The sequence below is a fragment of the Arachis hypogaea genome, chromosome 5 (assembly GCF_003086295.3).
Source record: "Arachis hypogaea cultivar Tifrunner chromosome 5, arahy.Tifrunner.gnm2.J5K5, whole genome shotgun sequence".
NCBI classification, from domain to species: Eukaryota; Viridiplantae; Streptophyta; class Magnoliopsida; order Fabales; family Fabaceae; genus Arachis; species Arachis hypogaea.
Window position 1 is genome coordinate 108,032,342 of NC_092040.1, and position 71,261 is coordinate 108,103,602.

The 71,261-nt window shown below is 34.8% G+C and overlaps 6 protein-coding genes across 7 annotated transcripts; 4 read left to right on the top strand and 2 right to left on the bottom strand.

Moving 5' to 3' along the window:
• The first annotated feature begins 4,101 nt into the window (after positions 1-4,101).
• On the top strand, positions 4,102-5,031 carry LOC114927790 (uncharacterized). The gene has a single exon (XM_029298754.1). It carries the CDS (start codon positions 4,102-4,104, stop codon positions 5,029-5,031), a length of 930 nt encoding a protein of 309 aa, XP_029154587.1.
• A 3,049-nt stretch (positions 5,032-8,080) lies between these two features.
• On the top strand, positions 8,081-10,257 carry LOC112802595 (small ribosomal subunit protein mS80 (rPPR6)). The gene is made up of 2 exons (XM_025845862.3): positions 8,081-10,109; positions 10,187-10,257. The coding sequence occupies exon 1, from the start codon at positions 8,396-8,398 to the stop codon at positions 10,088-10,090; it is 1,695 nt and encodes a 564-aa protein (XP_025701647.1). The 5' UTR covers positions 8,081-8,395; the 3' UTR covers positions 10,091-10,109; positions 10,187-10,257.
• Positions 10,258-26,775: 16,518 nt separating this feature from the next.
• LOC112802596 (DDT domain-containing protein DDR4) lies at positions 26,776-35,973 on the bottom strand. Its single transcript, XM_025845863.3, has 12 exons — positions 35,214-35,973; positions 34,964-35,074; positions 33,365-33,451; positions 33,241-33,278; positions 33,054-33,135; positions 32,358-32,464; positions 32,078-32,243; positions 30,438-30,530; positions 30,147-30,270; positions 28,878-28,920; positions 28,158-28,343; positions 26,776-28,034 (listed from the first exon to the last, which is right to left on the bottom strand). Exons 1-12 carry the CDS (start codon positions 35,637-35,639, stop codon positions 27,131-27,133), a joined length of 2,367 nt encoding a protein of 788 aa, XP_025701648.1. The 5' UTR covers positions 35,640-35,973; the 3' UTR covers positions 26,776-27,130.
• Positions 35,974-42,531: 6,558 nt separating this feature from the next.
• Positions 42,532-45,649, top strand: LOC140184759 (uncharacterized). 2 transcript variants are annotated; one of them, XR_011882392.1, is made up of 2 exons: positions 42,532-45,372; positions 45,444-45,649. XR_011882392.1 is itself a non-coding variant. In XM_072237763.1 (2 exons), exon 1 carries the CDS (start codon positions 43,444-43,446, stop codon positions 43,810-43,812), a length of 369 nt encoding a protein of 122 aa, XP_072093864.1. In that variant the 5' UTR covers positions 43,307-43,443; the 3' UTR covers positions 43,813-43,852; positions 43,983-45,649. The 2 variants fall into 2 exon arrangements, 1 of the variants encoding a protein (XP_072093864.1); XM_072237763.1 differs by having other exon boundaries at positions 43,307-43,852; positions 43,983-45,649.
• Positions 45,650-45,832: 183 nt separating this feature from the next.
• Positions 45,833-51,948, bottom strand: LOC112802598 (HIPL1 protein). The gene is made up of 7 exons (XM_025845865.3): positions 51,619-51,948; positions 51,334-51,491; positions 49,160-49,966; positions 48,848-49,064; positions 48,221-48,399; positions 47,652-47,893; positions 45,833-46,355 (listed from the first exon to the last, which is right to left on the bottom strand). The coding sequence occupies exons 1-7, from the start codon at positions 51,812-51,814 to the stop codon at positions 45,947-45,949; spliced, it is 2,208 nt and encodes a 735-aa protein (XP_025701650.1). The 5' UTR covers positions 51,815-51,948; the 3' UTR covers positions 45,833-45,946.
• Positions 51,949-67,560: 15,612 nt separating this feature from the next.
• On the top strand, positions 67,561-69,873 carry LOC112802599 (subtilisin-like protease SBT4.6). Its single transcript, XM_025845866.3, has one exon. It carries the CDS (start codon positions 67,635-67,637, stop codon positions 69,807-69,809), a length of 2,175 nt encoding a protein of 724 aa, XP_025701651.1. The 5' UTR covers positions 67,561-67,634; the 3' UTR covers positions 69,810-69,873.
• Positions 69,874-71,261: the final 1,388 nt, after the last annotated feature.

Sequence of the window (71,261 nt, forward strand, 5' to 3'; positions counted from 1 at the left end):
GGAGACAACATAGTTTCAGCCTCCTTCTATATTGAGAGAAGCTTAAGATTTTTTTATTCATTATGGCTGCTTGCTATCGTTGCAGTCAATGCAATATTTACATTCCATTTGTCAATGTTTTATGTAATTTTATTGCATACTTTTCACTAATGCTTCTTTGATGTTGGCATGAATTTTTTTACATTAATTCAGTTAATTAAATGATTTAATGAGATGAGATGAAAATTTTCATTTGTTCACTTTGCTATTAGAAAAATATACCTATATTTTTTTTTTTGGAACCAATGTATGAAATTGAAATATGGATTTAGCCTCTAATATCTGAATTCTAATGATATACCAAGTCTTGAGAGTTAATACTAATATGTTCAGGTCAGAGATGGCCAGCTATGGAGGATTGATATCTACACATATAACTCAAATCTTGTTGCAGGTATGTATTATTATAAAAAGGGGCTACTAGTTTTGATTAATAAGACTGTGTTTGTTTACAGAAATAGGACATTGAGACAGGGACACATAGACGTAAAATCGTGTTTGATAGAAGAGATATGGACAGAGACAATGTGTCCAAAAACATTGAATTAGTATATCTTGTGTCCATCTTAACAGGAAGGACATGGAGACACTAACAAGGGACACAACTTATTTTTTATTTTTTCCTTCATTATTCTTGTTAATTTTTCATAATTATATTTTTTATTATTATATTTTACATCTCAATTTTTTTGAATGAAAAAAATGACAATAAATTGGATTTTCATATTTTTTTCTAGTTTATCACCAAACAGAATACAAGAACACAAAATTTTGTCTCTGTCCTTCAGTGTCTTATCCTGTTCTATTCTCATTGCCTTGTCTTGTCCTGTTCTAAAAAACAAACGCAACCTAAATGACAAATTTGACATGCTTAAAATTAGTACTGATTTTGCAATTTGTTGTATAGTTCTCATGCATACAGGTTACTGTCGCCCAACAGCTTCTCCACCTCCGACAACTATACAAAAGAGTTGCGTGCAACCATTTGTGTGCTACAAATTAGTCTGGATGTTGTCTAGGAATTAGATTAGATTTTTTCTAATATAGAATTGTATTTTTTTAATATTTATTTTGGAAGTTGAATTTATTTTTTCTTAAATGTTTTATTCATATTTTATCATGTACATAATTTATATAAATCAATGGAGATTAGTTTTTTAGTATTTTATTTTATTTGAAAGATTAACTTATTAATATTTCTATTTTATTTTTATTTTTTCTTTTTTTTTTATTTGAAAAGGATTAGGGCACGCTTTTGAAGTGTAACGACAAATTTTCAATTTTTAGCATGCTTTAAAAGCGTGGCTGTATGTCCATCTTTTGGTATATTTTAAAAGCGTGGTTGTATGTCTATTTTTTGGTACATTTTAAAAGTGTGGTTATAGGGTTATACATACAGCCATGCTTTTAAGCGTGCCAATAAATAAAAACATGGCAAAAAGTAAAGCATACCAATAAATCAAGAAAAGCGTGGCAATAGATCAACTGACACGCTTGCAGATGTGACTTTTCAAAAGCGTGTCAGTAGTTCAAAAAGTGTGGCAAAAAGCTATCAGCACATTTTTTTGCTCTTTTCGACACGCTTTAAAAATGTGGCACAAAACTTATTTTTTTGTAATGGAAGAAGCAATTTGAGGTTGAAAAAACCAGAGAGATGAAGACGATGAATTCAAAGGTACCTTTCTATGGAGTCTGAAGTTATATATATATATAGAACCCACTGGGAGAAGAATTAATGGAGAAAAATTACGATGGCATGAAGGGGGACTTTGGTTCTGGTGCATGGTGTGATTGTGTTTATTTTTTCCAAATATAATGCAACGAGATTCAATGGAGTAATAAGGAGATGGAGAGAGGTTATGATAACATAGAGATGTGGATGTTTAGAAATAAATATTACGAGTTGAATAAAAATATAGAGGAGTGTGGTATGTTGTTGGGTTGCGGTGGTGAAGAGATCCGAGGGGAATTATCTGATGGGTCCATCGCTTTCTCATGTTCTTATCTATTAGTATTTGGGCCATTCACTACAGATAACCATGTGCATCACGAGGTGAACTCAGCCTCTATGTATTAATGAGAGACGTCTTCAAGGTCGGATGAGATAGAGGAGCATAGTGAATCTAACACACAACAAAAGAAGAAAGAGGATGAACACTCATTTTATGAGGAAGCAATGATCACAAAGAGAGTTTGTGATGAGGCGAGTATGATCTTTTATGAGTTGGAGGAGGATCTAGTTCTAGAGTATGTTGCAAAAGCAGAAAATCAAAAGAAGGACAACACATGTAATCTAAGGCCAAGGAGAAAAAAAAAATAAGGCGTCAAAGGAGAGTTCAAGGGAAGTTGATATAAGAAAGTTTAGGGTCAACACTTAACTAACAAAAGAAAAGTGAGTAATCTCAAATGAAATTTTACACTATTAAAAACATTAATAATAACTATTGATGATTATAAATCATAAAATTTACCGACTCCTCGACCCCCAACTTTTTTAAAAAAAGATTAATAGTAATAAGTTATTAAGTATGATTTAATTTTTTAAAAAGTTTATTTAGTATTTAGTTTAATATAAATAAAAATTCAGTCTAACCTAAATATTAATGATTTCTAATATCTAAAAAGTAAGTAACAATATTAAAAAATTTTTGAAAAGATATTATTACTAATATTTTTTAATTAAATAAAATTCTTTAAATCCCATAAAGTGAAGTTTTTTTTTTCTTCTTGTGAGCGCCCTTCTTGATTCATTTGGTATTAATTCTCTTTGTTTTAACTACTACAATTGAGAAATCTTTTTCAACTATGAATATTGTCAAGAATAACTCAGAAATAAAATGAAAGATGAATTTCTTGCTATTTGTCTTTTAATTATATTGAAAAGAAAATTACTAAAAAATTTGACACAAATTCTATTATCGATGAATTTTATGATACGAAGAATCGACCACTTCGTTAATAAAAAAATATACACATATTTTTTGTACTTTAAAATATATTCTCTATCAGTATATTTTTACAATACATTTTATATTATATAATTTTTTGCATAATTTTTTAATATTATATATATTATTGACCCTCCATAATAATATTTCTGGATCCGTCCTTGTTATTGGCACTTGGCACTTGGCACTTTTCTACAAAATATTCAACGAAGTCAGGTGGAGAGCATACATTGAGGTGAACTAATAGCAAGAGGTAGATATTTAGTTATATTTTATGTTGCCTTTGTTGCATGTTTGATGTTATATTCTTTGGATTTTTTTTATCTTTGTGTTTTCTTCGTTTACATGTTATTTAGATGTAGTTATGTGTGTTGATAGATGGTTTTTGTAAGTCGCTCACCTTTTTTGTTGGGACCTTTGTAAGTTTGAAATATAAAAAAAATGCTTACAAAATTGTATAAAAATTTTATTTTTAAATTTTTTTTGAAAAAAATATTTAATATTTAATATTTTTATCATATTTTTAAATATTTTACGAGTTTATTTATTATTTGTATATTTTAAAGTTATTTTTATCAATGACCTAAACTTTTAGCTACATTGTTTTTTTTTTTGGCGTACAACTTTTAGCTACATTTTGATACTCCGATATTTTTATTTATTCTTGTCCAGCTGGCCATTTACTGGCAAATTGTCTGATTTGCACTGTACTTGGGCTAGGCCCATCCCAGAACCTTCTCTTCTTACATCCCAAACTGATTGCCAAGACACAGGAGGCACGGTTGTGCTGGAAACCCCTCTAGAGGCCTTTTTGAATCCAAAGCCCCCTGATCCAGAAAACCCAACCTTCTCTGGCTCAGAATTGGATGTCATCATGGCTGAAGGAACAGCAGCGATGCTAGAATGGGAGACAAAAGAGGCCCCTGGGGGAGAGGCCAGGATTATTGCTTAATGGGCCTTGGTGCCTAGAGTCCACTCTTCTTTGATTAGGCCTTTTATTTTATTTTTTATTTCCTATCCAAAGATAATCATTTTTTGTTGGAATGCCAGAGGGGCTGCTAGCCCAAAATTTGTTAGAGCTCTGAAGAACTATGTATCTCAGTACAAGCCTGATATGGTTGCTATCTTAGAAACAAGATGCAAGGGAGCGGTGGCAGAAAAATCTATAAAGCAATCGGGGTTCAATTTCAAGATGGTGGTTGATGCTCAAGGGTTTTCCGGAGGTATCTGGTTGCTTTGGAAAAATCCCAATCTCCGAGTTCAAGAAATAAGTAGGCATAATCAGGCTTTACATGTCCAAGTCCTAGAGGAAGGGAAGAAGTGGGAGCTCACTATAGTGTATGCGAATCCCCAAATCAATCTCCGTAGAGAGGTGCAGAGTTATATTAAAGATTTAGCCTCCTCAATCCAAAGCCCTTGGCTAATTTGTGGTGATTTCAATGAAATAAGTGATCCTAGCGAAAAAAAGGGGGGAGCCTTGTGTGATACGAACCAAATTCATCGTTTCAAAGAATGGGTGGATGCTTGCAACCTTATTGACTTAGGGTATCATGGAACTCGATTCACTTGGAGAGGACCGATCTGGCAAAATGGTGATAGAATCTTTAAGCGTTTGGACAGAGCCTACTGCAATGTGGAATGGAATCTGACTTTCCATAGTGCTGCGGTGGAAACCCTTCCTAGGGTGAAGTCGGACCACCATCCGATTTTAATCAGAACTTTTTCTACATCGAACAACCCCAAGATTCGACCTTTTCGCTTTGAATTCATGTGGATGCAGCATGAGGATTTTAACTCCTTTATAAGAGAAAATTGGCAATCGGATTCCCCCCTTAACTTGAATATCCAATCCTTTGTTACCAAAATAAAAAAGTGGAACCAACAGGTGTTTGGACATATCTTCCAGCAAAAGAAGCAAATTCTTGCCAGACTCAGGGGCATTCAGAATTCTCCCAGGTATGGTAAAAGTGACTATCTTGACAATCTGGAGGCAGAGTTGAGTGAAGAGCTGGAAACTATCCTTGAGAAAGAGCATGTGTTTTAGTTGCAAAAATCCAGGGAAAATTGGTTGGTGGAAGGGGATCGCAACACTCGCTACTTCCATATGCGAACTATGATTAGAAGGCGCAGGAACAGAATCCTCAAACTCAGAGGTTCCAATGGGGAGTGGATAGAAGATGATGATAACTTGAGGTCTCACGTTTGTCAATATTTCCGCAATCTTTTTACTGAATCGGAAATTTATAGAAGTGGTACCATCAACACCGAGCACTTCTATCCAAAATTGAACAATATCAATATCAGTAAATTGAGGTCCTTTGTAACCGAAGAAGAAATTGAAATGGCTCTCTTCTCAATGGGTTCTCTCAAAGCCCCTGGAGATGATGGCCTTCCAGCTGGTTTTTACAAGGAAAATTGGTCCATAGTGGGGAAAAGCCTCAAGGAGTATGTTCGGAGGTGTTGGCATAGCCCGGAGCTAATTCAAGAGATAAACAATACTCTGCTGGCCCTCGTGCCAAAAATTGAATACCCTGAATTTGTTTCTCAGTTCAGGCCCATTGCTTTGTGCAATGTCTCTTACAAGGTCATAACAAAGATCATAGCAAATAGAATTAAGCCTTTGCTTGATGGTCGTATATCGCCTGCTCAGACCAGCTTCATACCAGGGAGAATGATTCAACATAACATAATAGTGGCGCAAGAAATTGTTCATTCTATGAGGAAAATCAGAGCTGGAAATGGGTACATGGCTATCAAAATTGACCTTGAAAAGGCCTATGACAGGTTAAGTTGGTCCTTCATTAAGAAATCTCTCCAAGACTTTTCGTTGCCACCTGAGATTACTAACATTATTATGAGGTGTGTAAATACCTCTAGTTTCCAAATTTTGTGGAATGGTGAGCTTACAGAAAAGTTCCTCCCTTCTTGTGGTATTCGTCAAGGGGATCCCCTCTCTCCTTATATTTTTGTTATTTGCCTGGATCGGTTGTCTCATATGATCGAGGACATGGTCACGAATGGATATTGGAAACCGTTTAGAGTCGGGAGAAATGGCCCTATTGTCTCGCATCTCATGTTCGCGGATGACATAATGCTGTTTGCGGAAGCCTCCAAGCATCAGATGGAAAACATAATGGAATGCTTGAATAAATTTAGCAAGGCCTCTGGACAGATTATAGATGCTCAAAAAACTCAGATCTACTTCTCGAAGAAAGTAGGAGAAAGCACTAGAAAGGAAATCACCTCTTACTCGGGGTTTAATGAAACCAGAGAAATTGGTCGATATCTAGGAGCTTATATAATTGATGGTCATGGTAGGAGGAGAGGTTATAACCATATTTTGGAGAAAGTCAAAGGCAAACTACAAGGTTGGAAACAGAAATGTCTATCAATGGCTGGTAGGGTGACTTTGGCTCAATCAGCAATCAGCCCAGTGGCCTACTTTTCTATGAAACATAATAGAATCCCTATATCTATCTGTAATGAAATAGAGAAGGCTCAACGAGCCTTTATTTGGGGATCAAATGACTCTAACAGGAAGGCTCATCTCATAGGCTGGCAGACTTTGTGCCTCCCAAAAACTATGGGTGGTCTTGGAATGAAAAACTTAAATACCATGAACACGGCTTTCTTAGCTAAGATCTGCTGGGAGTTGATCGACAAGCCAGACGATCTTTGGGCATCCTTAATCTGGGCCAAATATGACCTCGACAAAAACCCGTATCTGACTCATCGAACGGCGAACTGTTCTAGTCTTTGGAAGAACCTTGCTCCCATGTGGCCGTTCATAAAGGAGAATACTATACACAGAATTGGCAATGGTTTGAATACGCTATTTTGGAGGGATGTTTGGCTTGACATGGACCAGCCTCTTATAGAGCTTGCTCTCCCTACCTCGGATGTTGGAAACACTGAGGTTAAAGTTCGAGAATTGACCAATGACCATGGTGACTGGAACCTAGATAAACGCAAGCATCTATTGCCTAATGACTGCATTTTTCGTATAGAAGCTGCTCCCCCTCCTAGGAGTTCGGATCCTCCAGACTCGCTTGCTTGGAAGGTGACGCCTGATGGAAGATTCTCTGTGAGTTCAGCCTACCAACTCATATCCAAGGCTTCCCAGCAGCAGGCTTCCCCACAGCACATCTTGGTTTGGGATAAGATTTGGGCCTGGAAAGGACCTCAGCGCGTGAAAATGTTCCTTTGGCAAGCCACTCATAATAGAATTATCACCAAGGAGAAGAGACACAAATGGTATGGATCAGACCCAAGGTGCCACCTCTGTCGACATAAAGTGGAGGATACCTTGCATGTTCTGAGGGATTGTGATGGAGCTCTGCCTATCTGGAAAAAATTGATCAAACCAGGGAAACTACAAATTTTTCTTCAACTCCCCTTGGTTGAGTGGGTCAATGCCTGCCTATCCTCTAATTGGGGAATACATATGAACACTCAGTGGAGAGATGTCTTCCCAATAACATGTTGGAAGCTTTGGAACTGGCGGAATATGGAGATTTTTCAACCCCCTTTCAAGAGACCTCCATCGGGGCACCTCATCATTCAAGATTATGTGGCTTATGTCCGTAAAGCCTTTGATAGAGGTAGTCCAGGGACTCAAAATAGAACCAAGAGCGAGGGTCAGCTCAAATGGCAGGCTCCCATGAAGAATTGGATTAAGGTGAATACAGACGGTGTTGCTAAGAGTACTAACGGTCACTCAGGCTGTGGAGGACTACTTAGAAATAGTGATGGTTACTGGATCATGGGATTCACCAGACGGCTTGGTAATTGTGCAGCGTTTCTGGCCGAGCTATAGGGTCTGTACATAGGCATGGAAATGACGTGGACATTGGGGTTCAGGAAAGTGTGGTTTGAATGTGATTCCAAGGCAGTTATCACTGCCATTCAGAGCCATAAAGAGTGGCGCAACTCTAGCTCTGTTTTATACTCCCGCATCCATGAATATATGAAGAGGGATTGGGATATTCGAATCTCCCATGTCTATAGGGAAGCCAATGGTTGTGCAGATTGGTTGGCTAATTTCAGCATCAATCAGGAGGCTTCCACCCAAATATGGAACACCCCCCGCTGCTCTTATGAGTATGCTATCTTGTGATGCTTCAAGGGTTTTTCAACCCGAATCTTTAGTTTCCTCTTAGTTTGTTTTTCTTGGGCCTTAGGCCCCGTTGTAAACCAAAAAAAAAAAATAAATAAGAAGCCACAAGTTCTCTAACAAAAAAAAAAAGAAGCCACGTATTCGCCAAAAATAAAGAAACCAAATTAAAAATATTATGTCCCCCAACCAAAAATTTTGAACAATGTCGCAGTCGCAGCATCCTAAAACCCCGAAAGCCGCTGCATCTGAAGAGTGAAGAAGAAGAAGGAGGAGGAAGAAAGAAGAGAAAGAGATGTCATCGTGGAGATTGATCCTCGCAAGAAATGCTGCTGCACGCAACTGCATCATTGCGTCGCGAATCCCTAACTTCCCTCTCTCGCAATCTTGCATACCCAGCCAACCTCCATTAAAACCCCAACCAACTCCTCCCTCCTCCACCGCCTCTCCCCGTTCCGTTTCCCGTTTCTTCCTTCCCAATGACTTCCGTTTCTTCTCTCCTAAAACAGACATCACCTTCGACGACGACCCTCCGCAAAACGACGCCGTTCCGCTCTGGAATGAGACTGAACCACAAGAAGCCGCATTAGAAGAAGGAGAAGGACAACTAGAAATAGAAGAAGAGATTCACGAGATCAACGACGAGAGATTAGAATCCCTGCGGGTTCTTCTACAAAGTAATGACGACAGGTCGTTTGAGTCATCTCTTAACGACATGTGTTTAGCTCTGGATCATAACTCCGTCGCCAGAATAATTGAAATCCCGTCCGTTTCGGGCGAGAATCTCGTTAGGTTTTTTAACTGGGCCCGGAACGACAAGTCGTTTAAGGTATCCCCCTCTGTGTTGGAAACAGTGGTGTCAAAGGTGTGCCAAGGTATGAAGAAGAAAGAGATATACTCTCTGTGGGATTTGGTTCGGCATATTGGTGAAGAAGAGAAGGGTGTGCTGAACGTAGGGATTCTCAACGAGTTGATATCGTCGCTGTCGAAATTGGGGAAAGGAAAGGCTGCACTCGAGGTCTTTGATAAATTGGAGGATTTCGAAATTGTACCGAATGCTGACAGTTATTACTTCACGGTCGAAGCTCTTTGCCGGCGGAAAGCTTTCGATTTGGCTTGGTCCGTGTGTCGAAAGATGATTGATTCACAGATGGTGCTGGAAGATGTAGAGAAAATTGGTAGCATGGTGTCTTGGTTTTGTAAGGGGAAAATGGCCAGAGAAGCACATGAAGTGTATATGGCAATGGAAGAGAAAAGGAAGCAGTTACCTTTGTCTTGTATTAGCTTCTTGGTTGCCAAATTGTGTCAAGAGAATGAGACTGTTGGATTGGCTTTGAAGGTGTTGGCGGATATACAAGGAGAGAGGAGGCACCGTGCGATAAAGCCTTTTTCCGCAGTGGTTAGAGCTTTGTGTAGGATTAAGGATCTTGATGCAGCAAAGAAGTTGGTGTTGGAAATGATTGCAGATGGTCCACCTCCTGGAAATGCTGTTTTCAACTTTGTGATTACTGGATATTGCAAAGTTGGGGAAATGGGACAAGCTGTGGAAATGATGAAGCTCTTGGAGAGTAGGGGTTTGAAGCCGGATCTGTACGCTTATGCTGTTCTTATGAGTGGCTATTCAAATGGTGGTGAGATGGAAGAATCTAGGAAAATATTGGAAGAGGCTAAAAAGAAGCATCCTAAGTTAACCCCTGTGATGTATCACACACTAGTTCGTGGATATTGTAAGTTGGAACAGTTTGATAAGGCTTTGGAGTTGTTGACTGAGATGAAGGATTTTGGCGTCCGCCCTAGTGCAGATGAATACGAGAAGCTGATCCAGTCGCTATGTTTGAAGGCTTTGGATTGGGAAATGGCGGAAAAACTACAGGAGGAAATGAAAGAGAATGGGTTGCATCTCAAGGGTATCACTAGGGCCTTGATTAGGGCCGTCAAGGAGATGGAAAACGAAGTTTTGGAGGCTGGAAACTCTGGTTCAGCAGCATAATCGTTGGCGCTTTTTTGAGGTAGCATGAAACAATGTCTAATATTTGTAATTCTTTTCTTATTAGCAATTTCCTCATCACATGTTGTGTGGCAGCAGGTTGCAATCTTAATGCAAAAAAACAATTCAGAGCATAAAAGTTCAGAAGTAATGGTTGGTAGTGAACTGAATTTGATGTGTTAACTTTACTTGCATGGCCATTTTCAAGCAGGTGCTTAGTTTCCTATGCTTCCGTTCCTTGTTTCATCACCATAATGATGTAAAAAATTGGAAACTAACATTTTACGGCCAACAATTTTCCGACATTTATCTTTCCTTTTAAATTTCCCCTTCTTTCTCTTAACATTTGTATCCACTACCTGGCTGATTGTTAGTTAAAAAAAAGTTGGTTACCTAAACTGTTATTTTTGTTTCCCTTATACACGATATAATTGTGTTTTAAAAGATGCTTGACATCTTGAACTATTTCATTTGTGTGTGATTTACTACAGTTGAATAATACAATTATCTGAATTCTTTTTTTAATCCTTAACACTGAATTTTTTATTTCTATAGTAATTTCACTCCAAATTTTCAGAACTTAGGAATGCACCCTAGTTTAGGCTTATATCCCAAGTACAAAATATGAGTATCTCCTTCCCGTAGAAGTGTATTCGGTTACTAAGATAGGAAAATAAATTGCTGCATGAATAGCTTTTGGAAACAAAGGATAGAAATGGTTTCATAACAAGGAAGGCAGGGAGGAATATGGTGCTGTATTGATGCTAAATTATATTGAAATGGAAATTGAATGTTTCAACTTCCAAATTCCAACTACTATTTGTATTTAAAACTGTAGAGGTTATGCCAATTGTGTCTAAAACTTGAAATATTATTTGCTTTAGATAACGAGTGTTTTCAATAGATGCTGCTTTGTAGTTTCTTTTAAAATGACTAGTATGTTTCTTTTTTAGTTTATGTTTTTTGAGGACTCTGATTCTAAGTTTCTGGTTTGAATTTTGAATATGTCTATTTGAGGATTCATGTTTAAATAAAGTCGGAAAATTACGAAGGATTAAGATGATGAAGTATTTTTCTTGAGTTGCTAACTAGAGATCTTGTTAGTTTGTTGAATGGCTTCCAATATTCTTAATGAAATTATTATATATATGTTACATACTAACAACAAAACTAAGATGGAATAGGAATTTGGTAGGGGATAGACAGCCTGCTACTTGTTACTAGGATCTGATTCCGCAAGTGAAAAAATTAATTGACCCGTGATTAGTACAATAATTATCCAAGTCTATAATCTTGCAAGCGAGTAATACATAGCTATTTCTCATATTTTAGAAAGTTGAAATGGTGGTGTGTTGTTGCCTGTTTGTCTCATTGTCAAATTTCAATAGTGTTCTTGTTATTGCCGGCATTAACTGCTATAGCTATACTATACTTGACTTCTGACCAAAAAAATAAAATAAAAAAGATGTTAAGTTTTTTATTTTCTGTAATAGTCCTATTTGTAAAGCTATCTGTACTTGCTATAGCTATACTAGGTTTATATACACGTTTTGTGTAAAGCTATCTCTCTATGGTGTATTCAAGGGAGAGTATAAGTGATGAATTCTTGGGATTGAAAAGGAAACATGTCTTGTATTGACAGAAAGTCAGTAACCATTCCTCAATATTAATATCAATACGGAAGGTGGGATTCGAGTGCTGCCTCTTCGTTTTCTCTCTGTCTTTGGGTATCTTCGATGATTATATTAGGTGCAGTATAAATATTAGGTGTTGGAGTTTTGTTTTCCTACCTTTTATCTTTGCTGTTGAATATCAGATTAGATCTGTTTTGATATAGTTTCTCTCTTTAGATATCTGATTCTGTTGGATCTCCTAGTATTAAGGGATCTGATTCTATCATATCTCCTAGTATTAAGGGATTTTATTTCTGTACCTCTGTATATATATATATATATTGACGCTGAGAGATGATTCTCTCAAGGAATTCATCCAAAACACAATCCTTGTCTCACTCCATTCGTATATTTCAAGTTGGTATCAGAGCGGGTTCCGACCCGGCTCTGATTTCTATTTGTTTTTCTTCTTTTTCGGCTGCAATCTCTCAGCCGTGTTCCCTTTTCTCACCAGCTGACACTATCAGCTGTGTCTCTTCGTCAGAAACTGTTTTTCCGGCCAAAACCTTGTCAAACATCTGACCCACTCCGAAGCAACCCCAGAATCAGAAGCGGAAAGCCAAGTTCGGCCTGTCCCCAAAATTTCTCCGCTGCCCAGGCTTTTTCCGGCCCTCGTTTCCCTTCTGCAGGTGTTTTCCGGCCGTTTCTGAGTGTCTGCCATCATGTCTTCTGAGGTAACCTCCGACACCAACTCCAATGGTGGTAAATCGGTTGTTCTAACATCTGTCGTTTCTGGAACAGCTACAATGACCTCTGAAAAATTGATGGGTGCCAAAAATTACCTTTCTTGGGCTGATTCTGTGGAACTTTGGTTCATGGGCCAAGGCTATGAAGACCACCTTACTAAATCTGTTGATGATGTTCGCGCCGCTGACAAAACCACTTGGAAGAAGATTGATGCCCAGCTATGTAACCTTATGTGGCAGACCATTGATCCACCAAAGCTGACTATGTTTCGGGCTTACAAAACTTGTAAAAAGGTGTGGGATCCTACTAAAGCTTTATACACTAATAACATCGCAAGACTTTACCAGGTTGCTAAGAAGCTGTGTAGTTTACAGCTTCAAGGAACTGATATGGAATCGTATGTTGCGGCTGTGGAAGCTGTCAAGGAAGAGTTTTCGACTCTCCTTTCCTATGTGTCTAATGCTGATGACCATCATGCTCAACAGGGAAAGCTGTTTTTGGTACTTACGTTACTTGGGTTGCCAGCTGAACTTGAATCTCTTCGGCAACAAATATTGGGCACCTCACCCGTTCCTTCCCTTCAAGACGTATTTGCACGACTCTTGCAATTCGGCCCCTCTCTTGAGACCCATACTTTCGACCAAACTGCATTGGCATCCCAATCTTCTTCTCAAGTGTCTTTTCAAGTGCCCACTCGCGGTGGCCGTGGGGGTCGTGGTAATGGTCGTGGTAATCGTACTCGCCTTAGTTGTACCCATTGCCATAGGATTGGTCATACTCAGGATAAATGTTATGCTCTCCATGGTCGTCCTACCAAGGTAGCTAATGTTGTTCAAACTAATGAGCCATCTGACATTCACTCCGCCGCACAACCACAAGGGATATTTGTCTCTGGCAATGATTATGATGAGTTTCTCAAGTACCAGGCTTCAAAGCAGGCATCTACTCCATTGGTGTATCTACAGGTCTAGAATCCAACATTCTAGTTTCTTCAAGAATATCCAGAGCATATTTTCTCTGAGATACAGATCCCAGCATTAGATTGTGCCACTTCAATTCCTAGGAAATATTTTAACTTTCCTATATCCTTAGTCTGAAAGTGATCAAACAAGTGCTATTCTAACTGCATGTTATTTAATTAATCGTATGCCTTCTTCTGTTTTGCAAAATCAAGTTCCTCACTCCATTTTATTTCCTCATGAACACATTTTTTCTCTTCCATTACGAGTCTTTGGTTATACTTGTTTCATCCATGATCTTACCCCAGACAATGACAAATTAACTGCTCGCTCTATCAAATATGTTTTCTTAGGGTACACTCGATTTCAAAAGGGTTATCGTTGTTATTCTCCAGCTCTTAATCGTTTCTTCGTGTCTGCCGATGTCACTTTTCTTGAGAATACTCCTTTTTTCTCTGCACCCGACATCACTTCACCTTCCATTACGAAGGTGCTTCCTGTTCCTTACTTAGATGGGCCTTCTATTCCCACAAAGCCTCTCCAGGTTTATCATCGCCGCCCACGACCTGCAGTCCAAGATAACTCATCTCCTGAACCCGTGGTTGAACCGTCCTTGGATCCTTCTTCGGGAGTTAGCAGTAGTCCTCCTATTGTTCTCAGACAAGGTACTCGTTCCACCCGTAATCCTAATCCTATTTATAATTTTCTTAGTTACCATCGTTTATCATCTTCGCACTATGCTTTTACCTCCTCTTTGTCTTCTGTTTCTATACCCAAAACAACAGCAGAAGCTCTTTCACATCCAAGGTGGCGCCAGGCTATGATTGAGGAGATGTCTGCCTTACATTCTACTGGTACTTGGGATCTTGTTCCATTGCCACCGGGCAAATCTACTGTGGGTTGTCGTTGGATCTATACTGTTAAGGTCGGCTCAGACGGAACCATTGATCGATTAAAAGCCCGCATTGTGGCTAAGGGCTACACTCAAATCTTTGGTTTGGACTATGGTGATACCTTCTCTCCTGTTGCAAAGATGGCCTCTGTTCGTCTTTTTCTTTCTATGGCTGCCATTCGCCATTGGCCTCTCCATCAACTTGATATTAAAAATGCTTTCTTACATGGTGATCTCGAGGAGGAAGTATACATGGAGCAACCTCCCGGGTTTGTTGCTCAAGGGGAGTCTTCCGGCTTAGTATGTCATTTACACCGATCTTTATATGGCTTGAAACAATCCCCTCGAGCTTGGTTTGGTCGCTTTAGAGCTGTTATTTCTAAATTTGGCATGATTCAGAGTGAAGCAGATCATTCAGTTTTCTTCCGTCATTCTTCCTCCATGACCTCCATATATCTGGTTGTTTATGTGGATGATATTGTCATTACTGGAGATGATCATGAGGGAATCACTCAGTTAAAACAGCATTTGTTTGATCACTTTCAGACTAAGGATATGTGGAAGTTAAAATATTTCCTAGGAATTGAAGTGGCACAATCTAATGCTGGGATTTGTATCTCACAGAGAAAATATGCTCTGGATATTCTTGAAGAAACTAGAATGTTGGATTCTAGACCTGTAGATACACCAATGGATCCCAACACAAAACTTAGTCCAGATCAAGGAGAACCTATTGCAGATCCTGGCAGATATCGCAGATTAATTGGCCGATTGAATTATTTGACAGTCACTCGGCCAGATATTTCATTTGCCACAAGTATCCTAAGTCAGTTTCTTGACTCCCCATGGGATAGTCATTGGGACGCAGCTGTTAGAGTCCTTAGATATATCAAAGGTGCTCCAGGAAAAGGTTTGTTGTATGAAGATAAAGGACATAACCAGATTATTGGGTATACTGATGCAGATTGGGCAGGATCTCCATCTGATAGACGTTCTACATCTGGTTATTGTGTTTTTATTGGTGGAAACTTGATATCTTGGAAGAGTAAGAAGTAAAATGTTGTAGCAAGATCTAGTGCGGAAGCTGAATATAGAGCTATGGCACTTGCCACATGTAAACTTATATGGTTGAAGCAATTAGTTAAGGAACTTAAGTTTTGTGAGCCGAGTAAGATGGAACTGGTGTGCGATAATCAAGCTGCCTTACATATTGCTTCCAACCCTGTGTTTCATGAACGAACCAAGCACATAGAGATTGATTGCCATTTCATAAGGGAGAAGTTGCAAAGTGGAGAAATAGTAACAGCCTTTGTCAACTCCAACGATCAACTTGCAGATATTTTCACCAAAGCTCTCCGGGGTCCTCGGATACAATACATATGTAAAAAGCTTGGTGCATATGATTTATATGCTCCAGCTTGAGGGGGAGTGTTGAATATCAGATTAGATCTGTTTTGATATAGTTTCCCTCTTTAGATATCTGATTCTATTGGATCTCCTAGTATTAAGGGATCTGATTCTATCATATCTCCTAGTATTAAGGGATTTTATTTCTGTACCTATATATATATATATATATATATATATATATATATTGATGCTGAGAGATGATTCTCTCAAGAAATTCATCCAAAACACAATCCTTGTCTCACTCCATTCATATATTTCAAGTTTTGCTATATCAGGATACTTGATGTATTCACTCCCCCATCTCAAAGGATCAAGTTTTGTTTTCAATGATAAAAAAAAATGTGAAATGCATGTTGTGTTTCTTTCAATTAGCTAGAACATCCTGTGTTATTTTTCTATTTGTTAAATTAGACCTTTAGTTATTTAAATTCAGGCAGTGTCTAGTCCCTGGGTAATGTCTGGTATACTACCCTCTCCTATTAACGTCTTTTGCATCCCAGTGAATCTGATATGTCTATTAGGTTAATTTGTGTACAATGCTTAACGTAGATGCGATGTGTCCAACTGTTTCAATAACTTGGTAGGATTTCTATTGCACCCGAGTGAATGGCTATTATTAGGTTAAAATTCATAGCCCTTTTTTTTTTGTCGGGTTTAACACGGTTTTTTTTTGTGTTCAAGAGATTTAGAATGTACTTTTGTCAACAATTCGCAAGAACATTTTTTAGTGGCGTATCCTTTTTATGCTCAGATTATATGCTACACTTCACTAATTGAAAAAAGAGTAAAGTATCGTTTTTGTCTTCAACGTTTGGGGTAAATTTCAAAGTTGTTCTTAATGTTTCAATGTTCTTAATGTTTTAACAGTGGGACAAAATTGAGACGATTTTAAAACGTTCGGAATTTAAATAGGACAAAAATATTGGAAAAAAAATGATACATAGAAATAATTTTTAATTTTATTTTTTAATAATATTAATTTTTTACTATACATAGTATTCAATTATTTTTTAATCACATCTAAATAAATTATATTTAATCACATTACTTTCATTTTAAATAAATTTATTTTTTGTAATTTTACACTTAAAGTAATGTAACTTTTTTATAAATAAATAAACTTTACACTTTCATTCTAAATAAATAATGTAATGTGATTAGAATAAAAGTGTAAAATTATAAAAAAAAGAATTATAAGTAATGTGAATAAGTAATGAAAATAAAATTATATTATTTAAAATGAAAGTATAAAATTTATTTATTTATAAAAAAATTACATTACTTTAAGTGTAAAATAATAAAAAAAATTAAGTTATTTAGATTTTGTATTAATGGTAAAATAATAAAAAAAATTAATTACATTACGTTGTGAATGCATATGTATTTCTAGATTTTGTATTAATGATTTTGGACTTTTTTGTAGATGAATGAAATGCCGAATATTTTGTTTCATCACGGGGGCAATTTAAAAAAAAATGAAGGGAGATTGGTATATTCTCCAGATAATAAGACTTGTCTAGGCGATGTTGACGTGGAAACTCTAGATGTCTTCTCTGTGAGAAACTATCACAAGAAGCTTGGATATAGCATATACAACACTGCTGGTAGCATGTTCTAGGGAGTAGCCTTGAGAAAGGTTTGGGAAATTTAAATTTTAAATAGTGACAATTGAGTTAAGAGATTTGGTCATTTGTGATAAAAAGAACAAGGAGTGGTTAATGTATATTATGCGCATGTTGTGTCAATTCCATAAGTATTAAAAAGTAAAGAGATTGTGGTGTATTTGGATGATGAAGGTGAACTGAAGGGTCTAGGTAGATACTGAATATGGCCAAGAATACTACATCAAATAGATCAAAGGCTCCTAAAAATTTCCTCTCCCATCTCCCAAATCCCTAAATATTACTCCTGAAGCTTTGGTTGTTTCAATTTTCTATTTGATGTCTTAGTTATACGAAGATTAATTAAAATGTTAATTATAATGTGACGTTGGATACCATGAATAAACAGAATTTCAGCAATTTCAAATTTTCATTCCTAATTTCATTCTTTACTCGCATGTTCTCACACTTTAACCAAGTGTATTAACCAATTGTACAACCCACTCACGCATTACAATATATCACTGTCAAGAATACTAGCATTACAGACACAATAAGTACTAACAAGTGGAGAATCAATTTTTAACTCCTAAGTCCTAACATCAGTTTCTAACCTCCAAAGTATCCACACAAAGTTTATCTTCAATTGATCATTCTCACTAATAGAATCTGATTTTTCAGCCACTTTATCTTGCCCAATATTCGTCCACACAAACAGCACACACCACCTCTTCTGACTTGATTGAAATCAACCAAAGCCAATTGCCCATGCAACATAGCAATCAGGGGAAGAAGACAAAAATTAACATAATCCTATTTTTATAACTCACATTGTAATTAGGACATCTAAAAAATGGCTTATTTAGATTCGAATTTGTCTCAACCTATTGGAGAATCGTATGGTAGCTACAACTACACCATTCGGACACTTATGCAATCTTGCTGCAGTTTTGCATCCTCCCCAGTACCCATTGAAAGGTGAGCAAATTGAACTCCCAATTGTCGTGCTCCCATCTCCTAGCATGGCTTCACAACAAGAAATTTCAAACGAAGAACAATATTGGAGTCAAAGGAAGAAGACTAAAATAGCAAATGGGAATGAATAAATCAGGGGTTTTAGGGATATAAAAGGGGGAGCTAGCCAAAAGGGGTCAACCGAGTGTTACATCATCACTATGTTTGCTTATTCAACGCCAGAAAGGGTTTTAGGGACCACTATGGTGACTAAAGCTTAATCTATGAAAACCATTGTAATGAAATTGGAATTTGAGAGATAAAGAGTGTGTTTGGTTTGCGATTTTTTTTTATTTTACAAAATCTAAAAAACAGAAAACATTAAAAATAAAAACAGAATATAAAAATGCTAACCAAATGCATTCTAAATTGATGAAAGTTATGAATCTCAACAACTACTGTTAAAAATGGGGATCGATTCCATACTTCCCTAATGTTTGGAGTTTTAAAACTCCTTTGCATTAATTTAAATAATTAAAAAAATAAAAAAAAGAAAGACGTGTATTTTTAATTAATCTTTAAATATATTTTAAACTTAATCCTCAAAAGTAATAATTTTATCGTTCTAAATTCAAATATAAATTTTTAATATTTAAAATAATCAAACAACTTTAATTTTAAAAGAACATTATTTTATTTTAAAAATTAACTAATATTATAGGTTACTTTTTTAAAATTAAATCATATTTTTAATTCAAATTAAATAATTTTAATTTTAAATTATATTTTAGTCTTTTAAAATTAACTGCAAAAAAAAATTCTTATTTTATTAGTTTTTTTACCTTTTATTTTTATTTTTATTATAATAGTTCAATATCAATTTTAAAATAAAATAGTACAAAACGAAAATAATAAAACAAAAATTTTTAATCCAAACAAATTTTAAATAAAAAATTATAAAATTATTTTTTTATTGCTACAGTTTTTAATTTTAACTCACTACAACTTTAAATAAAAAAATTAATTCTAACTTAAAATGAATTTGAGACAAAAGAAAATGTAAAATAAATTTTAATAACCCAATATTAAAATATTATTGAATGTATTCTAAAATAAAACAAAAACCAATAAAAAAATGTTTTTCTCTCTCTTCGCATTTAAGAACCTTTACAATTTTAAATGCTAACTTTAGTCTTATTTTTACTCATGGAGTTTTAAAACTCCATTTATCTATGGAATACCTAATTGCGTCCCATTCAACAATGCACCACCATCTTTTAACAAGATTTTGCATGCAATCTTATAAGTCACGTGTCCAACAAGCATCAAATACTAAAATCAGGTATAGTATATATTATTTTAAGACACTTGAAGTTTATAAAAACACAAATACTTTATTTTGTGTTAGATGAATAAAAAAATTATGTATTTTTATTTTAAGCTATTAAGAATGCTATTTAAAAAAACATCTAAATATAATTTTCAACTCTAGTTATTTTTTAAAGTTCAAATATCAAACATAATTTTATATATTAATATATGAGTAATTACTTAAATCAGTTCCTGAAATTTTTATAATCAGACATTTTAGTCTTTTAGGTTTCAAAATACATAAAACAGTTCTTAACGTTTACTTCCATTAGACAATACAGTCTCCTCTATTAGTTATTAATGGTAACTGTTTACGCGAAATATTAATTCGTATATGTAGTCGTTAAATGTCTACGTGTTCGATCTGAACAAATTAGTCCATAAGATGAAATACAAAGCAGTCACAAAAGATTTTAAAAAATCTCAAAACGGTCCTTAAAAAATTTTTAAAATTCTAAAATAGTTTTTTCAAATTATTTATATATAATTATTTTAAAATTAATAAATTTTAACTTCTAAAACTTTTAATCAATTTATCTCAAATTTGATTTTTTTTTTTGTGACTCTCAAATTTGATTATTTATATATACAAAAAAATTATATATTTTTAAAATAAATTACAATTAATTTGAAAAGACACTATTTTTTAAAAAAAATTAAAATAAATGAACCCATATTTATTTTTGAAAATGCAAGATTTAATTTAATTTAATTTGTAGGTACCATATTCTATGATCATTCTCTAATGATGAAGAAGAGAACGAACTAATGTTGTTTGGAGAGGTAGAAGAACTCTCATTTAACATAAATTTTTTTTTACATAAACAGTTCAAAATATTTGTGCAAATGCTTACAAAAGGTAAGACTTTGGAGCTTGCATGTAATGCAAACCAAATTATCTATGAAATTAAATTTGTATGTTTTGGTCAATAACAAAGTCAATATGAATGATTCACAAACGAATCCTGCTAGAGAGTCAATAAAAAATCTTGACAATGTGTACAATGGGCTGGTTATTTAGTCTAATAGAGATAAATAATAAAAATCACTTCATAGATTATCTAAATTCAAAAACTCTCGTTCAATTATTTCACATCAAATTTCAAATTTCAAATTTTTAAAATATCCAAGTAGTTATTTTAAAAAAATAACAATCTGAAATCCTAATTTACTAAAGCATTTCATTCCAATACTCTCTTCTTTTTCAACCGGCGGCCACTCCCACCTTTATCAATAATCATCCCATGGCTTGCCACACGACACTCACCCTTAGTAAAAATAACCATCCACTTAAAGATGAAAATAATCATCCACATACCTAATGAATTGAACATCTAACATAATTTAATTATATATAACTAAACTCAATCTAAGCAAAATAATTATCTATATAAAAATTAAAATAACTATCCGCATACCTACTAAAATGACCATCCTAAATTGACCATTAAAATAGAAGAAGAAGATGAATAAACGGAAGAAACAATTATGATCATCCAACAATTTAATTTTTATTAGAAAAAAAAAGAAAAAATGTATAATTTGACACATGAATCTTATGATATGATGTAACCATAAAACTGGAGAAACAAAAAATAGAAAAAAAAATTTTGAACATATGAGGAGACATGAGTGAGAATCAAAAGTAAGCAATTGAGTATTTGATTTGATATTGTCTTCAAGCACGCGTACGTTACATGTACCATACTCATACAGTTAATTCAAACAGCGGTGTCGTTGAGCTTTTGGCGGCATATGCGAAAACCCGTGGCAGTATCAACTGGAGTCTGCAGCAGCGTCGGCGGCACGGTTATGTGAGGGGAAAGAAAGGTGTAAGTAACAGATGGAGGGTGACGGCTCTGCTAGGGTTTGGGTGTAGAGATCATATGTAGTGTGAATGAATTTAACTACTAATCTTAATTTTTTAAATTTCAAAATCTGAATTTAAATAATTAATTAAAAATCTAATTTTTAATTTTTAAAATACCTTTCTTTTTAAGTTCATTGTACATATTGTACACTAAAATTACTGGCTTCCTATACTTTTTCTTTACAAAATTTCAAAGTGAAGCTTCTAATATTTTATAACACTTGAAGAATAAATGTCTTGATAAATTCAAGCGTTCTGTTCATATTTTGTGCTAGCACAATTAGAAATTATGCTAAGAAAAACTAAATTTTTTTTACATAAGAATTTTTCTTATGTTTATTTGGTGTCAATATCTTAAAAGTTTAGATATATAAATAATAGTCTTCATAATGCAATAATATCTTAGATTTAGTTGTTATCAATGATTTAAAAATCGAATATGACCAATTCGACTGAGTTAACCAAGAACCGATCCTCTAACCGGTCCAATTGAGGCTCAAAATTGTCTCTCAAAAACCGGTTAAAAAACTGACAAAATCGGTGGTTAATCGGTGAACCAACAGAATCGGCCTAGTTTTTGAAATTGCCTATTCACTACTTCACCCCTCAAAACGGCCCAGTTTGATAAAAAAAAAAAACCTCAGCAAAACACCTTATTTTCCCTGGCCCGTTCATTCTCTCTCACAAGTCACAAAAAATCCTCAAACTGAGAAATTCTAACCCTATCAAAGCAAAGCAGCCACCATCCCTACCACTATCATCGGTGGCAGTGGCAACCAGCGGTTGCCATCCTCGCTCTTAAAGGTCTCTTCTTCTCCCCCCATCGCTAGAAGGTCGTCATCAAGCTTAAACCTGTCCTACCTCGTTGTCGTCGAACGAAAATTCCTGCGGCTCAGCTCTCTTCTCCTCGCTATCACAAAGGTCTACTCGGATCTCTTCTCCTGGCCATGGTGAACGTCTGCTCAGCTCTATTCTTGTAACACTTTTACTATCAGAATGTCACACTTCTGGTTGCGCTACTCTGATAGCGAGAAGTATTACGACAAATTTCATATACTAAATAATAAAATATGAGCTTTTGACAGAAAATCATATCGTTGTTTTCTTTGAAAAACCAAAAATACTTTTTCCTAATCAAACATGCATATATAAGCAAATTCAATCACAATCCTCTCTATATATATATATAGTGTAAGCATACATATCATTATAATTCATATTCCTCTTACAAAAATACAATAATAAATGCGAGAAAAATATATAATATATACAATAATATACAACACAATCAGATGCGCAGAAGAAACTCCTTAAACTCTTCGTCCATTTCGAAAAGAAAAATCTGCAAAGGGTGAGAATATTGTCCTCGCAAATTCTCAGTAGAGGGTTTTAAGAAGTATCATAAGAGTATACGTAAAAGAAAAGAATTGATTTTAATTGCAGTGGTTATCACTTATCTTATGAATCTATTCAAAACATTAATAATTAATTATCCAAAAATTTAAAGTTCACTTCTTTAGTGAAAAGAATATCATAACTCAATTAATATCTCATAATATAATAATTTTAGCTTCCGGCCCAACATATAATCAAATCTCGTTACGGCCTCCATCCCAAATCAAATCAACTCGGTCTCCGGTCCAAATCAAGTCAAAATACCATCAAAACTCAGTGTCAAAATATAATCAATTACCAGCATCAAACGGTACAAAGCAAATACAATCAAAGAACAATTTCAACCAGTACCATATCAAGAACAACCCTCAGCATTACCATTGCCAGCATAAGAGATCTCTCATTTATTCAAAATACAGACAAAATAATACAAAGAATACACAAACAGAGAGGACAATTAAGCCAATTAGTTCAATTAACATATAGGTATAATTATGCAAATAGGAAAACCAAATACAAGATGCACACCCAAATAATACACACAAATATAAATGATGCATGTCTGTCTTATGGCCAATAAACTCATTTGTCGGTTATATAGTCAAACCCGACATATCCGGTAGCTAACCCTCGACAGTCTCTCGTTGCGCGCATCCCTAAGCTCAAACCCATATTCATTAATCAATGTCCATAGGAGAAACATGTGGGAAGGTATAAGTGTCCGCACACATCTTGCGACGGAGGGTCAACAAAGTCTCAATTCCGACTGGGAGCAAACAGGACAAAACCAACATCCTTACATATTATCCTGGAAGCTCAAATACCGACTAGGAACAAGCAGGATAAAACCACAATCCTTGCATCTACCCCAGAAGTTCAAATACCGACTGGGAGCAAGCGGAACAAAAGCATAATCCTTGCATCTATTATAGAAGCTCAAATATCAAGATCTCTTTTAAAAGATAAAGTTAAACCCATTTCTCTTTCATAAAACTCATTTTCACCAAATCAAAAGTCTCAAGTAAACCTCGATAATCCATTCTTCAAATTCATTTGAAATCCCCAAAAACATAACTCTCATATTTGAAATGATTGCATACAACCCATTTTCAACTTCATTCTCAAGTTCAATAATTTTTCGAGACCCGAAAATCATCTTTCTTCACCAATCAAATTCAAATATTGTAAATTCACCAAAACTCCTCAAAAGGTAATTCTTTAATCAAACTCAAACATAAGTCTTTTTATATCAAATCGAACACAAGACATAATTCCTTTCTTAAATAAATCAAACTCGAAACATGATTCTTTTCTTAATAAATCAAACTCAAAATAGTACAATCCTTTTCTTAAATAAATAAAACTCAAAACACAATTTTTTTCTCAATAATTCAGACTAATCTTTTCTTAATCAATCAAAATCAAATAATATAATTATTAAATCCAAATCTTTCTAAATAATCATTTCAAATGAAGTCTCCAATTTTTATAAAAATTTCGATAGTATCTTCTCTAAAATTCGAACTTTACCATCCTTTAAGGGTCCTAACCAAACCAAACCAAATATCTCTCAACCATTCAAATCATTTCTAATTAATCATCATAATAATACCAACTCAACTCAATGAAATCAACAAAGTCCAAATTTCAAGCAACCAATCTCATCAATCCCAATTTAAACCAACTTCAACAACATCAATCAATAATTCAAAATTCTCAGTTTTCTCAAACAGTTTCAAAACTAAACCATTCCTTAATATAAGAATATATATACCAAATTTTCAATGCAATTCATTTCTCAATATACATATACCAATCGATTTTCAAATCAATATGTCATTAACTATCACAACACAAATTCAATCAATCAAGAATTCAATCAATTAAACAATCATATTCTTTCAAAATAACTCAGTCAATCTATAAGATTCACATAATTACCAAAAAAATATATTTTTGCATCAGTATCAATTTCTAACAATTCTTGAAAATGAAATGAGTTTAAGAAAAACATTCCTACCTCGAATAGTCAAAACCTGAAAGCTATAAAATGCGTCAAAACTTTCTTTCTACAGGCTCGCAACTGCGGCAGCCGCAACCACAATTCTAAACCACTTTCACAGCAACTCCAATCGCAACACGTAATAACTAAACTCAATAGTATAGCAATATCGTGACGAAGGCCGGCGAGAGGCGGCGACAAAGGGGAAGGGAAAGGAGAAGGGAAAGGAGAAGAGAAAAGGGAAGGGGCTCGGGTTGGGGAAGGGGAAGAGGAAGGGCTCAGGCTGAAGAAGGGGCTTAGCTTTTTTTTTTTTTTTAAATTAATACAAAACGGCATCGTTCAGCTTTCTCAGGAATGGAAAGTGTCTTAGGGACTACTATGAGTTCCGGAGTATAAGTTTGATGATGAAATTGGATAACTATTAACTTTAAGAACCACTTTAATGTTCGAATGCAACTTCAAAAACCACTTAAACTTAACTCAATAAATGTGTTATCAGAGTGTATACCAACCCTTTATTTCCAATGAAATAAATAATATCTACCTTTGGCTAAAAAAGAAAAAAGGTGTAAATGCAATATTACAACAAGTTACTCACCCCTTAACAACCGGTTAATCGAGTTCTTCCCTAACAACAAAAGGAAGAGCACATCCTTCATACTTAATCTTATTGCCTCCAAATGATCCTCATTTCCGGGAGTTGGGAGGGAGTATTCTCAGTAAAGCTTTTGCGAGGAATGAGGTGGAGAGGAGTAGGGCATGAGCTTTAGCATGACTGATTCTTGGGAAATTTTATTATAAACAAATAAAATATTTATAGATTTAAAGTTTAGTCACGCTCAGAAGAAAAAATTCTAAGAATTTAATTTTGATGCAAGTGTAAAACTGTTTTACAAATATATTCAATCACATAACACCATATTAGTAAAATAATTACTTTTTATATTGACTATGTAAATGATCATCTAAAAAAATGGTTGTAATTGCACGACTGTCAATACATCAAAATTAAACTCTTTTTAATTCATTATTGTAAGATGAGTTATTTTTCAAATTAATCATTTTTGTAACTCCATTAACAAATTACCGTCAATGATTGATGATGCGGGATGTTAATTGACAACATATATGATCCCTAGTATGTCCAATTAAACGCTGATCAAATATTCATGAAATTCTATCTATTTAGTCCATTTTTCTAATTACATAAACTCTAATCCCAATATAACCTAGCGACTAAATTGATAAATTTTTATAAACATATTTGTTTAATGTGTGATTAAACATGTTAGGTGTCATATATGTTGTCAGTTAACATTCTATATCATCAATTTTTGACAAAAATAGTTAATAGAATGATAAAAAGACAAAAATAATTAATTTATAATCTTTATAAGACCAATTTAATTGATAAAATTTTTCAAGAATAAATTCAAAAATAGCCTATCTTTCATGAATTAATTTGACTACAAATACGTAGTTATCTTATTGTTAGTGCAAATATCATATTTTTGGGCCGTTAAGATAAAAGCGTGGAACAGAACCACCACATCACTAACTATAAAAACCATTGAGCAACCAGGATAAACAAAAGTCGAACAGTATCTGACGCCAGTTTTTTTCAAAGATTTGATTGTATGATAATTTTCTTGAAAAACCTATTACTATTAGTCCTTCATAAAATGTTTCAAAAACTTATCCGTCCTGTTACTCGTTTAAGATTTTTTTTTTTTTTTTTTTGTGAAGGGGACCTAGGGCCCTCGTTTAAGATAATTTAAGAAAGCTAATTAACCAAATCATAAAAGCTAACCACTAACCCGTCCATCTAACCACCTGAAAGGAAAAAGGAGGCAAAAATAATAAGAAAAAAAGAGTAAGACTAAAGGGCTTGATAATCTAAAGGCAATATCTTGTGTTAAAAGTTACAGTACTTGTTAAGAGTTATTGTACATGATCGATTGAAAGGGCTAAATAACGCCCCACAAATTCTCATCCATTCTGCTAGACACTTTTGAATGTAGAACTACTTAAATACTAAAAAATGACTACCTAATCTACACAACTCAGTATCATGCTGCTTATGGGCTCAGATTGCCTAAGGAAGAGGACCAGGTGGTAACTTCCTCTGAGGCACATAACAAAATTTATAGTCCTATTATCTATCATACATATGTGGCTTCCTTGATAGAAAAACTACCATGCTTACAAAAGGCAGATGGAGAGGCTTCACTAATCACCATTGCCTTCATGTTTAGATGTATGTGAAGTTGGACCGTCATCAAAACCTGAACTGGGAGCAAGCTCATTCAGATCAAGGAAACGTCTCTTCGACATGCCCTCAACTTCCTCTTGGCCTGGCGGACTACTTGAGTTTTCAGGATGCTGGTTCTGGTCTTGGTATTGATTTCGCTGATTCTCTCCTGCAGGCTCTTCATTTTCTCCTGTTGCAGGCTCTTCGGTTTTTGCTGCTACAGGATATTCATTTTCTCCTGCGACATGATCTTCGTTTTCTGCTGCTCCAGGATCTTCATTTTCTCCTGCTGCAGGATATTCGTTTTCTGCTGCTGCAGGATTAGTGGCAGGCTCATCGACTTTGAATTCCCCATCATCATCATTACCATCTGATTCTTCACTTTCCACCATGAACTCCCCATTCTCACTATGATCTGAGCATTTATCCGATGCATTAGACTTGTCAGGTTTGATAAACTCTGTTTCTGACTCAGACATCTCATATTGTCGATAATTTATACGGTTCCTAGTTGCCCTCTTACTGCGCCTAAGACCTGAATGAATCTCACCCATAGACCTCAGTTTAGTTTCCCTCCTAGTACGGCCTGGCAATTGCTTGACTTTACGAGGCTGGGGTTTGTCACTATCCTCACTGATACTCATGGAATCTTCTTCCTCTTCCTCTTCAACATTGTCTTCATCCCAATGATATTCTTCATCCCCTTCAGATGCAGAGCTACTAGAGAACTTCCTTCGCTGCTTACGTTTCCGGAGATACTCTTCATCATATACGGCTTCTCCAACAATATCATCATCGCTGTCAAAGTCTACATCATTATCTGATACCACCTCGATAAACTCGTTCTCAGAGTAACGCCTGGGCCTCTGCCTTTGTCGGTTGCTGATGTGGAATCAAGATGAACAATGAAAATTGGATAATACATAGATTAATTTGAGGGGAAAGTGTTTTCTTTTCTTTTTTCTTAGCAGATAAAAGGGGAGATGGAGGGGAAGAACTACAAACCTTCTGTCCAACATATCCCTTTCATGCTCTTCTTCATCATCAAAGTCAGGTGATTTTGGAGATGGCATACTGAACTGATGTTGAGAGGCATATGAAGGACCACTTAATTTTCCATTAGTAAGAGCATCAGGTTTTACTCCTGCTTCTCTCGTCCTGGGTATAGGTTCCGGAGATGGTTGCTTTTTCCTGACAAAGGAAGAAATAGATGTGTTGTATAAGTACACAGGACAAATAAATGAGCAAGTATCAAGCTTGATAGCTTAGGTACCGTCATTGGGTCTTTAAATAACTCACATTGTAAAAATCATACAAGTTTACATATTTCAAAAATTTCATTTTAAAAATGAGACATTAGACATAACTAAATACCAATTTTATGATTAATATTGGAATTATAATTTTATAAGAAAATAAGCGAAAGAAAGATTGTTAAAACTCGAAATATATGAATCAATTGTGTTAGACCATACTTTAATCTATTGATATATTATTCTTCCTTGACAAAATATAACTAATTAATGGTAAATATATTAACTTAGCTTAACAAAGTAAATATATTGCACAAAATAAGGAAGCTAACTCATGTATCCAACAAAACCGATCAAAATTGTACATTTGCAAAGGTAAAAACTAGGTGTAATTTTAACTCCAAACTAGCCAGAAAGTATAGAAAACAGATTTTTATAGAGGGTTAGGAAGACAGAAAGATGAATAACATACTTGGTTATCTTGATTGCCTCATTGATAGACCGATCATAATCATCTGCAATAACAATGAATCAAAGTTAGATCAGTGTAAAGTCAGTGCATAATGATACCCAGGAAACATAAAATTAGGTAGTGCAGGTGAATTTAGATCCTTAAAAGTGAAGTAAGTTGATAAAGTGACAAAGTGAGGAATTAATCACTATTGAATTTGTAACTTCCATGAGATGTGTACCCCACTATCTTAATTAAGAGTGATTAACTCTTCACTTTAACACTTTACTAACTTCCTCACTTTAGAGGATCTTGATCCAGTTCAAGTGAGAAACTAGATCATACTACTTATACAAAATCCCAGGGTATATAAAATTGCTTTTCCAAGCATAACAAAATTGTGAACAACATAATCAAGGCAGGGTGCTTCTATAAAGAAGAGCTTGGTAATACAACTTTCGTAAGAAAGTGCGGTCATGTGTAAACTAACAAGGCTAACAGAAGTATATAAGAAATATTCGACAACACATTTACCAGATTGATTTATTAATCATTCAATGATCCTAAAACCACCAAGCAACAGAAAGCACCAGTTTAATATACCAAGATATTGCACATTATCCCAATCATATATTAGCATCATAGAGTATCTAGACTAGATATCTAGAAGAAATGTAAGAATAACTTGTATTTCTTTTTTACTTCTTGATTTGCGACTCTAACTAAGGTTAGGAGTCTAGTATTAGTTTTTTGGGATTAAAGAAATATAAATATGAAAACAATGATACAAGAAATTGGGAGAAGTGATCCTCCTTACAAAAGAAAAAACAAACAAAAGAGAAAAGGATCAATGAAGTATATCCTTCCAATCTCTCAACATGATTGAGGGAAAAAACTACAAAAAAAAAAATCCTTTAAATAGGAGTCACATATTTTCCCCCCATAAAAAGAGACAGTGACACAAGAAGCTGTGAGGACAAAAGATCCTTCTCACAAGAGCAAAATAAAAAAATTAAAAAAAAATTCAAGGATGCATGTAGTTACCAAGGAAAAAGCTTATTATTTACTACTAAAACCAGACATTTCTCATGAAGAATATAGACATTATTTTCCACATATGAGTTCTATCTCCAAAACCAGACAGTTGCAGTGCATGCCAAAAATAACAGGAGGGTGACAAGGACAACTCCAGTTGTTAAATCAAATGCAAATCATGTATTGCGGGCAACAACTACAAACAGAATGAAAAAAGATGGCTCCATGGTTAAAGTTCCTTGAACTTGCCCTTACCAAAAGTGTAAGTAACAGGTTTCCTATCACGAAGTGAACGCCCCGTGGCAAGCCCATCAACACCCAAGAAATTATCAAGAAGAAGGGCTTCTCTGTGTTGCTTTTTCATCAATCTTTCCTTTTTCTGCACAAATATAGTGTCAATTAAGAATAACACAAGATTCTTCACAAATCAAGATTTTTTATAAAAAAAGGGAAAGAACATGATTTCAAGTTCAGTTGAGAATCCTATCTTCTCAATTTTATTAACCCTCACCACCGAAAACAAAGGTACACATGAAAATAAAGTACCTTGTGAACTTTCTCAATTTCAGGAAGCATATCTATCTTCAGCTTTTTTCCTACAGAAGCCTCCGTTCTGTTTTTACTGGAGAAAAGTTTCTCCTATGCAACCAGATGCATAAATTCAAATAAGCTATTGCTCAAATGAAAAAATAAAGTAGTTGCAACACAATGGAAAACAAAACTCTTTGTTTCATTGTTTCCCTTGAAAATGGAAAAAGAAAAATAAGGGTGATTCATATCATCAGAAAATAAACAAATGCCCACATTATGAGAAATCAACAAAAATCACATTGACCTAGATATTAGATTTTTGAGTATCAATGAACATGAACATTTAACCACATTAAACATCTGATCAAAAAATAATTGTTACAGCTAATTTTGACCAGTTTTATAGGCGCAAGTCATTAGCGAATACTGGAGTCTGGCTAATACTAAACTAATCATTGGCATTTCAAAAAGAAAAATAAAATACAATAAATTAAGAAAAGGGCTTAATGCACATCACTAGGTCAGAGGTACGGTTTTTGGGTTATACAAATTCCATTAATTTGTAATCAATTGTTCTAATAATAGAAAAGAAGATAAAATCTTTTGCAGTAATGTACAAGTCACTTGCACTTGGTCTACCATGAAGACAAGAAAAGCCAAAAATTCACAAAATGCTTTATCATCTCTTCATTTTAAGAGAAAATTGTGCTCATAGCATCTCTGGTTCTATTTTCTAACTCATTTCTCTCGCACACAAGTATTGAACAGCATAAATTTTTCAGTATCCCATTCCCCCCCCCCCCTTTTTTCCTATTACTTGTCCATATCTCTTCTACACAATGTTTCAACATCCTTGAAGTTTACTTCCATCCACTTCAATAAACTTCTCTTTAGCTCTTAATGGTTTGTTTATAGAGATGATTTATGAGAAACACCATGATGATTGAAGTTCAACAATGCAACAAACCACACCTAGTGGATACATAATGGTTTCAATGGATAGCATACAGTGATAAAGATTTCTTACCGCAGTATTCTATCACTAGTTAACTCAAGTTTTACTCAACAGTTGGATGTTTCAATTTGCTTTACCCATCTGAAACGGTGATAATGGAATGAAACATTACAAATATATATAACATTTGTAATCACATCAGGTGATTTAAACTATTGTAGTTTTTTTTTTCTCCTTTTTAATCTTTGTTATAGTTGTAATCTGATAAGCAAAACTTTAAGCTACTGAGGTTACTCCATCAGATATGTTGAGGATCTCTTGTACTCCCATCTTTTAAATTTCTATCTTCTACTGAATAAGATTCTTCTTTTATTTTATTTTTTTTTTTAAAAAGAAGTTTCTGTTTTCATAACCATACTTCATCTGGATTTGCTATTAAATTACAGTCAATCAGAAGTTTACCCGTACATTATAAATCAAGTCATGTTTCTAAGTGCATATAATAAGTCAACAAATCAGGATAAATTTGTGATTCCAGTACAAAAGCACCATTATTAATGTACTAATTTATGTATCAAGCTAACCATGACCTAGCCCATGAACCTAACACTGAAGTCCAATTCAAGCAAAACACTCGAGAATTGTTTAAAAATTTAAAACATTCAAACAGAATATAGTTAGACAAGCCTCAGTAACTTACAGAAACATCTTGAAACTCGTCGAAATTGGTAGCAATTGCTTCCCACTGGTATGATGTGTTAGAAAGAACCCGGGAACCTCTTGGTTTCCCTTTCCTCTCTTGAACCACTTCAGTTTTCCTTATTTCCCTATATAACCTATGTCCAATAATTGGGTCATCTTCATACCTACACTAATTAAATTCCAAATGAATAAAAGCATGAAGAGACATGAATGTGCAACAACAGTCCTGATAACATTCAAATTTTGAAAAGTTCTAATTGAAAGAAACTATTCATCACCAATAAGAAATTCCATGCGAATCACCACCAATACGCTCCTTTCGGAATGTGGAAAGTTGAACTCCATGTTTGAGTGAGTTGTCAATGTAATTTCGGATATCTTCTTGCTGCAAAATATTAGCAAAACCTATCATTGTAAGCCCAGTAGTATATCTGCTTCCCCCTATCCCCAGCCTCCTCAAACTTCCCAAAGTGTGTTATTAGAGAGTAAAAAGTCCCAAGTCGATACAAAAGCCATTAGCCTGAAGATAGCATGACCACGCATCTATGTGAATTGTATTACATATGATTATAAAGGCTGATTATCACACCCTTATTAGTTACACGCAAAAGCAGAAAGTAGCACTTCATATGAAAGATAGTAGAAGCAGGACAAATAAAACAAAAGGGGGAGGTAGGTTGCATCAAAACAAAGCAACAATGATTATAAAAGGGTAAATTTTCAGACATAGATAAAATAAAAGGGGGAGGTAGGTTGCATCAACAAAGCAACAATTATTATAAAAGGGTAAATTTTCAGACAGATTATACAGCGTTAATTCAATGAACAGCGTGAATGAACTTAGCATAATTTTCAAACAAGAGCCAAGCTAACATCAAGCAGAGTGATCACATCCTACTATTCTGAAATTCACCCATTTAAGTGAAAGAGGTATAACAAGTATAAACACGTAAAGCTCTAATTAGTAATTATACCTCAACGCGGATATCACATAATGCCTTTAAAATGACTACACGGACCCCTGGATCGAGTGATCTGTATGCTTCAACCTCCGCCCTGTCATGTTAACAACTTAACATAAGCTGAGACTTTGCAAGTGCACAAAGCTTAACAAGTAACAACATGGAATTTTGGAAATTGAACGGCAAGATGAATGTTTACCCATGTGAAGCAACAATTGGAAGATCCCCATCAGCAACCTGCATTTGATTTTCATCCTCATATTAGCTAGAGAAACAACAAAATATACATTATTCTCAAATATCAGCTTAAAGTTCGCCATTACCCAATGCCACCAATCTCTCAATTTTCTGCACAATACAGTTATCCAAGTATCACGTGTGAGCGCCATTCGTGTAATGGGAGGGATTGCCTATCAAAAGATTCAGTCAAGTGATTATTAGACAGGTAGCAGTTTCACAAGTATGTTATATAAGAAAGGAAACTTTTGATTTCCTCAGAAAAAGACACTGACAGATGAGTGCCTATTACTGTCTGGCCAAAAAAGACAATGTCAAATACCAGTTACAGGACCTTCGACTGGAAGATACCTTACATTAAACTACTATGACTTTCTGTAACAGTCTCAATCATAAAAAGTAATGTATGGCTGCTGTTATTTTATAGTTAACCCAATGAAAAACATTAACAAGTTCAATTATTACCATAATTTTGATTGGCTCCTCTCTGAACATGACACAATAGATCACAGACCTGTGAAGAGTTTAGATTTTACACTGGCATAGATGTTGACAGAGCCCGGGGTTCATTGCACAACAGTAGAGTTAAAGTACAAAACTTCAAATACCATTACAATATCTGAGAATGTAAGGAAGCTAACATTAAACAGCCTTAATTTTCTCACACTGTCCACTCTCTATCTACCATATATACCTACCCACCAAGTACAAGATGAATGGAAATTGACATTATTGCATTGCTCAATCAAAATGCTAAATTTAGAATCTTACTTAGACAACTTCGAACACTATCACCAGTATCACCAGTTGAGGGACTTGGTCTATGACATGGTTTATGAAAGAATGCAATGCTGCATTTGGGGAATCTACACAAGTTACTGAATGGCGGTGGTTGTTCTTGTTCTCAAGTACAATTACTGTTTTAATTAATTCATCTAATGTTAAATCAAAGACTCAATTAATATCCTGCCTCTATTCTCCTGAAGCACCGGAATTTCATAAAAGAGCTAAATCCTCACATTTTGTCGAATAGTTTTCCTACAATATTTGAATCTGGCAGGAACCTGTACTTCAAGTTAGAAATCTCTAAGCAGAATTTGGTATAATGACCTTATTTGAGATTTCTTGAACGTTAGTTTTTGCCTTTAGTAATTTATTTGAGGCCACACCTAGCCGGTTGAATGATGACCAATCCCAAGGGTTGGGTAGTGACTCAGTCCTCAAGTTTATCATATGAACATGACCCATTCATTTGGAAAAACTTATATAAGCTCCCTTCTTTGTAGTCAACACACTTTCAAAACATATGACTAAAATTATGCTTATACTAAACAACAAATTTCTATCAGTTCACTCTGTTTCCATTCCTACGTCACGCATCCTACAACCATATGCCAAAATATTTCTCAACAAAACTAGCATATAACAATGATTCTCAGTCCAACTTACACGCTGTAAACTCATAGCTATAAGCATTGCATAAATAATTAACTTCAACAAATGATAAACAAACATATAGCAGAAGACAAACACATCAACGAAATGCTCCACATACCTAACAAACACAGCAAAGAAAGGATATGACCTAAATTAACAGAAGAAAAGCGCAATGCAATACACAGGAATAAAATGTGCTAACCCACATTCTAAGAGAAACCGGAAAAGAAAAAAAAAAAGGCCCCAACCTTTAGCAAAGGCATGTGTATATAAGCTAATGTGTCATTTGGGGTAAGAAGTGCTGTCTCAAACTCTTCAGCTGAGAATTCTACTTGTATATTCAAAAGAGGCCTAAACAGCTGCAACACCAAAACCAACGCCACATTAACCTCCAATAGCTTTTTTTGAAAACTATTATATAAAATGAAAAACCTTTGAAAGCCGAACCAATTATAAAACCAAATCTAACAACAAAGCTGAAATCTTTTCAAAGCTCACATTCAAAAAATTGAGGGCGGAAGCTAACTCCCACATCGACCGGAGATGAAAGCGGGGCAACTGCGACGACGTGGGCGGTTCCACCAGCGGCGTCACGATCTTGCTGCATTGCTGCTGCTGCGACTGCGAAGGCGACGACGGCGACGGCAACTCGTCCCGCCGGCTCTGCTCCTTCTTCGCGGCCTTTTTCCGCCGCTCTATTGCCGGCTGCGACGCCGCTTGGATTCGTGCAGCGGCGCGAATGGTGCAGGCTCGAGACGGCCGGTTGCTACGATTAATGACTGGAGCCAGAGCCGGAGGAGGAGGTTCGTCAGCGGCGGTGGTTGTAGCGGTGGTGGTGGTGGTTTCCGTGTCCTTTTGAGAATCCGGTTCCGGCGAGTGAGGGTTGGAGGGTTCGTTGGCGGGAAGAGGAGATCCCTGAGACATGGTTTGTGAGAGAAAGAAAGAGATCAAAAAGGGTTTTAGGGTTTGTATCGTGGGATTACATGTAGAGGATCATATGATATGTTAGCATTGAAGAGAAGAAAATCAAAGTGAAGGGATTGTGGCAAGAGAAGGAGAGGGTGGAAGAAAGGGCCTTGTCATTTTTTTTTTTAATTAGAGAGAGATAAACAATAAAATGCAAATTAATTGTTTAAAAAAATAATTAAGAAAAACAATGCACTCTGTTTTTTAGGGGGTACAAGCCCTCTAATATAACTGCTATGTGCCTATATCCTAATGGAGTTACTGCCCATGCAGAAACACTTGGATTAGTGTTGGGAGAGAGAGATCCGGTACCATAGATTAGAGTCGAAGAGGAGACAAAAATACCTTGTAATTTGGGTGAAAGAGGATAGAGTTAGACTTTTACTTTGTGTTCTTTGGTAAAATTGATTTATATTTTAAATTTATTTTAAAAGAAAATCTCTCTTGGAAAGGTTGGTTGGTACTTGGTAGGCGTTGTTTACGGGTTAAATTCATATTCGATTTTGAATCTTTTAACCCTAAATTATATATTGAAGAAAAATAAATACGCTTTCTATGGATTTTCATCTATAATCATTAACTATGTCAGCTAATTTCTTATTATTTTCTGGGTACTTTGATAAATAATTGAAGAGAATAGTTTATTTTGAATTTTAAAAAATTTTCATAGCTATTTCAAGGGGAGCAGCAAAGAAAACACGTATATGCAATGCCTTGTTATGTTTCTGGAGATAAAGCTAAATTTAATCTCTAAATGTTTGCCTCCATAATTAGTTTTTTTTTTTTAAGGAAAATATATTTGTATTAAACTATAATTCTCAAATTATTAAGGTAGACTCAATTGCATATTTTTAAGGGTGTATCTTCTGGCCACATTAAAGTTGGTTTGATAAGAACCAATTTTGCTAGATAATGAGTTGCTAAATTTTCTTATCTTTTTACATGTAAAATTTTATAAAACTTGAAGCTAGTCAAAAGAGTTTTACAATTAGAAATAATCACTCCAAAGAAATCACCAAAAAGATATTTAGAGTTAAGGGCTCTAATCTTTTTTATATTGTTTTCTTCAAACTCAATATCAAAAAAAAACGGCATTGAATTGTAAATTTCATACTCAGCTAAAAAGTCATAACCTCAACTTCTCTAACTGAAAAAGATGAGGCAATTTCCAGCGTAACAGTAGCTGCAACTACTCTTTCATTATCTCTAATAACTACACCAACTCCTCCTCTTTCTCCTTTATTAATAGCTGCATCAACATTTAATTTAAATGTACTTAGCGGACGAGCACTCCAAAAATCAACATTTAGCTATCCGGTGGAAGTTTCTGAGGTAATAATGGTCTTTCTACAATAAAATTTGTTTATGTGAAGTTTTTTTGGGCTCTCTCCAATAACACTTTTGGTAGGGATTGATCGTTCTCGAAAATCAATTTATTTTTCCCATGATAGAGGCTATGGAGGGTGCACAAGAAAAGTCATTTTTCCTCTTTCCCAATTTTCTTTAAGGTTATGTCAATCCAGTCCAAGAGAGGGATTTCTTTCGCTGATTCTATTCTCAAAGTGAAGGAAGAGATGAACCAAAACCTCTTTGTTCAGTTGTAATCCTTAAAAATGTGAGATTTAATTTCTTCTTTCTCAAAACATCTGGGATAAATTGAAATGCATCTCAGTCTTCTTTTTTTGTAGATTTAATTTTGTAGGTAGTGATCTATGCATGAGCCTCCACATGAAGTTCAAAGTTCTGGGTGGTATTCTCATCTTCCAAAGGTGCTTCCATCGCTGCTTCTCTTTGACGATTGGTACGCTACTTTGCCCTTGTTCCTAGCTATACTTCCTTATCAGGTGATAAGTTTTCTTTACTTCATATTCTCCAATTCTGATAAATTTTCAATAAAAAAAATATCTTCTTATTCTTGAAAATGTAATGGTAGTGCTAGGATTTGATCTGCTTCAAATGGTAGAAAATTATTTCTGATTATTTCTTAGTTTCAAGTTCTGTTTTTCTAGTTGATAAGGTTGTCCACTGTGACTTCCTAATCAAAACTTTCTTTGGGACTCTAGATTTTGTGCTTGTTTTGATTAGAAAGTCATGGGTCTCCCCAAATTCTAGTGCTCCTCCCTGTCCCTATCCTCCAAAATCCGCCTAATTCTAGCATCCATTTTGTGTCCCAGATGCTCCTCCAAGTATAACTGGAATTGTGTCCTTTGTTTGCATGAAAGAAATATTTTCTTGCAAAGTATTTGGCTTTTAGTATTCTTGCTGTCAGTGAATCAGGTCTCTTCATTAATCTCCAACCTTACTTGACTAGCATGGCCTAGTTAAATTCTTCAAAACTTCTAAAGCCCAATCATTTTTCCTCTTTTGCATTGCTAAGCTTGTTCTATCCTACCCATTATATTTTCCTTTCTCCCTCATTGCTGTCCCAATAGAAATTGCCAATCATTCTCTCCAATTGGTTGCAAAGGCTCTTAGGTAATTGGAAGCATTCCGTGATGTAAGAAGGGATAGATTGAACAACTGACTTGGTGAGAATTTCTTTTTCCACTTTAGATAGAGTTTTTTCTTTCCATCCTTTTAGCTTCTTCTAGGTTTTCTCTTGAACAAATTCAAAAATTTGCTTCTTGGATCTACTGATCATAGCTGGTATTTTCAAGTATTTTGAGTGACTTTTCACTGTCTTTACATTCAACCAATTTTAGATAAACATCTGTTTGGTAGAAGGTACATTTTGATTAAAGAAAATCTTCGATTTGTCCAAGTTAGTTCTCTGTCCTGAAGCTAATTGGTAGTGTTTAAGAATCTCTATCAGTACTTGAATACTCTGATCTATTGTTCTCAAAAAAAGAATACTATCATCCGCAAAAAAGAGATAGGTAATTTCTAGTGCTTGTCTTGTAACCTTGATCCCCTGTATAGCTTTCCTTTCTTGTGCTCTCCTCAGAAGACCGGAGAATAAGCGCACAAGATAAAGAGATAAGGGGATAATGGGATAATGGATCTCCCTGGTTGATTCCTCTTCCAAGATTAAACTCTTTAGTTGGACAACCATTTATCAAAATAGAGAAGGATACTGTGCTTATGCATACCCAAAAATCAATCCATTTTTGTGGGAAGCCCAAAAATTTGAGTACGTAAATGAGAAAAGCTCATTCAATCCAGTCATAGGCCTTCTCCATATCTAACTTCACTCCCACATATCCCTTGTTGCCTTCCTTCTTTTTCTTCATGAAATGAAATATCTAAAATGATGCTAGATCGTTATCTTTTATAAGTCTTCCTGGTGTAAAAGCTCTTTGAAATTCTCCTATAATGTTTGGCAGGATCAGCTTTAGCCTATTTTCAATTGTCTTTGTCACGAGCTTGAAAATAACATTGCATAGAGAGATTGGCCTATAATTCTGTGTGGCTCGGGTGTTTGATTTTAGGGATAAGGCAGATAAAGATTTTGTTCACCTCTGAGGGATCTCCTCCATTATTAAGAATGTTGAGTGTCCACTTTGTCACATCTTCTTCCACTGTGTTCCACATCTTTTAGTAGAAAAGAGCTGGTAATCCATAAGGCCCTGGTGTCTTTGTTGGGTGCATTTGGCTCAAGGCTATCTTGACTTCTTCTTTGATGAAATTGCTTTGAATTATATTTAATCTCTCTTGTGTTATTCTTTCCCTAACAACTTCAACTATTTCTTCAATTTTCTCCGTATTTTCAGTAGCAAATAGCCTCTTAAAATAGGTTGTCATCACCTCTTAAATTTTATCTTTTTCTTCCATTCTTCGTAGATTACTCCTGCATCATCCGATATTTTTTGCACTCTATTTCTTCCCTTCCTTTGAGATGATTTTTATTTATGAAAGAAATTGTGTTCCTATCCCTGCCTTTAGCCAATTTGCTCTTGACATTTGCGACCACCAGATTTCTTCTTGCTTTAGGAGCTTATCCAATGCTTCTTGGATTTTCTTTGATTGTGTCATTGGTGCCTGTGTTTGATCTCCAACTTGCACTTCTTGTAGCTTTTTCTGCTTTTTTCTAATGGCTTTTAGAATCTGTTCGAAGTTTTTTTTGCCCCACTCCTATAAAGATTTGCTACAGTTTTCTAGTTTTTCTTGTAGATTAGGTGTTCTCGGTAACCATGATCTCCTTACTACCTCTTCACACTCTTCATTTTCTAGCCATACTTGCTCAAATCTGAAAACATGTGTTCTCTTTGTCTTCTATTCTGATTCTCCCAGCATATCTACAAGTATCGAAGAGTGGTCCAATCTATATCTTTGAAGATGCTAGACCACTACTCTTGGGAAAGCCCCCTCCAGAGATGTTTAGAGAAATCAAACTTTTAGAGATGTTTATACTTTTAGAGAAATCAAACTTTTTTTACTTATCTTGAAATTTGCAAAGATCTTTCCCGACAAATATTTAGTAACCGATTTTCAATTCATTGGTTTCTCAATTTCTCAACCATTAATTAGTCATCAGTTAATTAATCAAGAGATTAAGCACAAAAACTGATTTAGTTTTCAAACAAGATTTAAAAGTAGTCCTTAGGTCCAATTACATATCACATATTCAAGGTAGTCCTATCTGATAAAATCTTTAGAAGAAAAACACAATTTTCAAAAGTTATTCTGATTCGAATTATATGTCAATTATTCAAAATTAGAGGGATTGAAAATCATGCATGTGTCGCACACTAATTTAACCACTATTCATAGCCCTCAAAGAGTCATATGAAAGAGTTTTCAAGTTTTAATTCAAATATCAAAATTTTCAATTATAATAAAAGAGTACAAAAGAGATTAGCATACCTTTCGATACCACTAATCCGAATGAAGAACGGAGAACTCAATCATGAAATAGATCAATACAAAATTTCAAAATAAAATAAACATAGATTAATAACCCATAGAAAATATAAACAAAGCTCCTAACCATTTGACAAAGGATTAATTACCCATCGAAAATGAAGTAAACAATGAAAAGAGATTACGGAGGAACTGAATGTCTAGATTTGGATTCGAAGATCCCCCTCCCTGTGAACTAGGTTTACTTATTTATATTCTATTTCTAGAACACAAATTCAAACTAAACTAATCTTATCTTTCGGATGAAAAGATAAGCTAAATAATTACTGACTTGTAAATTCAAATATTCAAAACAATAATTCAAATTAAATCTAACAACCGAATTCCTTATGTTTCTAGAAAGAATTAATAACTAATCTTCTAGAGTCTTTAACATTTTAGATGTGATTAAGGCCTCTAATGATGTGAATAATTAAACTTGGGCTTTAATTGTGCTTCTTGAAAGTTGTAATTATGTTTAATACGGGCTTGTATTAGAGAAAATTGTGCAAAAGGTCCAAAGACACACTTCTAGAGACATACACACACCAGACGTGTGCATTATTGCAAGGAGGGATGCCCGGTGGAGATGAGGAGTCAAGGGAGGCATTCGGGCGTGGAGTTCATCCGTCGGACGCAGAAGATGGCCGCCGGGTGTGGAATGTGGGCCGCTGGGCGTGCTTCGCTCCTTGGATGGTCCGCCAGGCGTGGATTCCATCCGTCAAGCATGGGAGCTTCAATTCCTTTAGGGCACGCTTTTATTTTCTTAGGCCACATTTTTGTTATTTTTGAATTTTTCCTTTGATTTTCGATTATTTTTTAGTGAAAAACTCCTGAAATCATAAAAACACTAACACAACTTCATATATTTGATTACTTATTAAATTCTATTAGAAAACATAAGTAATTTAATTAAAACCAAAGAAAATAAATGAAAAAGGACTTTAAAAATCACTTAAGATGACGTGTCATCACAACACCAAACTTAAAACTTTGCTTGTCCTCAAATAAAAAAAAAGGATAAACGGAGTTTGGGTTAATGAAAAATATTTGAAAAGCTTTAAGATTGAAAACAAAAAGTGAGATTTATGATAATCCTTATGGTTATGTTTAGCTCTTTTATCCTTCATGAATCTTGCATACTTAGGATTTAGACATTTTCAAAACTGAATTTTGAATTGTATTATGAGAATTCTTTTAAATTGGAATGACTTGAAGGCAGTTTACTTCTTATTTGGATTAGGACAAATATATTTTGTGGGCTTTTAGTGCTTTGTGACAAGACAAATTTTAACGAACTTTTAATCGATAATCCCGGGCCAGTTGGTCCAAGTTACCGGGTGATAAAGCACCCCTCAAATCTAATTATCCAAACTTCTCCTTATCGCAGTCACAACACCCGGGCATCGACCCAGAACTTCTTTGGACTTCTTAATATTTTTTCTTAAGGCAACTCTTTAAACATGCTTTCAATCGATAATCCCGATCTAATTGGCCCAAGTTATCGGAAAATAAAGCACCTCTCGGATTTACTAGCCCAAGTTTATCCTTCAAACAGAAATATCACAAATACATAAATAGGCTCTAATCATTGGTGCTTAAAATCTTGGAACTTTTGATTTCTTTTGATCTTTCCATCATTTTTTATTTTTATTTTTTCAACTGCTTCAAAAGATTAATGGTCGAATTCTCATAATACTTCTTTAAATTTCTATTCTTGAAGATTCCTTTTCTGTTTTCTCAAGATTTAAGTATTTCATATTTCTTCAAATGTAACTGCATATACTTAAACATCTCTACTATTTGTTTTTGAATTATTTAATTCAATTTTTTCATCAAGATATCCTCCTAAAAATAGTTATTAAAAGAACAAGCATTCAATTTTTAAGTTTAAGGTAAAAAAAGATAGAATATGCAATGCATGCAAAAGAGAAAATAAAAAAGAAACAAAATACAAAACAAAGATAAAGAAAAAGTAGACGAAAAACAATGAACAAAAAAGAAAGAAATAACTAACCACCATTAGAAAGGATTCATCTTATTTTGATTTTATCCAAGTTTATCACCACTGCTTCGTGTGCAGGTTCTCTATGATCTATGGTGTTATCAACACCAAATTTAGAGGTTTACACTAAAGTTCGAGATTTATATTAAACTTAAAGATTAACAGAATAATGAATATAAATTATTGACAAAAGTATACGTGCATGAAAAAAAAAAGATAAGATAAAATCCTAATCAATGTAATTTTGAATGAGGGGTATTTGATTTGAAAATGTCTGGTGTCAATTAAGGACGCCAGGCGTCCTTGCATGCATGCTCACCTGGGAGCTTTACTAATTATACGCCAGGAGTGTGAACATGGGTGTAATAAGAACCCAGATTTTTTTGAAATTAAATAATAAATAATTTATGATTTATTTTATTTATTTAAAATATTATTTTCAGAAATTTTTATATTAATTGGATATTATTTTTATTATTGATTTAAAATTTTAATAATTAAAAAATAATGAGAAGTTTATATATTTTAATTTGAATAATTAGATTTTTAATTTTATTTTATAATTTAAAAAAAATTAATTTGATTATCTCTAATTATTGAAGTAGAGTATTTATTTGAAAATAAACTGTAAGTTGATAATTAAATAGTATTTTTTGTTAAATATTATTATTGGATTAAAATTAGTTTTCAATTACTCCATTACCCTTAGTTTTATTAAGAATAACTAAAACTACCCTTACCCCTTTTTAATCACAAACCCTAACTCTAAAACTCCACACACACAACTCTCACCCTAATTTTCCTTCCTTCAACTGCCACACCCCCTTCCTTTCTTCCAAAAACACACACACACACACACACACACACACGCGCATAGAAAAGGAGAGAGAAAGAGCACAGAGAGCAAAGAAAAGAGAAATGGAAGATCTGCTGCCTCGCTGCTGCCGTGATCGTCGAACTGCCGTAAGCGAGGAGCTGGTGCCACGATCATCAGAGTCCTCTAGCTTCGCCTGCGCTGCGACGTTTCCTGTCAGCCTTTCGTGGAGCTGCAAAGAGCATCACCGTCGAAGCCGCACTGTCGTGTCACCGTCAGGAAAACCAAAACGCAAGAGAGGAAGGCGCGACTGCGCCGCTACTGTAGTCGCCCGCGAGTTGCACAGTGCCGTTGGGGTCGCCATTGAGCTGCTCTATTTCACAGTGGATGAGCTCTGGTACTCCCTATTTGTCGAGCTTGTGGTGCTTATGCGGGAATCACTGCCGGAGGAGGAGAAGACTGTGTCGTCGTGATTCTGGCCGCCGAAACCACTGTCGAGGCTGCCACTACTTGGTCCGGTCGTTACTCCTTTGTTACGTTAAGCGTTTTTGTTTCGGAAATTCTTGAAATTTAGTATTCTATAATATTTGTTAGAGATTCTGAGGTTCTGAAAACATAGGGTCGATTTCTGGTTATTGCACAGAAAATAGAATAAAAATACATCAACTGAAACCGGGAGCTCCAGGTACTCGCAACTAATTTGAAAGCCCAAATGGCGGCCCAGCTGTTAGGATGAAGTTGAGACGGTGCCACGGAGCAACGATTCATCAGCGCCTAAACGAACTCTGAAAAAGGGAGTCGCACCCTCAGCCGGGTAAATATCGACTCGGACACCCACATTCGGTCAGGTACTCAGGGCGAGTTGGGATTTATGTAGCAAACCCTCTCATCAGATTCAGGTAGCACTAGTTCATACTGACGCTTGGCATCGCCACCCCCACAGATCGCCCCCTGATCACGGAGCCGTTGGAGATCTGCTTCTGTCACCCAAGACGGCATTCCCCAGACATCAGAGGTCACGCAATAGCATGTCGAGAGAACATCACCAGTCGAAACCACGGGGGCTCCAACACTTTCACTCTTCTGCCGGGCCATACCTAAAAAAGGGAGAGGGGCACCACCGTCAACCCACCGGAACCAGGCGGAAGAAAATCATGCAAACACCAAATCTATCTAGCACAAACAAAAACTACGCTCAGAACAGTGGTGCTCACCCCCTCTAATAATCCACTAATCCTAATCAGAACACAACTCCAACATGAAGAAAATACAGGATACAGACTAAACGAAAGAGATGAGCGAAACAATCAAAACATAAAAAGAGGAGAGAAGCACCAACCTGACAAAGACTGAAGTGAAGATCAAGGAGTAATCCAAAGCACAGGACAGACGCACAGAACGCACAAACAATCCAGAAAAATTTGAAGCAACAAGGATAGCACAGAGAGGAAGAAGAAGAAAAACTAAATGCAAGGGAAATAGAAAATCAGAAACGGTTGCCGAGTGCTTTCGAAAAATGAAAAGACAAAAGGTAAAAATTAATGAAAAGACCAAAACGTCCCCTCACATTAAATACCATTATGACACCATGAAAAATGCAAATGATAGACCTCCCTTCGGAAACAGCAATAGGCACGTGATAAAGATGCCCAAACCGACCAAGGTTCAAGCAATCCCCCACATCGTACCCATACGGCACGACCATGAAACTTTCGGGGCTCCTGACCTCGACAGGGGAAACTGGACCACGAACCCCTCATCAAGTCACAACGACAAAAAAGTCTTTCCAGCGACGACACCGAGCACACTTGCTCTCTCGCTCTGGAGACAACTGTTACGAATCCGGTCCCCAAGTCCCACGATGAACGGCCTCCGAACCGATTACTCGGGTTCAAGCCTTCTATTAGTAGCCTAAAACGGTCATCCAATCTCTAACCAACATTCAAATTCGAATACCTCTATTATCTTAACCAGACAAAATAAGATGAGATAACTACTACCAGCTATATAAAGGGGAGTCAGAGGTCCCTCAGGTACGTTACTCATTCCACACACCTTGCACCTCTTATATTCATTCTAACTTGGCATCGAAATGTCTTTGCAGATATCATCCCCTATTGTTCCAGTCAGATAATCTGACGACCGCCTCAACTCGAAAGTCCCCGATTCATCTCACAACATATACCAGAGATTTCTACTACAAATTTATTGTTTAAATTATAGTTTGATTATCATTCAATAATGTTATTGTATTATAATTTTATATTATTGTATTATATGAAATTATAAAAGTATTATTTATTTTTATTATTTAAATTTTTATTTTATTATTATTTTATATATTTTTATTTAATTATTACGGGTCAAATGCTTCGATTAATGACCTACCAATTGAACTATTGACCTAATAGTAATCCAACAACTTTGTCAAATCTATTGTCGTTCAATTTTTATAACTATGATTCTAACACATCGCAAATGCGCTTAAATGTCTGAAATAAAAAATCAGATTTAGATTCTTTATTCACTTATTAGCTGTTGTAAATTATGCATATAGGGAAACAAAAGTTAGAAATGAAATTAATAAATACGAAAGACCATAACATACTACAATAAAGTCAATAAGATCAGCAAGATGGATGAAAATTGCAGCAGCATAAGATATCCAGACACGTTACTCCAACGGATAGCAAGAGATGGAGAAGGACCAGGAGGTTGGCTTGTAGGATTAGTTGCAGTTGTCTTTTCCAGAGAGCAAGCATAGCTGCAGCGACTCGGCCGCACAACTCGGTAAACGCCAGCGCTGGCAAGGATATAGACATCTTTATTGTTGTCTTCACCAAATGAAAAGATATAACCTAATGCTGGAAGGGAGCTCCCAGGCGCCGAGTCACATTTGATAGCAGAATCATGTGCACACTTGAAAGGGGTTTTGTTAGTGCTGAAATTTCCACTGTTTTCTGGGTCTTCTGTGGCTGCCCATATTGCTCCAGCATACAAATCTCCATACAAATACCTGAAACCAATTTCAATGATTAATAATAAAAGCAACATAGCAGCTATAATATTCATTTATTTTAATCAAATACCTGGTTATAATATAATGTATAAGGAAACAAAGTACTTAAATTTGGTTTCTAATTCGTATTCGGACATTATTACCAACCAACTATTTGTAGTTTTATACATCTATTTGGTTGCATAATATTTATAACATCAATTAGTCTTTTATTGTATATTGTATATGTAGACAACAATCCGTTCTGCAGTAGATTGATAGTTATCTTATGCAATAAAGGAGCGAATTGTTAAGAATTAATTTTATATATATTTTTGGAGATCAATTTAAGCATATTGCATATATAGGTTCTAATCCAAGAATTTATATATCCCAAATCAAGGCATGAGGAATGAGGATGCTACACTGAAAAGAGAAAGGAAAATTTTGTTGTTAAAATTAGGTTAAATTACTTTAGAAATCTATAGTTTTCACTTAATTTGTTTTTATAACTTAAAAGTTTATAATTAATTTTTTATATTGCACAAAAAATTTCATTCCAAGTCCTATAGTATAAAAATATATAATCAAGTACTTATACTATTCAAAGATTTTCAACTAAGTAGCCCTATATTAAATTATGACGGCTAATTTTTTTTAGATATAGAACAAGATTGTGTATAATTTATGTTAATGGTTAATTGGTGTGTTTTTCTTTTATATGGATTTTTATTTTTATTTTTAAATAACAAATAGGATCTTTAGATTTGAAGAATAATGAAATTTGTAAAAAAATTTAAGGATCAGATTTCCTAAGTTCACAAATTGGAAAGTCCGATTTGTGTTAAAATAATTTTTTTTCCACTGTAAAGATTTTTTTAATACTAAAATACAAATTTGAAGTCAAATTTGTATATTTTAAAAAAAATTAAAATAAGAAAAAACATATCTAACCCTCGTATTTGTATGTTAAAAGAAAAAATTAAAGGTCACAAATCAGATTTGTGCTCTCCACATGAAAAAAAAAATACATCAACTCTCCACATTGTTTGAAATCACCATTCTAAGCCCAACACAAAAAATAAAAAGTGGATTGGGAAACGTTTGCGCCATATAGTAATTTAATTAAAAATGCTCAACTTCATTTCTTCCAGATACACTACAGGGATCTAATTGAAATTAGTGTACAACAAAGGGACTTAATCTCAAATTTTCAAAACTATAGCAAGTTCCAGAGTAATTAAACCACAAAAATAATTTGATGCATTCCTCAGTTAGACATGCTTCATGTGGTTACTGAAGAAAACTTATTACCTTCCATATGTGCAAGGATCAGTGGTAGAACGATAGACATATCCCCCAGTTATTGATGCTGATCCTTCATTCTTGTTGACAACTGAATGGTTGTATCCAAGTATTGGGAAAATTGAATTAATAGATTTTACAGAGGTATTGCCTCCCGCTGATTGAGTGGGGTTGAAGAGATAAGGGCCCTCGTAAACACTCCATCCATAGTTTCCGCCCTTTGTGATGAGATCTACCTCCTCGTATAGATCCTGCAGAAAAATCAGTTGTTAATAATTGAGAATTTTCTACTAAGTACTAACTCACAAATTTAGCATTACACTTTGTAGGAAATGTATCCTCACATAGTCACATGTGAAATTTTACATGTTGGTTTTTACTATTGATTAGATTATTTTCTTTAATGATTCAGTATTTAGCTTAACCTTGATTGATGGTAAAAATCAACACAGATAATGTCTAGATGAGATGATCGATTTCCCACTTTGTAGGAATAACATGTAGGGCTTGAACTTTGAAGTGAGTCAACAGTGATGTAATTATAGTTCAAAAATGTGTCGGTAAAAGCATCCACAAACCTGTCCAACGTCTGCACACACAAAGTAGGAAGGTCTTTCTGAATCGAAACTGCATCGCCATGGATTTCTTAGTCCTAAGGCCCATATTTCAGGCTGCAGATCTTTGTCTTCACTAAATGGATTATCCTTTGGAATCGAATAGTTGCCCCATAGCCCAAGTTTGCTAATTTCAGCTTCACCTGAAAAATTCAAGAATAAATGTCATTTTCAACAGCATGTGAGTACACCCTTTTGAAAGTGAGAAACTGAGAATAAAATCATAGCATATGGTTGAGGAGCAATGTATTCCCTACACAAGTATTAACTGTGGTTCATGATAATTTTACCTCTCTTTATACATATTTTTTTAGTGTCTACATAGTATTTTGGTGTCTACCTCTTTTTATACATATATTCATAAACTATTGTATTTAGTTAATTTATGAATGTATGGGAAAATAAGTCAAACAACAGTCATTGTGAACCGGAGGTAGTAATTCTAAGCTGACATATGAATCAAGGAATGGGTATGCAGTCTATTTCAGTATGTTTTTTGTGATTAAATTAGAAGTATTCCTTTACAGAGAACTCAGTATGCATAAGTAGGTAAATGAGAGAACCAGGGGAACTATGCTTAGTAATACCTACTTGGGATATTGTCTACGTCAATCCTCATAATCTTTCCGAGTAAAGATTTCTTGTTCTGGGAAAAATTGTTTGGATCACCTGAGCCTCCTCCATCACCCATCATGAAGTATAGATATCCATCTTCTGGACCAAAGAGTATCTGACCTCCATGATGAGATGTATAAGGGAGGCCCATCGTAAATATTCTCCTCACTTCTGTTGGTTTTGCACTTTCAGCCTGCAAAAAAAATTAGAATTCAGTTCAACTCATTTAATATACTCTTCTAGAAAGTAGAAACTACCTTTTTTTTGTATGTGAGGATCAGCATTTACCGAGGAAGGCTGAGATCCGGTACCATTAGCGGTGTATTCTGCGATAACAGTTTGATACTGGCATGGTGCGGAACCATGATCAGTACCTATTTTTGATGGATCACAATTAACATCTGAATTACATGCACATCTTCCATTGCATCCCGACCACTTGGACTTATCACAGTTAAATGAAGCAAAGAATCGACCATTTTGCGCGAAATTCGGATGAAACGCCATTCCCATCATTCCAAATACAGTATTAAAATAAACTTGGTCAGTTAGATCAACAAAGGGACTTGATTCGTCAAGCTTTAACGTTCCGCCCGATTCCTTGTCTGGAAGTGTTGCCAGCCAAACCTTGCCCATCTGATTAGAGAAGAATGCTCGGTTAGAGCCATCAGGATGAGCTGCCATGCTAAGGTAAGATCCATTGCCAATTTTCTCAAGGCACAAGCCAAGAGGAGGGTTGATAGGTGTTGCGGTTTTGTTTAGTGCAACAGGTTCGCCTTCAAAACACACTGAAGTATTAGTCGATGTTCCACCGAAAGCGCTACAAAAGTCAGTTTTGGACTGCCACAAGTTAGTCAATTTTGTTGCATTGGCCTTAATTTGTGGTCCTCCTGCTTGTCCTTGCAATGAAGGGGCAAAAGGTGAATTTGTTATATACACAGTTTGGCATGTATCCCATACTTGAGAACAGAAATCTTCCACTGCTGCTGCCTTTGACTGTGACGAATTTGCTGGTACGGTGGAGTTGCAAAGCACTGGCACTGATCTCGGAGAGGATTGAACTGTATATAGCTCTGCTGAAAATGGGTCGCACCTCTACAACAAAGAAAGTATGCAAAGAAATGAATGGAGGTATGAATTTTTGAATTGTCTGAAAAGTGTTAAGTATGGTCCACTAGTAGAGATGTCAACATATTGAGATCTCAATGCAATTGGTCACTTTACATGACAAGAAAATTTGTTGAAGCATGTGCCACTTTGCTGTGACATTTTGTATCAGTACATTTTATTTTATTTTATTTTCTTATTTTTTTGTTGGCCAGGACAGTACATTATGTAATTAATACTACTAATGTGTGTTAAGTCTTGTCTAACTGTGTCTAAGTATGAAAGGTTCTTTAACTAGAACTTGATTATGCAGCAAAACAGAATAAGAGAGAAAGGTTTTTGTGTAGTATCGAATGGAAAATTGAGAAATGACATTACACTGTAATTTGGCAATACAGCAGCTTATATACATAATACATAACAAATCTAAAAGGGAGAGAGCTAAATCAAGAAATCACTACAAGATGCTAAAGAAAGCTTCTCCAAGAATCTGCTGAATAACAGCATTAACAGATTCTTTCTAAAACTAGAAACTGGAAGTTACTCACTATGCAAGTTACCAACTAAGCTAACTAACTATATAAGTTGCTAACTATCTCATTCGTTAATAAAGTAGAGATATTTTGAAGCTTGTAATTATTAAATTTGAAGTAAACGTAACTAATGATTCAACATGTTTTTAGAAGTTACAAATTGTTTCAGGTGTTAGTGACCAATTAAACTGAAGTTAGAATGGATCTGCACGAGTTACCAATTCAATGTTGTCTAGTGTAGACAACTTTTAATGGTTGCACATATAACATTCTTGGTAATAATTTAGAAAACAACATACATAAACAGAACATTTGAAATATGCAAATATTTATATCAGAAAAGTGCAGATCAGTTCTGACTTCTTTGGGAAAATGTACTCAACTTCCGCTCCTTGATTCTGAGTTAAGAACCAATAAAATTCCTCTACCCATTCAATATTTCACTATGGATTGCTACAAGTAAAATTACAGCCATGAAAATTTAACAAAAAATTAGTCTAGACTTCAGGGAAAATCATCTATGACAAATTGAGAAAGCTCTTGAAGCTCAAATCTCAATATATGGACCAGATGTTAATGTCGTGAAGAAAAGATAAACCTGAAATCATTACTCACTAGTTGCTCACTGATGCCACAACTCAAACATGAAGAAGTTAAATGGTTTATTTCAGTATACAATTCCTACTTCTAACGGTTGCACGGTGAAAGGGAAATTCAGTACACAGTAAGCAGGTAAACGAGAGAACCAAGGTAACTTTGAAAATATGCTTTCAGGTAATAAATAAATAAATAAAAACAAAACAAAAAACAAATATCACTTACCGCACAAAGTAATGATTTCAAAACTGAGGCACAGGCGGTATCAGACACTTTCATGGCCTGAAACTGCTTTTGTATTTGTGCATCTTGTGTGGAGTTGCAACATGTGCTTCCATTGTAAGGACAAAATCCAAGGGTTTTATTCAGGGTAAAGGGTGCCCCTACAGGAGCAACAAGAAATCAATAATAAATAATACAAACAGGGAAGTAAGGCTACGGAATCTATAAAACTAAAAAATGGACCAAAAAAGAAAAGAAAGAAAAAAATGGAAAGATAACTAGACTTACTGGAATCAACGCATAGAGGAAGTGAAACTGCACAATCCAAAAGCAGCACCAAGCAACAAAATAAGAAGGTGGTGGAAAATAGAACACCCTTCTTCATCTCACCATAAACCAGTTGAAACTTGAAACTCCTCTTACAATTCAACTTATATATACATTCAAATCCGCAAGCCTTCGCAGTATTTTGACTTGGTGGCATAAGATATTGTATTGATTCAAGGGAAACAGGCTTTTTGCCAAATTCTACTTATCACAGTGCTAGATTTAGAAAGCCAATCACTCTCATTCTTTTGTCACATTTTCGTTTTTTTCAATATATATATATATATATATATATATATATATATATATATATATATATATATATATATAATTCAAATTCAACCTTTCTTGTCTTCAACTTGTGTTTTTAAGTCAACTCTACCCTCAATGTTTTAATATTGGATTCAGACCTGTCTATTAAAAAATAAAATAAAAAATAGAAAATGGGGGAAAGAAATTGCCCAACCACTGGCGTTAAAGTTGAAGTCCCTTTCAGTTCGCAGTTTCACGGATTGAAGACTGAATAAAGAAGGATCAAGTTGTAAGCGGTGTCTTGTTTCTGCAGTTGACTTTTGTTTTTAATTAATTTTTTAACTTAATTAATATTGGGGTTAAATACGATTTTGATTCTTAAAGTAGAGGGTTGAAAATTTTTTTTTCATTCTCTAATTTTTTGTTTTTTGCTATAAAATAGTTTCAAAAGTTTAACTTAGTTTTAAAATCGTCTTTTTTACTAAATTTTTTATTTTTATTCCGATAATACCTCTAACTAAAATAAATAAAAAAGAAAAAAGAAAAAAAGGAGACAAGTTAAGGGGTGAACAAAATCACACTTCGTGTGGGGGGGTGATCAGGAAAGAAGGTGGGAAAGGGGAGGGGAAGTGCCGCTTCCGCTCCTCGTCGTTCGGTCACACCAACAGAAGAGGGGAGGGGTTTCAGATCTCACTCAGCTAACAGCAAAAGAGGATAAAGCAGAGGGAGAGAGAAAGAGAAGCGGAGAGGAAGAGAAGAGAGGACCGGAGGCGCTGAGGAAGACTGCGTCCAGCCACGCCCTGTCGTCGTCTTCATCGTGAACCGTCGTCGTCGGTCGCCATCGAGCCATGTCCCGTCGCCGCCGTTGGAGTGAGGTCATGTCGAAGCCAGCAGATCCGCGAGATTGGACGGTCGTCGATGCTCCTCGCCGGACGCCAGCATATCCATTGGTATTTCATTGTTTTTGCTTCTGCTTTCTGCTTCTGCTTCTACTTTCTGCTTCTGCCTTCTTCTTCTGCTTTTGCTTTTATTTTTGCTTCTGCTTATGCTTTTGTCGTTGTTGTGATTCTATTATTCATTGTTGTTGTTGTTTCGTTGTTATTTTGCTTCTGTTTTTGCTTCTGCTTTTGTTGTTGCTGTGATTCCATTACTCATTGTTGTTGTTGTTGATTCTGCTTCTACTTTTGTTTCTCCTTCTGCCTATACTTCTGCTTCTGTTTTCTGATTGATTTTGGGAAAGAAGGGGAAGGATATTTTCGTCCGAAGGACAATTTTAAAATTAAGTCAAACCTTCGGACCATTTTTTAGCAAAAAAAAGGTCGGGGACGAAAACAATTTTCAGCCCCTATCTTAGGGATCAAAATTATACTTAATCCTTAATATTGATGGTTTTTGGACTAACCGACGTGGAAGATAATACTAAAATAAATAAATAAATGACTGAAATTGCCCCCATTCAAGTCTAATTACTTTGTTGGTAGTTAGAATTTTTAATTAGGTTTTATATATCTTTTTAAGGTTTAATTATTCTATTAGTCCCTCTAGTTTCACAAAATTTTTAATTAGGTCCTTATATTTTTTTTTCTTTTAATTGGGTCCCTGCACCAATTTTTTTTTCAATTGAGTCCCTACACTTTTTTCCTTTTATTTGAGTCTCTGCACCAATTTTTTTTAGTTGGGTCCCTATAAAATGAAGTCAATTACTACCAAGAGAGACATAATTGAAAAAAAAAATTTGATGCAAGGACCCAATTAAAAGGAAAAAAAGTATAGGGACCTAATTGAAAATTTTGCGAAACTATAGGAACCAACGGAGTAATTAAACCTTTTTTTTAATTGAGTATTTATATTATGGTTTAATTACTCTATTGGTCCCTATAGTTTCGCGAATTTTCAATTATGTCCCTATACTTTTTTTTCCTTTTAATTGAGTCCTTGCACAAATTTTTTTTAATTGGGTCCCTACACTTTTTTTTTCTTTTATTTAGGTCCATATACCAATTCTTTTTTTTTTTAGTTGGGTCCCTATAAAATTAAGTCAATTACTACTGAGAGGGATTTAATTGAAAAAAATTAGTGCAGGAACCCAATTAAAAAGAAAAAAAATATAGGGACCTAATTGAAAATTTTACAAAACTATAGGGACCAATAGAGTAATTAAACCTTATATTATATAAGATTTGTAATTAAATTTTTAGGGGATAAGTATTGTTTTGGTCCCTAACATTTACGGTCAAAATCAAATTCGTCCTTAACTTTATTTTGAATTTAAAATCGTCCTTAACATTTTAGTTGATATTAAAATCGTCCTTTTGACCATTTTACCCTTCTCATTGACCCTACTTACTCACCTCTCTGACCCAATCATTTCTTCTTCATCTCCACTGTCATACTCTTCTTCTCATTCTCGTTCACAAACTTTCTTCTTCTCTGATCAATAGAGTTTCTTCTACGGTGGCCGCATCGCTTTATGCCGTTGACCTTCACCTCGACATTTCTGACGGATAACTCTCGGAGTTAAGAGTCTCGCCTCTATTCATGTTTACAAGGACTCCTCCACCGGCAGTTTCCTTGGTTATGGCTATGTTAACTTTGACGCAACAAACAAAGAGAGGGAGTAGAAGCAACAATGGTGATGGTTCCAGATTTCCTTTTCCTCCCTTTGTATGCGGCAATTTCCAAGAGCAGCAGCAGTTTCGGTGGTGGTGGCCACGGTTTTAAGCTCTCTCCTCGCTTCTTCTCTCTCACTCTCTCTTCCCCGCATTCTCACTCTCTTCTTAAACTCTTTTTCTAGTGACCCAATCAGTGGCAGTAGCGGCAGATTTCCTCACCATCATGACCAACTCTCTCTTATTCTTTTTCTCCTCTCTCACTAAGTTCACCGTATCTCTCTTATCTCTCTATTTTAATTTTTTTCTTTCTTTCAAAAAAAAATATCAACCATTATGATGTTGTTGAATTTGAAGAATTGGATTGCAATGAATGATGTTGTTTGTACTATTTTAGAATTTAAATGTATGTTATTGATGATGAATTTTTTGATTCTGAATGTTATGTTGTGTTGTGTTGTTGTTGATGGAGTTACCACATCTCTCATGCCTCTCTGTTTCAATTTTTTCTTTTTCACTTTCAAAAAAAATATGAATCGCTATGATGTTGTTGATGAGTTTGAAGAATTGAACTACAATGAGTGATGTTGATACTATTTTTTAATTTAAATGTTATGTTATTGATGATGACAATTTTAAATTTGAATGTTATGTTATGTTGTGTTGTTGTTGATGGATTGAAATGGATAGATGCGAGAAGGAAAATAGTTGGTAGTTGATGGGAATAAGGGTGGTGGCAATAGTGGTGGTGAATGGTGGGGTTAGAGTAAGAAAAAAATATAAAGATATTTTCGTCTACAAATGTGAAAAGGACGATTTTAATAACAAATAAAATGTTGAGGACGATTTTAAATTCAAAATAAAGTTATGGACGAATTTGATTTTGACCGTAAACGTTAGGGATCAAAACAGTACTTATCCCAAATTTTTATTATAACAAAAATATTATGTATTTTGTTAAACAAAACAAATATACCTAACATTTAATTGAATATTTTATTTTATTTAACAGAATATTTTGTTGATTTTAACGATTTTTTCACAATAAAGACTAAATTATAAAATTTGATATAGTATAAGCACTCAATTCAAAAGAAAAAATATATAAAAATTTAATTAAAAATTTAATAAAATTATAAAGATTAGTGGAATAATTAAACATTTTGAATATGCAAATAAAAATATCCCTACTTTTCTCCACAATAAAAATAACTAACATTAAATATATATTATTAAAAAGTGATTTTGAAATTAAATTTTGATTTGTGTTTCAAATATATAAAAAAAGACATTTTATTCTTTAAGTTTGGTGATTTTTAATTAAATTTTTTCTTACGATTTTTTGTCAATAAATAAGAATATTTATAAAAAATAAATTTTGATCTGACCTTTTATATATACTTTTTAAATAGTTATCCAAATATTTTTATAAAATTTTATATCAAATGTATAAATAGGACTAATTTTTTTTATATGAAAGTGATGTGTGTGTTACGCTGGGTTATGGAGGTTAGGGGGTAATACACGGTTGTGGCGGCGCTTGTTTTTGAACTGACGGTGAAGAAATCAGACGGTCCGATTTCTTTGAGAGGAGAGAGTGCAACACAAATCGGACGGTCCGATTTGTGAACAGCAGGCAACGATCAACATTTTTGCATGTAAAAATCGGACCCACCGATTTCATGCATATGATTTTTTTTTAATTTTCGTAGAACGCTAATCGGACGGTCTGATTTTAGTTCTTTGAGAAATTCAAATGGTAAAAAGGCAGTCGGACCGTCCGATTTGTTTAGTTATATATACACCAAAGGACTCAACTGAACACACTAATAATCAAGTGAATGAAAATAAGCAATTCCACTGAACCCAACGTCATTCATGTGCTGAATAAAACGTGATAGACATTCAATCAGCAAGAAAATCATTTTTGTATGCAAAAGGACCCAACTGAACAAACTAACAATCAAGTGAATGAAAATAACTAACTCCACTAAAAGGAATACTATTCATGTGCTGAATAAAACGTGATAGACATTCAATCATCAAGAAAAATATTTCTGCATGCAAAAGGACTCAACTCAACACACTAACAATAAAGTGAATGAAAATGAGTAACTCCATTGAATTGAGCAACATTCATGTGCTGAAGAAAATGTCATAAACATTTAATCATCAAGAATAGTATTTCTCTATGCAAAAGAAGTCAACTGAAGACACTAACAATCAAGTGAATCAAAATTACCAACTCCACTAAATTGAATGAAAATAAGGACACATTTCATCCAAGCCCTAGTTACGCTGTAAAAATGGAATCAGAATACGTCCATCTACTAAACGAAGCAACTCAATCCAGTAAACCAAAAATGCAACTAGGAGAAACGCGAGATTACAAGATTTTAAATGAACAGTAGTTTTTTTCATACCTTTCACAGTCTCTGTTGCTATTTTCGTTCGTTTTTTCTTCTTCCTTCCAAAATCTTCTCGCGATTCTTCTTGAGTAGCGGTTTTCGCGGAGAAGAGAGTAAAGTTTGAGTGATTTTGAGAGAGATTTGAACTTCTCCAATGGCGGTTTTAATGTTAAAGAAGGAACTTTTTTAATAATGAAGCGCGAATAAATATTAACGTTTCGTGTGTTTGGACGCGTGGAAGTCACGTTTCATTTAATGAGATTGGAATTTTTTGATATTGAACCAGTTTAAATGAATTTAGATGAAAAATTATATAGATGTGTAGCATGACTGTTATCTTTATTAATGATCAAATGTTAATCCAGGGTATATGAAGTTAACATTTGTGTGAGAATTTTTTATCACTAGAGATTTTTAAAGTTATAAAAAAAATTAGATATATCTAAGACTTTAAAATTTCATATGGTTTGAAAAGGGAAACAAAATATGCCATATAAGCGTGTAGGTATATGATATATCTCTCTTTAAGCATACGTATTTTGATGAATGAGTGTGGGAAGCTTAATTATCATCCCTACCATCTAAAACAATACCATGAGCCATGGTGAGTGTCGGGAGCTATATGTCCAAAAATTTTACACTCATTGCAATCTAGTCAAGTAGTTATTATTATCAGCGTAGCCCGAAAAAGAAAATAATAAGGAATGAGTTCTAAAATTTTTTCTATATTTGTAATATAAGGTAATTGAGAAAAATTGAGAAAAAATCTAAATGTCTTAGATTATTGGATCTGAGTCAAGAAAATTTGAGAAGATTAATCTAAAGATAATCTTGTATCATTATTCTTTATTATGGAAAGCGGGGCCAAAAACCCATCTTATATCAATGTTTGATGTAATAAAAATCAACTATTTTTGAGAATTAGATCTAGGCAAATTTCAGCTGATATATATAATTGTGTACTTTCTTTTGAAACTTTGTGATAGATCTCCATCTAATTCAGACAATATTGGGCCATCAGAACTAAGTCCAGAGGAGAATTCAGCAAATGATAGGGAATAAGGGGTTGGGCTAGCAAGAGAAAGAGAGCCCAGAATGAATAGGAATAGGAGAGCTCCCACTTGGATGAGGGACTATGTGTCTAAGTGAGAGTGTGAACTAGAGAATTATTTCTCTGCCGAGGTGGAGAAGTTAGTTAGAGAGTGTGAAAGAGTATATAGTGGAGAGAGTCATTTTCACATGTTACATAGAGAATAATTGAGACGTGAGTCTTGGAGGAGTTTTCCCTTACTCGAAAAGGGGCTATACCTGAATCTCTTTTATCATTCAATAAAAAACTCTCTTCTTCTTTTGTTTCTATCCTGTGCATCCTTCTACTGTTCCATTATATGCAAATTCAGGTATAACAATTGGTGCTCTTGTTGAGAGAGGATGGTGAATCCCGATGAACTCCGCCACCAAACTGAACTTGCCGCATTACAGAGGAGCCATGTGGAGATCGCTAGCCGAGTCTCCTCCACAAACGTTCGCATGGAGGGTCTAGAAGGGTCTTTATGTGAGATCCATGGGATGCTAAAGGATGCTCTGAAATTAAAGAAGGTAGCAAGTGACTCCGAGGACGACGAGTTGCAACATTCTTTATTCAGCCGCACCGCTCAACCAATTTTCCAAGGGAGACGAGGAACGAAGTTAGAGCTCGCGAGCTTTGACGGTGAGAAAGTGGAAGAGTGGGTGTTCAAGGCGCGAGAATACTTTAAGTGGTTTGATGTGCCTGTAAACATGAGGATCCGAATGATCTCCTTCCATCTCACTAGAGCAGCTTATTCGTGGTACCGCTGGGGGGTCAACAACCACATTTCGTACACTTGGGAGGGTTTTTTGGATGCGTTGCTTGAGCGATTTAGACAGCACCAGTTTTACGATCCCAAAGCCGCTCTTAAAGAACTGAAACAAATCAGCACCGTTGCAGAGTATCAAAGCCATTTCGAAGAGCTCACAAACCAGGTAACTGGGTTAAGCGAAGAATGGTTAATTTCTTTGTTTGTAGTTGGTCTCCAGGATTATTTGAAATGTGAATTGTTGTTAGCCAAACCCACTTCTTATGTTACTATAGTGTCATTAGCAAAACTACATGAGCAAAAACATGTTGCTATCTCATTTCACAAACCCCTTGCTAATATCCCAAAACTAAGTCACCCAATCACTCATCCCCTTTCTACTAACAACCGTAACCTTCCGCTCAAACCCAGCCCTTCCCCCGTACCTCTGCAATCCTCTCATATCACCCATTCTAATCAGAAAATAACCATGACCAACCCACCTTTTAAGAAACTATCGACAGCAGAAATTAAAGCAAAGCGGGACAAAGGTTTATGCTATTATTGTGAAGACAAATGGGCACCTGGCCATAGGTGTAAAACCTCTTGCTATCTGTTAATTGGAGACGAAGAAATGCAAGAAATACTTAAAGAATCGGAACCAGCAGTGGTGCAAACACCTGACGAGACGAATTCGGTGGAGGTGGCTACAGTGCCACCTGATATCAGTTTTAACGCCATGGTGGGACAGTACCAACCCACAACCTTTCGATTGAAAGGGACATACTAAGAGAATGTTGTGATGGTGTTAATTGATGGGGGAAGTTCTCACAATTTTGTGAAAGCAAGCGTGGCCGAGAAGCTGAAGTTTCCGATTAAACAAACTAATCCATTGCAAGTGCTGGTGGGTAACGGGGATGTTATTGGGTGTAAAGCTTCATGTGAAAATCTTCTTCTTGTGATGCAAGGCTATCAATTTAATATCAACACATTTGTGTTGGATTTACAGGGTGTAGACATTGTTTTAGGGGTGCAGTGGCTGATGTGTTTAGGCTATGTGACCACTCATTATGGGTTATTGACCATGGAGTTTGAAGTTGATGGACGACAGATTAAGTTGCAAGGGGATCACTTACTCCAGAGCGAGGCCATCAGCAACCGCATGCTGCATAAAATGATGAGTTCAGCAGCAGTAACAACCATTTATCATCTCAAGCTAGTAGAGCCTGAAAAGGAAGCTCCAACACCTTTTGTGGCTAAAGTACAAGAGATCCTTGAGGAGTATGCTCAGGTGTTTGATGAACCAACACAACTACCTCTTCACCGTACCATTGATCACACAATTAACTGGCGCCGGGTTCCCAGCCGGTTAGTGTGAGACCTTACCGCTACCCTCACTTTCAAAAGGAAGAGATTGAGCGTTTGGTGGCTGAGATGTTAGACTCCGGAGTAATTAGAGAGAGCCAGAGTGCATTCTCTAGTCCAGTGCTATTAGTGAAGAAGAAAGATGGTAGCTGGCACTTTTGCGTTGACTATCGTGCCCTTAACTCCATAACCATTCGCGACAATTTTCCTATCCCCACTATTAACGAGATATTAGATGAATTATTCGAAGCGGAGTATTTCTCCAAGATCGATTTATGATCGGGGTACCACCAGATCCGGATGAGTGAATCCTCCATTCCCATGACAGCTTTTTGCACACATCAAGGGCACTATGAGTTTGTAGTGATGCCTTTTGACCTCACCAATGCCCCATCTACATTTCAAGCCGCCATGAACAGAGTCTTTCAGCCCTATTTCTGGAGGTTTATTGCTATTTTTTTTATGATATCCTCATCTACAGTAAAACCCGTGAGGAGCACCTAGACCACCTTCGACTCACCTTGGCCCTTTTGGCTAAATACCAACTATTTGCTAAGCGTTCTAAGTGTCTTTTCGGCCAAAATCAGGTGGATTACTTGGGACACATTGTGTGTGTAGAAGGGGTCAAGGTGGACCCATCCAAGATTGAGGCAATCCGAACATGGCCGAGACCTTCAACGTTGAAACAGCTGAGGGGATTTTAGGACTTACGGGATACTACCGTCGATTTGTTGCTATGTATGCCCAAGTTGCTCACCCCTTGACTGAGCTTCTCAAAAAGAACAATTTTTATTGGGGGACAGAAGCAAAGCAAGCCTTTCATCACCTCAAGTCTGCAATGATGCAAACGCCTATCTTGGCACTACCAGATTTTTCACAGCAATTTAAGGTAGAGACCGATGCATCTCATCGAGATATTGGGGCGGTGCTGTCCCAAAAGGGCCACCTAATTGCCTATTTTAATAAGAAGTTAACCATAAAGATGACTCTTGCTTCTGCATACATTCGAGAGCTCTATGCAATCTCCCAACCTGTAGCTAAATGGTGCCATTATCTTTTGGGTAGGAAGTTCATTATTAAAACATACCATCAAGGACTGCGTGAGCTATTGACCCAGGTGGTGCTAACTCCTGACCAGCAATACTACCTTACCAAATTATTAGGATACGAGTTCGAGATTGAGTACCGAGCGAGTCGCCTTAACCAGGCAGTGACAAACCCCAATTTGACGGTTTATTTTGTATTAAATTTAGAGTGTCTTGATAACCTTTTGTCACATTTAGCCTATGAATTAGCATGGTTTTGTCATCTCTTCCATATTCGTGCTTAAGTGTAAAAACATGCTTTTTGAACCTTATTTTGATGAATTCTAGTTTCTCTTTGATTCCATATGATGCCTTGATGTGTTTGCTAGTAATCTCAGGTTGAAATAGGCTAGGCATGGATCAAAGGAAGCAAGGAAGGAAGCATACAAGTGGAGGGAAGCACAAAAAGCCAAGGAATTGATCCAGGCCATGCACGCGCATGCGCACAAGGCGCTCGCGCGCACATTGCGAAACAGGCCAAGGACGCGCACGCGTCCTGTGCGCTCACGCGCCGATGGTGGCACATGACCTCATTAATGTAACACGTGCCTGGCGATTTTGGAAGGTTTTCAGCAACCAACTTTGGCGCCAAAATGCATATAAGAGTCAAGGATTGAAGGGGATTGATATACATTCACATCCATAGACTAATTAGAAAAGATTAGATAGATAGTTAGTTTTAGAAGTAGTTTCTAGAGAGAGAAGCTCTCACTTCTCTCTAGAATTAGGATTAGGTTTAGGTTAATCTCTTTTCTTAGATCTAGATTTAATTCATGCTTTGATTCAATTTTCTTTTATCAATTCTCAATCTTCTCATCTCTCTCTTTCTAGTTATGTGCTTTGATAATTGTAATTCTTCATTTTGCTTGGGATATATTGTTGTTCCTTTGTTTTCTTTCAATAATGCAATTTGAGGTAATTCATGATAGTTGTGATTTCCTTGCTTGTTGTTGTTAATTCTTTGCAATAATTGTAGTTATATTCTATTCTTGTTATCAATTTACTATGCTTTTCTTTCATGCCTCCCAAGTGTTTGATGAAATGCTTGGTAGGAATTTAGTGTAGCTTTTGTTCCTCTTGGCTTTGGTTGAGTAATTATTGACTCTTGAGTTATCTAATCCTTTTGTTGATTGATAATTAGAAGTTGCTAATTGATTTGAATACCTCTAAAGCTAATCTTTTCTTTAGGAGTTGATTAGGACTTGAGGAATCAAATTGATTCATCCACTTGACTTTCCTCCATGGTTAGAGGTTGACTAAGTGGGAGCAATGGACAATTTGCCATCACAATTGAGGAGGATAACTAGGATAGGACTTCTAGTTCTCATATCTTGCTAAGAGCTTTGCTAGTTGTTAGTTTATTTTCTTTGCCATTTATATTTCTTGTCTAAAATCTTAAAAACCCCAAATATAACTCACAACCAATAACAAGACACTTTATTGTAAATCCTAGGGAGAACGACCCGAGGTTTAAATACTTCGGTTTATAGATTTTAGGGGTTTGTACTTGTGACAAACAAATTTTTGTACGAAAGGATTATTGCTTGGTTTAGAAACTATACTTTACAACGAGATTTCATTAGTGAAATTCTAAACCACCAAAAATCCAATCGTCAGGCAGCGGATGCTCTTTCCAGGCATCTTGTTGTACAGTCTCAAGGGGTACTCCAAAGCTTCTCAACGGTCCAATCCTCACTCTTATAGTCTCTTAAGGAGGCTAATGAAATTTTTGACAAGATGCAGGAACTTCACAAGCAATTCAGAGATGGCAAACTCAGCTCAGATTATACAGAGATAGATGGCATAATGATGTATCACGGAAAGGTATGGGTTCCCGATTTCGGTGGGTTGAGAGAGCTACTCTTACGGGAATTTCATGCTTCGGTTCGAGGGGGTCATGGTGGCATCTTTAAGACCTACAAATCATTAGCGAATCTCTTCTTTTGGCCAGGGATGAGAACTGATGTTCAAAGTTTTGTTGAACAATGTATAGATTGTTAACTTACTAAGTATGTGCCTGCGGCCTGCCAAACCCATGAGGGAGTTCTCCTATTTCTATTCATTCTGTGCTCTCTTTCTCTTACTAGTCCAACCCCTTATTCTCCATCATTTGCTGAATTCTCCTCTAGACTTGGTTCTGATGACCCAATATTATCTGAACTAGATAAAGATTTATCACTTTGTTCTCTTTATTTATTACATACAATTGCTTTCTTACATATTAAAAAATATTTTTTAACCTCTGAACTTAAGTTTTATTAAAATCAGTATTAACATATATCTTTCGTTCTTCACATGCCTAAAATAAAATTTGATACACTCTCTAAATTGATTTAGAAAAAAAGTCTTTTAAGAATTATTTAACTCCTTTTGTGTGTTTTTAACCATTTCATGCCAATTTCCACAAAAAAGATTTCTGGAACAGGTATTATTTTAAGAAGAAATGTTTTAACTTTTGTCAATAAATATCATTTACGTTTTAATATATAAATTAATTTTTTTATTAGGGGTAACATTGAAGCATCTATCATTTATTTAGGATCTAATTTGAACGCAAATAGTTCAAGTATTATTCCATTGGTCCATGAATAAATATCTATTATGGTTAAACTTTTTTGCCTAAATATATTTGTCATTTTTCGATTTTTAATATAGTGCTAAGTCAATTTTAAAATATCCGTCTAAACAAAAAGTTTGATGTTTCAAAATAATTGTCCATTTATAATATCAAGAAGATACTAATTATTTATTCTAATATGACCCTTAAAAAATTGTGATAATTTACTAAGTATTAATTCATTTATTTAAAGTTTAATTATTCTATTTATCTATATATAATTTTTCTAAACTTTTAATTAAGTTTTTACTGTTTACAAATTTGTGATTTGTCCTTTTAATAGATATAAATTTGTAATTAGATCTTTATTAGTTATTATTTTTCAGAAAAACACAATAATTCAAAAATATTTGTTTTTAAAATATTTTATAATTCATTTTTTATTGAACACAAAAATAAATATTTTAAAAACAATTATATTTTTAACAGAAAATAGTTACAATGAAACCGGTCTAGCCGAGCCAACTTCTTATTCTTCAATAACAAATCGGTTCAGACAGAGAGAGAAGAGAGAGGGAACCGAATGCAAAAACCAACATGCAATTACCTCTTTCTCATCTCATCACTTCAAGCTTCATCAATCAGCGCCTTCCATCTTGACTTTATCCCCAAGAAAAATTTCTGACCCTTGATGAACCCTTGATCCTTGACAGCTCCATCTGCTCTATCTTCTGCTGTTTCCCCACGTAGCTACAGTAGCTACCTTTTGTGATGGATGAACAAAAGTAGAGACGAGTCATACCCTAAGGATCTTCTTCTCTAACCGAGTTGGATCTTCCACCATTTCTAAGCATGGTGATCCTGAGACTTTTTCACTACATCTTACCATAAATGGCAAAGATCCTAGTCACACCATACTGTAGATCTTCTTTCTGCAAGAGCCATCATCACCTTAGCCTCTTGCTTGCACATAGCTTCACTGTTATTGTACTTCACCTCTGATAGCTTGCTTCTTCTTCTTCTTCTTCCTGGCGTGACCGAAACTATAGAGAGAAGAGAGAAAAGCATTCAACTGGAATTAAGGAAGAAATTAAAATGAGTTAAGTTTACACTTCCCATGCCTAATAACGTGTAAAGCAATAATAGCAATCAAATCAATGTAAGCTTTTTCTCTCATGTGACCAAGGCACTTAAACATAATTAAATGAATTTGAAATCCATTCCAAGAGGAAAGTGAGTAACCGTTGATAGCATGCAATATTGCTTTCTTCCATTTTTCCTCTTCGGACCAAGCCTTTGTTGGTCTTGTAACAAGAATTATTTTTGGACTTGAACAATAATTTTTTTTGGCCCAAGTGACATAAAACTCAGCCACATATAGAATAGCAATATTTTACAAGACCGGAAGTTATCAACATATTGAGCTTATGTTTCTTTTAGCCCAATGACCAAAATTTACAAGCAACAAAACTATTAATCAACATACGTGAATCAAAGTTCAAATTAATAATTTTGTAATTAATTATTTTAATAATGTTTGATCATCATCATATTAATTTAGAGTTTTCCAAACTCATCGTCTATTATGATTGAAAAAAATATATCAATTAGATTTTTTACTATAACAAATAAAGACCTTGTTATGTCTTTTAATTAATTTATTATATAAAATTTAATAGTGATGTTTATGTATGTCATTACCTATAAGTGACGTGTTTATTTACGAAAGATTTTTACAAAAATAATAACTTTCAAAGTGAAACTTTAATTATTTTGTTAAGATTCATGACAAATAAATAATAATTGATGAGAGTTTTATAAAAATTCAGAAGATAATAAATGTTTCACCATTTAAAATAAGGTAGATATTCTCGTGATGACATCTTCACATAAAGATAGCATTGTAGACTATTAGTTAAATTGATATGTTTGACTAAATATATTTGATTAATTATTTAAGAGTTCACAATGTCATCTTCATATAAAGATGTTATCATATGAGTATTTTTCTTAAAATAATATCGTTCATAGCTTCTTGTGGCAACAACTGAACATGTCACCGTATATAACAAATAGGGTTGGAACTGAGTCAATCCAACTCATAAGCCAGCTCGAACTCGACTCGTTAATAGCTCAATAAGCTGAACTTATGAGCTGGTGAGTCGAGTTGGAGCTTGGAATTGAGTTCATAAATTAAATGAGTCGAGTTTGAGCTTGAATAAGCTCAGTTCATTAGCTCGTGAGCTGCCTTGATTATATATATAATATTAAAAATATAAATTAAATGCATATAAGATATGCGTATTAATAATTATATATATAAATAGTAATTTTACATATATATTGATGCTCTTAATTATTTAAAATTTTATAGTCATTTTTTATATATAATTTTGATATAAAACATAAATAAAAATTTTATAATGGATAAATAGACAACATGTGAAATTTATCTTTTTTTTAATAATTTTTAATATATATATAAGTTATAATTTATTGATATAGAATTATAGATTATGTTCCTATTATTTGAGACAGCTCGTGAGCTTTCGTTGAGTCGAGTTTGAGCTTATGAAATATGCTCAATTGTTAATGAGTCGAGTCATGAGCTAAACTTAATTTTCATGAGCTGAACTTGAGTTTGGTCTAACTCGACTCAACTCGGCTCACTTCCAACTCTAATAACAAAATACATGTACAATTTTGCTTCGTTTTTTATTGATAGAAGAGCATAAAGTATTCTCTATTTGATATTTTTTAGGAGAAGTATAAGTAGACAATGAAAATACTAAATAATGTGAATATTGGATATGTCGAATGTTTAATTCAATAGGTATCCAGATGATTATGTTCATTATTTTTAATTAAATGATTATTTCTTTTGATTCGATTTACTCATGCACAGTTAATAATAGCTGGATGTTCAATTCACTGAGTGTGTAGATTTAGGAGATAATTTGGAGGTAGAGTGTTTTTTTTTGTTTTATTATGTCAATTTTAAAACCCATTATTCACATTGTTTATAAAATCTATCGTCCACCTAGCAAAATCTTTTTTTTTTTAATAAACTAATTAGGCTCAGTTTGAGTAAACAACTTAATTAAGCTCTTTTTGACAAAATAGCTTAAACAATAAATGACTATATTAAAAGTAGCTTATAAATAAATTATTTTGTATTTGGATTTTTAACTCTAAAAGTGCTTATTTTATAAAGAGCAATGCTAGGGAACCAGCAATTTTTGTGATTGTTAGCCATCAACTAGCCATCAATGATGATTTAATAGTGTGAGATTGGTGTGAGATTTCATCCAATGGCTCACCTTTCTCTGCTGGTTACATGCTGGTCAAAATTCAATAAAACTGCTGGCCCCTGGACTTTTCCTTTTATAAAAATATGATAAAAAGTAGTAGTATTATGAGAGAAATAATTTTTTTTTAACTTCTTTATAAGCATCTAAATAACTTTTTAAAAAACTGCAATTTAGTTTTAAAAATTATACCAAACATTAATACTACTACTTTTCATAAGTTATAAACTCAAAAAAATTACTTTTGAAGTTTTTCAAACGAGCCATTAATCTAAAATAAATTTTGGAGAACCTAATTGTGACCTTGCGCTAAACAAATAAATACAAAAAAATTAATATATTGGAAATAGAAAAGTCATAAAAGGTTTAATGCCATTTTCCTGCAATAAATATGGTCTATTTTCCGTTCTTTGTTCATGGAAAGAGTATTAAATGCTTGCAAAACTTTTCTGTGTATTTACACCAAGTCTTGATAACTAGAAACAAAAGTTGGTCTTGCTGTGTTTACATCATTTACGTATATAAAGCCTCATTTTGAGCAAAATTCTATACCGTTCTTACCTTGAAGCTTGAACAATGGCAGATTGGAAGCACATTCTATTGTGCACATCAATCATTCTTGCCATGTACAAGTTTATGCTTTGCGTTGCCCATGAAGAACGAAAGTTACATGTTGTGTATATGGGGTCACTTCCAAATGGAGACTACGCACCAGCGTCTCAGCATTCAAGCATGTTACGCCAAGTTATGGGAAATGATTTTGCAGAACATTCCTTGATCAGAAGTTACAACCGGAGCTTCAATGGGTTTGCTGCAAAACTAACAGACCAAGAAGTGCATGATCTTGCTAGAATGGATGAAGTAGTCTCTGTTTTCGAAAGCAAAACTTTAAAGCTTCATACAACAAGGTCCTGGGACTTCATGGGTTTCCAAGACAAAAGGCGAAGGAGCCCGGGCGAAAGCGATATCATAATTGGAGTCATAGACACTGGAATTTGGCCTGAGTCAGATAGTTTTTCTGATTATGGCTTCAGCCCTGCTCCGAAAACGTGGAAAGGTGAATGTGCAGGAGGGAACAATTTTACTTGTAACAAGAAGATCATTGGAGCAAGAAAATACATCGACGATGGTGGGTCGTCTTCGTCGGCAAGAGACAATGTTGGTCATGGAAGCCATATAGCCTCAATTGCAGCTGGTAACAAAGTAAAAGACGCAAGCTTTTATGGAATTGCAAAAGGAATTGCAAAAGGAGCGGTTCCATCTTCAAGATTAGCCGTCTACCAAGTTTGCGTAACTGAACGATGCGTTGAGGCTGACATATTAAAAGCTTTTGATGATGCCATTGCAGATGGTGTAGATCTCATCACAATTTCACTTGGTCGTCAAGAAGAAGTAGATTTCAAGTTAGATGTTATAGCAATTGGTTCTTTTCATGCAATGGAGAAAGGGATTCTCACTGTCCAGTCATGTGGAAACAGTGGTCCTTCTAGAGGGACTATTACTAGCGTAGCACCTTGGTTACTAAGCGTTGCAGCTAGCATCATGGATCGTCGAATCATTGACAAGTTCTCTCTTGGGAATGGACAAACATTGTCCGGGAGATCCATAAATAGTTTCGCATCAAGTGGGAAAAAGATTGCTTTACTTCCTGGGGAGCATGCTTCGCTTCCGTATTGCAATGGCTCAACTTGCGATTGTCTAGATCCCAAGAAGGTAATAGGGAACATACTTTTATGTTCTTCAGAAGATGGAGTTCAAATGGGATATGAATATGGCGCATTTGGATCAATTGTGATTAACTCTGACCAACATGCTGGAGTTGTTCCTTACCCTGCATCAAGAATTGATGAGATTACATATGCTCATGCTCTGTCTTATGCTAATTCTACTAATAACTCTCAAGTGGAGATTCTCAAGAGTGAAGCCATGAATGATCCAAATGCTCCATACATAGCTGATTTCTCTTCCCGGGGACCAAATCCATTAATTCCAGAAATTTTGAAGCCGGACATAAGTGCCCCTGGAGTTGAAATATTGGCAGCGTTTTCGCCTAATGCGAATCCCTCAGGGTTCCCCGGAGACAATAGACATGTCAAATACAACATCATGACAGGAACATCAATGGCTTGCCCCCATGTTACTGGTATAGCTGCATATGTTAAGAGTTTTCATCCTGATTGGTCCCCTGCAGCTATAAAATCTTCTATTATGACTACTGCAATACCGATGAATGGTAGTCAAGATCTTAAGAATTTTGCTTATGGAGCAGGGCATGTAAACCCGGTAAAAGTTATTGACCCTGGACTCATTTTGGATCTTTCTAAGGATGACTATGTGAATTTCTTATGTGACATAGGATATGATACTGCAACAGTGAGAAAAATCAGTGGTGATAATAGTGCTTGTTCTTCTTCAAGTGGGAAATCATTGCTCAAAGATATTAACTATCCTTCAATTGTATATCAAGTGCAACTAATTCAACCGTTTATGGTAAATTTCACAAGAACAGTCACAAATGTTGGCATCGCTAATTCCACCTACAAGGCCAGTGTCACAAAAATTTCCAACATCAATATCACCATCGTGCCTCAAGTTCTCTCGTTCAAATCTCTTGGGGAAAAACAATCTTTCAGTGTCAATGTTGCTGGAGGAAAATTTTCTAAGCCAATTGTACTTTCGTCATCACTTGTATGGACAGATGAAAAACATAGAGTGAGAATTCCCATTATTGTAGACGTCACCCAAATTTGATTTCATGTTTTGGTGCCAAAATTAGAATTATACTAAATAAAATTAAAGACCTACTCTCTCTCTCTCTCTCTCTCTCTCTCTCTCTCTCTCTCTCTCTCTCTCTCTCTCTCTCTCTCTCTCTCTATATATATATATATATATATATATATATATATAATGGTGCCAATTTCCTTATTCCTTCCATTTTCCTTTTCATACGGGAGCCCTCTTTCATTCTTAGTTTCTACAACTGAAACAATCAAGAACACAAAACAAACACTAGTTCAGTTCATACTTATTACTTGATATATACTTTTGGTTGTGTTTGAGAGAGTGGTTTATAGAATAAGTGCTCACTATATAACCCAATTAGTGTTCACCATTTCAACTCATCAATCAATGATCAATTCTCAATTCTTGATTACCCTTCGATTATAGAATTCGTCTTTGCTCTTTTCTGTGATTAGCCATGTCCAGTGCTGCTGGTCAAGTCATCAAGTGCAGAAGTTAGTCATCTACTTCATCATCAATAGATATAATCTAATGTGATCTTATTTGTACATTTAATTAGAGTTTTCAAAAAACTAAAAGGAGCTTCTGGATGTTAAGAATCCCAAAAGCAGTGACACCAACAACACAGCTTCTTTCCCTAGGTTTCTTTATTTTAATCTTATCCAAACAATATTTTCACTTTGAATATGGTGATTTTATTTATTTGCCTTTTTAAGATGAAGCCTTCAATTCATTCACATAGACTATTGAGCAACTCCAATACTAAGAAATAGAGTTCCTCTTCTGACATATGAGGACTCAATTATCATTGGAGTGAAAAGAAAAAGACGACGGGAATCAAGGTTGAGAGTCCCTCTAAACAGAGACTTGCAACAACCAATAAAATCATGCCATGTGGTAAGTTAATAAAAAAAATAAAAAATATATTAAATATATATATTAAATACTTATATATCTATTTAATTAATTATTTAATAATTAGTTATATTAAATTATAATTAATATAAATAATTATATTAAATCAATATCAAATATTATTTATATTATTATATTAAATTATAATTAATTAAATTTATTTTATATAAAAAATAAATTTAATTTTTATATATTATAAAATAATTTTTAGTTGGATTATTTATTTTTATTTATAAAATTTAAAATATTAATCAAATTTAAGTTATTTATTTTAATATTTTATAATATTAAATTATTTTGAATTTATAAATTTAAATAATATTATTATAAAAAAATAATAATTATATTAATTTTAATTACTTTAATTAATTAATTAGATGGGACCACAATAGGGATTAAAGTTAGTTCCTTCTAATGGAGAAGAGAGAGATTTTTTGAGTTCCTATTTATTGGTTATGAGACAAAATCTGATGTGAATTCACTTTTTATGATAGGTGGGCCATAAATAGAAATTGAAATGAGTTCCCTACTGGAGATGGCATAATA

Excerpts from the sequence above, each read along its gene's own strand:
- LOC114927790 (XM_029298754.1), top strand. The coding sequence starts at position 4,102 with ATGGTTGCTATCTTAGAAACAAGATGCAAGGGAGCGGTGGCAGAAAAA.
- LOC112802595 (XM_025845862.3), top strand. The coding sequence starts at position 8,396 with ATGTCATCGTGGAGATTGATCCTCGCAAGAAATGCTGCTGCACGCAAC.
- LOC112802596 (XM_025845863.3), bottom strand. The coding sequence starts at position 35,639 with ATGTCTCAGGGATCTCCTCTTCCCGCCAACGAACCCTCCAACCCTCAC. Across the intron at positions 28,344-28,877 it reads GAGGCAATCAAGATAACCAA|GAAAAAGCAACCATCTCCGG; the intron begins GTATGTTATTCA and ends TTCCTTTGTCAG. Across the intron at positions 28,035-28,157 it reads AGGGATATGTTGGACAGAAG|CAACCGACAAAGGCAGAGGC; the intron begins GTTTGTAGTTCT and ends ATTCCACATCAG.
- LOC140184759 (XM_072237763.1), top strand. The coding sequence starts at position 43,444 with ATGGAAGATCTGCTGCCTCGCTGCTGCCGTGATCGTCGAACTGCCGTA.
- LOC112802598 (XM_025845865.3), bottom strand. The coding sequence starts at position 51,814 with ATGCCACCAAGTCAAAATACTGCGAAGGCTTGCGGATTTGAATGTATA. Across the intron at positions 51,492-51,618 it reads TCCTCTATGCGTTGATTCCA|GGGCACCCTTTACCCTGAAT; the intron begins GTAAGTCTAGTT and ends TTGCTCCTGTAG. Across the intron at positions 48,400-48,847 it reads TGACGTAGACAATATCCCAA|GTGAAGCTGAAATTAGCAAA; the intron begins GTAGGTATTACT and ends TGAATTTTTCAG.
- LOC112802599 (XM_025845866.3), top strand. The coding sequence starts at position 67,635 with ATGGCAGATTGGAAGCACATTCTATTGTGCACATCAATCATTCTTGCC.